At 27.8% G+C, this 72,089-nt stretch overlaps 2 protein-coding genes across 2 annotated transcripts; one reads left to right on the top strand and one right to left on the bottom strand.

Annotated features, from left to right (window-relative positions):
- The first annotated feature begins 15,020 nt into the window (after positions 1–15,020).
- Positions 15,021–38,498, top strand: Osi3 (Osiris 3). The gene is given in 6 exon segments (XM_085954849.1): positions 15,021–15,026; positions 15,587–15,762; positions 20,396–20,434; positions 27,488–27,642; positions 35,031–35,245; positions 38,250–38,498. Coding segments are annotated over 6 exon segments (840 nt in total).
- A 2,685-nt stretch (positions 38,499–41,183) lies between these two features.
- LOC147067137 (uncharacterized) lies at positions 41,184–55,515 on the bottom strand. Its single transcript, XM_085954848.1, has 5 exons — positions 55,494–55,515; positions 53,388–53,744; positions 43,614–43,809; positions 42,952–43,235; positions 41,184–41,260 (listed from the first exon to the last, which is right to left on the bottom strand). The coding sequence occupies exons 1-5, from the start codon at positions 55,513–55,515 to the stop codon at positions 41,184–41,186; spliced, it is 936 nt and encodes a 311-aa protein (XP_085810974.1).
- Positions 55,516–72,089: the final 16,574 nt, after the last annotated feature.

Here is a 72,089-nt window from a genome sequence, read left to right as displayed (position 1 = left end):
AAAAATATTATGATCTAACTACCCTACCTAATACCAATTTACATGATTTCCTCTTTTTAATCGTCTATGTCACCAAATAATATTACAACATGAAATCCGCCGCTGTCATGAGATTTATAGTATTGTCATTTTATGAAATACTTTTTTTCAATATTCGGATATCACAGTTATTTCATAAAGGTAAATAATATTTTTAATTGTATATAGGTATATATATATCCCATTAAACTGCTGTAATGTTCGCACGCAATCATGTTTTAAATATAACAAAGTATACTCGGATTAAGTACCAACATATGTGTATAAAACCTTCTACTAAATTACAGCTGTATGACCAATATATTATACAAAAAAAAATATTTTTATTAGATTCGTCAATTTTTTATGTATCCCTAGTACGTTTTTTATGAAGAGGGTGATTTTGGCTTTAAAATATTTTTCTGTGATTCAAAATCACAAAAATCACACGAAAATTGTGTGAAATACTTTACTTTGTACACTTGTGTTTTTTAATTGTACATATAAATTATTAGTATATTATTAACCAATGAGATAATTTATTAGAATTTACTTATATTGAAAATACCGCCAGTATTACGCACTCGTATAAAAACATGCGAGTGCATGAGAACATAATAAGCAGATAAAAAACAAAACCATGGTTGGGGGATATCACATAGACAGAAAAAGTCGGTAGATATCTAATACTGGTACCATATAGAAAAAATATCGATTCCTAGTTAAGTATAAGGATTTAGTTTAAAAAAATATCAATATTTGGTATTGGTAATTATGTCGATAGAAAATATCGATATTTTGAATAATTATTAGAGTACCAAAAAATCGGTGTGTGTACTTATGTACGTGCGTTATAAGTTATACTTCTTTGGCTTAACAAAATAAAAACAAAATAAGCCGTTACCTGAGTCTATTAATGTTACAGTGGATTAGGTTGATGAAAGCTTACGAGATTTATCTGTGTCTCATATAGCAAATGATAATAGTAATTTAATTATTGTATTGCACCAAAACTCATCTTTGCCATGCAGCAGTTATAATTAATTCAGAAGTGCCCACGATGAATTAATAAAAAATCAAATTTTAATATATTTTTTGAATTATTTACCAACTCAACATTCACAAAATTTATTTATTTATTTATTGATATATAATTTTACTCATAAATAATAATTACATAAATATAGCCTCAAATATTGATACAAAATCTTTACAATGAAAAATAAATATACACTCCAATATGAATATAGTTTTATGAATATAAATTAACAGTGTAGAATGTTAGAATGAATTACACTCGGCTTATGATCTTGTCTATGATGTTTGTCATAGGTATGCATTTTTAATATAAAATACTATAATTTAAAATATATACTTAAATATGGGATAACAAGCCACATATAATATTTATTGGTAAGAACACTACATTAAGTTACCATTATAGTAAATAATAATAATATATTGAAATATATTTGATTGCTAAAGGATCAATTAATAATTATCTTGAAGAACATTATTTAGTTACAGCAGTTTAGAAGTGGCATTAACCCGTCGGACGTGGTTGATTAATTCGGCTAGGGAAAAATACGAGATTCAAGGGCGGTCAACCGAGAACGGTCTTAGAGAGAATGCAAGCAAACGCCGTTAGGGAGTGGCATCTGTCCTTATGATGAGAATGACTCATGCATCAATGTGACATGCGCCGAGGGAGTATGAGGCATCTGAATATTCAGGGTAGTGTCAAGGGGCATTCGTCTTTTGGCGTCCCTCTGCCTTCGCAGTATTTCAAACCATTCAAATGAATTTAAATAATATATCTCAGTGTCTGACTGATATATTCGTACTTATTAGAATACTTCTTTGAATATTATTTTTTTCAAAATAGATTGACACATAAATAATGTATTATATTACTAGTTCTATTCCTAGAATAATTCCTTTGTCGTTTTTGAATATAGCAATGTAAATTTTTAATAACCAAAGAATTTTGATTCTTAATAATAGTTTTGAAGGCAGTTCGATTTTCGAATCGGACATTTTGTACGTGTGGTTGCGTATTATTTTATTTTATTACAACGTTTTTCTTAGCTCGTATTATTATTTGTCCGGTGGTTGTTTTTCCGGTACAAATCTTGCAATCGATTTTTAACAAACTTCCCGACTATCTAGACTTTTGAAACTTTAAGAATATATCACACAATGCAAATACATTTTTTTAATACTTTTAGCCATCTTTAAGTAGAATTGATGTCATTTTCAGTTAATTCTGTTTTGTATGAAAAGTTATTTCGGAAGAAATCCGTAAAAAGTAAAACTATTATTGGTTGCTAAGGGGGTGGTTCTAGCAACTTAATTATTAATATTAATATATACGTGCGTTACTATGGAAATCAATATGAAGTGTCAAAATGACATTTCAGTATATTTATTCAGTATTTATATCAAGTACAATTTTTTTTGATCGTTTAAGCTAGTCAAGTCAAGTAAGTATATATTATGATTCAACAAAAACGTTCGTTAAAAAGTTCTTTTTATCTTGTAATTCTTTATTCTTATTCCATTGGCAGTTCTTAAAACAAAACACGGCTTGTATTCTGGTTTGAAGTCGGCTGCTTTATTTACATAATCTATTTTTATAATTACGTACCCGCATTTTTCTGGGTGATTATTACAAATAATGGTGAATGCACGATTTACAAGGGAGTATTTATATGTAAATTTTATACTCAACTATCTGCTTTGATGATATGGAAATATTATATGGAATAAAAAAATAAAATCGAATTTTATTATACCCTATCCAAACATGCAATGCTTATTTGGCAATATACGGCAAGTACTATTTAATTTATTTAATGCGATTCTGAAATGATAGTGGAAAATCATAGAAATATGAAGTTCTCTTCATATTAACTTACAATGTGAAGTCACTTGTAGCAAACTTAATCAGTAGACCAGAGGTACATTTTTTGTTTCAATTTTATACATGTAGGGTTCATATCTTTAGATTTTTATATTCGACATATTTATTTGCCCATAAACAATATCTCTAGATAAGCCAAAGCACGGGTATTCAACTCGTACTTCATATTACTGCCAATATAAATCACTGTGCAATATTGTGGAGATATTAACGAAAACTTTATTTTCAAAGACCAAAAAAATGCTACCTATAATGGCAAATTCATATTATGTAAACACAGACAAGGTAAGTGGATAATATATTAAGTATGAATATTAATAAACCACATGTAAAAACTGTAACGTAAAAGAAAATGTGATGATTGTTAACGATAATTCACAAGCAAATTTTAGTATATGATTATTTTAAATGTATTTTTATCACTCCATTAAAAACATTATTTTATGGAAATTTGGTGGTAGCCGTATATAACTTAGCTAATACAAAAGGACTTGGAAACGTGAAAAAAGTAAAAATATGATAATCCTACAACTTTGTAAGCACTTAACCGCATAATATAAATATGTTACTCTTTTGTCGTAAATTATAATTACTAACATAATTTTTTTACATAGGACAATTCTATTTCACATGAATATATAAATACTATTAATTATCATCATCATCATCATCAGCCAGGGTCGATCCAATTCTGGATGAAGACCTCCGCAAGTTTTATTTTCTATTCTCGGTCCCTACTTATTTGCTTCCAAGTACAACCATCGAATTTTATGAGTTTATCTGGCTGGTTTTAGAGCGATCCCGTAGTCGTTTAGTGCTTCTTGAGTACCACTGTATAACGGAATTTATCTGTCGGTTTGCCACTCATAGAGCGAGATCTCTAGCTAATTTCCATTTCATCTACTTATCAATTTCTATCACATCGCGTACTTATGTTTGCTTCCACATTTATTGGTTTATTTTATGGTCTTTCCGCGTTATGTCCAGCATGCACATTTTCATGCCACGTTGCGCTATTTGCTTATGAATTGAATTTAGATTTATTTATTAAATATCTAAGTATATAAACAAAACTGAATATATAGTATTAATTAATTATAAGTAGTTACCTAATAATAATTAATTACCTAATAATAATTAATTACCTAATAATAGTTACTTAATATATATATTGTCGAAATGAAACATTAAAAACGTCATTTAAAGGGTAATTTAAAAGTGTGATTCTACTACTTTTCAAAAATGTTGAATTAAAGCGTTAGCTACATTAATAATTAATTTCAAAAATGTGTTTTAACCGCACAATGCTTTCAAAAAGCATAGCGGCGACCTACGTTTAGCTTTGAGCTGGTGGAACTGTGGCTCGATAATAAATTATTCTATGCCCAGTCTATGTATGTTGTGTAGTTGTCGGTCAATCCATTATTTGAAATAAATTTTATAGATAATTATGTTACCCATTCCATTTAATCCTATTATGTTGAAGTATCTACATAATATAATGTTTCTATTCAGTATTATTAACGATTTTATCAGGAAATGTGAATGTATTATAATAAAATAGTAATGCAATTACCGATATCGACATCCAATGAAAAAAATACATCAATAATATATTTTTTTTGTGTAATCAAGAGAGAATAGAGTAATTTGTTGAACACATAATATTAATATAGATAACAACACCATGTATAACAGATTAATAATGTAGAAATGCAAATGCCAATCGCCATAGATAAATCTTTCACGGCAGTTTTGGTTTATGATTTAATGAGGAACAATCCAATAAATTTAATAAATACAAATCCCCCTGAATGACTTTCAATATTATCTATATTCAATGCCTGTTGCATTTATGTGATAAACTTAAATATAGGTTATCACACATACGCAAATATGAGTAATAACAAATTCTTTAACAGATTACGATAATATCTTATATTTTTCACCACTCGAGAACCGTACCTTCTTATAACTATGTCCAAAAAGTTACACACTTTCTTATGTTTCTTGGTGTATTTCTGTGAATTTTTATTTTATATTTAAGTGAAAAAACTTGCAATAAATACTTTTGATATAAAAATATTGACTGTTTCTCTTGACTATAATATAGATTTTTTTTAACAAAGTTATTAATTCTATTACTACGCGATGAATTCGTTAATTTTGTTCATCTTGTTGTAATAAAAAACAATCATTAACATTTCAGCAAACGAATATATTTACAATTCACATACGTTTGGATTTTATGATATAATACATTTTTGAAGATTTATCAATTTCTCACATTATTTATCTAAAAGATCTTTATCTACCATGATACAAAAATGTTGGCAGTTTTACTTCGTCTCTGGAGTCATTTTAGAGGCTTTCTCGTTAGCACTAACTCGTATTCCTAATGGAGGGTTTGGGAGGTTTTTGCTGACTCATCCAAGCTACCGGTAAAACCAAAGTGACAAAAGGTAAAACACCAATTTTGGAGAAACAGTTTCTATCAAGAGACTGTGCTTTTAATTGTGTTAAAACAATTAGTGGAAGGATTTCTTTAAGTATTTTGATATCGGCATTAAAACGTGACATTTTTTTAAATAAAAGTAAATCACACAGATTAACCCAAATAAGATTTTTTTTTAATTTTAAACACATTTTTCGCTTTTATAGAATAGTACTTAACTGGCCGTTGCTGAATTCGTGGATATGGGTTTGAATTTTGTGTGTTGTAAAACCTACTTTTTCTTTCAGTATAAATTTAGTTCAGAACAAACACTCAATTCATTGGGAAAATGACTTACAAAAAAATTCTAAAAGCCATTATTAATTTATCTTCTACCATATTAAAGCGATGAGCGTTGAGGAAAAACCTTTCTTCTATAGAATCTATAGAAAAAAGGTTTTTCCTCAACGCCCAGCCGTATCTGATACGGATCCTAAATATATGAAAATATAACTAAAAAAGCATACTAAATAGAATGACAAAACATATTGCTTCACAAATTCATTTAAGACAAAAAATATACCTTTGTTTTGTAAGTTTATATTTTTGTAATGGACTGAAGTAAACCACCTCGTATTTGTTTAATAATGTAAAATATGTTATATACAGGGAACTCAGAAATAATGGGAACTGAACTACTTAACGGGTAAGGCGATAGCAGGTAACCGACTCGAGTAAGGAGGAATCCGGGTTAAACTGACATACGTGTCAAGAATATGTTGTACGTCGAATACTGCTCTCGGTTTATGCATTTACGCTCATTTAATGTATTGCACGTGCATAATGCGTGCTTCATTTTCGTAGAACACATTCAAAAACCCTGCATCAACATGCGGCGTATTGAATATAGCCTATCGGTATTTTATTTATTATCTGTTCTGTGGTTATATAGAAAATACATCGTCATTATTTTGAATATTTAGATGAGTAATCAGAAATATACAAATAATAGGTACACCACACTTGTATCGTATAACAAAATGCCGAGCCAGGCATCATGTTAATGCTATCATATATTTTAATGTCGCCAATTTAATCAAATTAAAAAAAATCTGGAATCACCACATAGGTGTTGAATATGTTCACATAGATACGAGTAGGTCAAGCTATATAATTCGTGAAGGTCCCATATACTTCAGTTATGAGCAAAAATATTATTTTATTTTTAATCATTGTCTGACTCCTATACATTCATATATATTATATAAAACCAATCTATGTTACAATTATTGTCCGATAGCTCGACTCTGCAGAACCTTGAATCTTCACAGTGATCGACTAGATCTATTTTGTTCTATTGCCTCTTTCAAATTAAGTTGCTTCTGAATTAATGACTAATCTGGAACGACGGTTTTTATTGTATGTTTCTTTCTTATATTGCCTGTCTTCTCTAAATACATACTTTCTTATGCTTTTCTGTATTTTTTCTATTTTTCTTGCGATAAAGTACTACTAATGTCTTTTTCTTGTATTTTAAAACCATTTTGAATAACTCTTCAATAATATTCTTTACAATTTAATTCTTTAATTTTTGATCTAATTTAATTTGATTAATTAACCTTTTTGTGTCCGTCTGTTACTGGGATCATCACATATTATGTTATTCTATATTATAATTATCCTTATTCTCTGTGATTGTTGGCTGACCCAAATAATAAAAACATAAACATATCTATAAATAGGTAATCTTATTTAACTTAATGATTGACAATTTAGAAGGTAGGTACTGACGATTATAATTTTACATACGAGTAAATTTGGTTTCAAGATACAAGTAAGAAAAAAATACACCATACGAAATTATTAACTAAACGATACAAATAAATATTATATAATATATTTAAAGGCGTGTTATAATATATTTTATATGATATGAAAGGTGAATATTTTTTTTTATTCCTTAATTGACTATTAGAAATGATAATATCAAAATAAGACTTTTTTACTAGATATAAAAAAAAACTAATATTATATTGATGATAAGCATGACTGCTTCGGAGACGAAATGTTCTTTTTTTATTTTAGGTGCTGAACTTTAATAATAAATATGTCAAGTAAATTTATGTTTGATCTAGTGAAAATTCTTACATGTTTTCTGAAAGCAATAAGCAGTTATTTGTTACATGAAAAAATTCGTTCTAAAAAAGATTTTCAAGACGAAAACGATACATCACTGAATATTTCTGGTTCAAATAGGTAATTATAATTCCATCCACACTTTTAGCAAAGACACGAAACATAGAATTTTAATAACGTAAGTTGTAGGACAGAACCTTCAAAAAAAGGACTCACTTTGAAATACCTGTGTATACGTAATAAATAATATCTTTGTGTTTTTATGAAAACATAGTTTAAACGATAACTAGTTTGTTAATAATGTTATTTACTATTTTCTTTGACTATACTTATTATATCGGAGATAAATCATTTTTCAAAAAGACATCAGCCAAAAAATCAGGAAAAATAATAAATAAACAAAAGACTGCGACATCTAGGCCAATTTTTTGGAAGTATTATAATATTTCTTGGGTGACTAAATTCGTGACTAAATTTGTTTTACGATTGTCTTTTTTGAATCTATGTTCTCTGACCAGAGCTGAAATACTTTGACAAGGATCGGACTGCGAATGTTCCCTTGTACCTTTAGTTTTGGTAATCATTTACTGATTCTGATGATTACTGCTGAATACATTAATTCGACGTAATATTTAACATTTTTTTTATTCAATTAGTTGAAAGTATACAAACAATAATACTTATATTCCCCTACTAAATGACATAGTATTTTTTTTTAAGTTTTTGGAGAAATAAAAATATCTATAATATACCTGTTCATAAATAGGATTTCCAGCTGGAACCGAGTCTGTACCCGAACTTTTGATACTTTTGTTGGCCACAACAGCTCTGGTTCTGACCACTTCCATTTAAAGTTTTAACAAAAATTGTACACACTAATTTATTTCTTTATACAATTATTTTGTTTTTCGTCGTTACAATTTAAACTCAGCGTGCAAAAATCGCAAAACTACCACCGAAAGAAAAGTATTGTATATTGGAAAAGTATAAAAGTCTATTGGCACTAAATCCATCATGTCCAGTCAAAAAATGACCGGTGTAATGGTTAGGACGGTTATATTATCCAATCGCTATTGAACATTAGGAAAAAACAAATAAATGTTTATCTGCCTATTTTTTCATCAATTATATAATGTCCATTGTCATATTATATACTCATTATCCTGAATACATTTTATAGTTCCTCACATGTTTAATAATATGACCACTATAATATTGAAAATTTATTACCGTGCATATAAAAGCACGATTATAATATTATGTAGCTACATTTTTTCATTATATTAGTATGTCATAGAAAATTAATATATGTACTTTAATAATATATCAGTTGATTGTTTAAGCTTGACTTACGGTATGTTTTACGTGATGATATCTATTTTTGAAGTGCTCTTTGCTTTTTATTGTTGACAGTAAGAATGGTTTTGATAAGCCACGATTAGGATGATTTATGTACCACCATTAGATACGTAATATTTTATTCTACGGTTTTACATAAAGTGCATAGAAGCATGATAAAGAGTGTGAAATGCGGCCGCCGATTTGTCAGACCTTCACCAGACTAATAAATTTACCGAGAAAATATTTTACAAAAAGCAACGCTAGTACCTCATTTGTTAAATCGTGTAATTTCAAAGCCAAACATTAAGGGGCGCGTTGTTAATTTGTTATCTTTTATCTGGATTTATGAATTTCACATAACATTTTTCACGATTTTTTTTATAATGTTTCCACAAAAGCGACGATAAATTTTCATAGATAGTAAATAGGTATTTTGATGCATTTAAACCAAACATAAAATAAATATTTATATAGAAAATTATTGCAATATCATAGAAAAATATGTTTTTCTTTGTTGCTGTTATGAAAAGTTATATTAAAAAACTACATCACAATTCTCTGAGCATAAAAATAATAATATACATTTTTACAAAGTAGAAGTATTGCAAATCATTGATTCTACGCAAGAAGCAAGATGTATGTCATATTATATAATATCGACTTCTACGGCGTTGACGTCGAAGAGAGTTATGTATAATATCGAAGATGAATTTTATTGTTAGATAGTTGATCAAACCATGTACATATAAGAATCCATGACAGAATTGCTGCATTAATACTTTTTTAATTACATCAACAAAAAGTATTTAATTGAATCTTCATCGATGTACACTAATGTAATGTTTAAATTCATTTAATATATAGAAAAATAGATCAACGAGGATCCATGAGGAATATATCAGTGTAGGTTTCACATTGATAGCATATAACAAAAAATATATATTTTTTTTTTTTTGAAAAACGATGTAAATGTAAACCCATAGTATCGGATCGTTCAATTTAAATATAATGTATTGTCACCACATTAGTACATGAGAAACAAACATCAAGCTTCTAAGAATATAGAAGAGTAGATATTTTTTATAAACGGTGTATTATTTTGACAATTCATTAGGTATAAGATATTAATAAAAACATATTATTATGTAGTTACCAAGTATTCCTGAATTCAGAATGAAAAGTCTCATGTTCATACACTATTCTTACAAAGTTGTTCCATAAATATTAATTAAAAGTGATATTTTGTTTCTCGTTTATTAACATTTTCAAATAATATATAATATGATTCTGCTATAGATACTATTTATTTATTAATTTTTGATTATCGTGTAATTAATTAATTATTTAATCTAGTTAATCTTTTATGCTAAAGAATTTATGTAATTGTAAACAACTGCATTTTTGGTAAAAACTTGAAATTTTGGGTATCTGCCATTAAACTCGAAAATCGGAAATTTGGAATATTGGAAAACTCTTCTGAGAAATGTTTACTGACAATATGATTCTGCTAAACATTACATACTGGAAGGAATAAAAGTTTTCTCTAGGAAGTGGTTTTACAAAATCTCCGTTGATGATTATAATTATACTAATATTTTACCATATGCCAAAATATGAATAGATTTTAAAATCATACTAATATTGTTTCCTACTTATCTTATTTACTATATTTTATCGTATCGTGAGAATTAATTTACAGTTTAAAACACCTATCGACATTGTTATATTATTATACAATTAAAAAATACATATTTCTAAACCATCGACAATAAAGAAATGTGATGGTGTTTTATAAAAATATATAATAAAAATGTGATGATTTCTAATCCAAAAATCGATTGATAAAAAAATAAACGATAATCCACGTAGATTTAGACTGTGCTCGGAAATTTAACATAATATATTATACAGTTCACTGTATCACAGTTTATTGTGATATGTTGTATTGGATATAAATAACCATATTCATGTCTACAATTATCAGAAAATACGTAATAAAAATAACCAGAATACAAGAAAAATACAAGAAAATATGAATGTAAGAAAATTAGATTTATTTACAATCAAATCGTATATATTTATTTATATATAATTCTGAACGATTCAAAAGAAGGTTAGCAAGTGAGTTCTTGTAAGTATCAGATTTTAATATTAATGATAGTGTTATAATCAGATATTTGATACTAATCGATATCAAATTGATGGTCTTATTGAATCTTATAAATTTGGAACAATACTATCTGCAATACGCTACGAACGACACGTTATTGTCGATCTCAATGCTATATGGGTATCTTATTTCGGTGAGACAATTTACATGTAGCTGAATTTGAGTAACATTTTAGTACCTCTATATAGGTGGGTGCTTTAAGAATATCATTAAACATATAAAAAAAATATATGAATGATCTTCCACATGAGTGTTATCCCAAATTTAGATTTTAACATTAAGGAAAGACAATATTTGCATTTAAAACGTATAATTCTTATCAGAAGCCGGCTAGTAAATCAAATTGAAGAAATTTAAAGTTTCCTTTTATTCAATAAGAGAACATTTTTTGTGTAACAGAATGATTTAATAAACCACTCAAAGGACTTCCTGGTTTATTCAAGAGGAAACATTTACAGCACAGCTATCAAAGCTTCACTCACATAGGTACTTCAAAAAAATCTTTTCTACATTTTGAATTTCTACATTTTTGTAAAAATATAATATTGTACCATTTTTCAAAATGTGTTGGTAAATTGTCAAATCCCATGTAGGGTACAATTGCTACAATTATTGGCCAGTTAAGGATTTTTTCAACTTTGTTAATTTTTTGTAAACACATGTCATTAGGAAGGTGAAATAAAAAAATATAATTTGTTAAATTGTTTATTTGTTTATAATAATCAATTATCAGAACATTTAAAAAAATATATTTTTTATCATAAAAAAAATAATCAAAAAAAAGGCAGAAATCTACAATTATTGGCCACTTTTTTCAATTATTGGCCACCAAAAGATGCAATTATTGGCCACCCCAAAATTGCTCTAATAACATTATTTAAACAAAAATTAAAAAAACAATTTATGTAATATTATGATCACACATCATTATTAAGTGTTCAATCAAGTATTTAATGCAACTTTATCGTCATTTTAGTAGAAATACGTAAAATATTACTTAAAAATACAAAGAACACATTGAGTTACAGTGAGAGAGGTATATTTAATTAAATACGTAGAGCTTGTTGGAAATTAATTTCAAAAAATCAAAAAAAGATTACCTAGAAGTTAACATACATCTTCACGTAGCATAGAGTATAAATGATAATCATTGAAGTTTTCCCACTATCGGAACAGCATACAAAACTTTTCAGTAGAGGATTTTTGGGGAAGGAATTTTAGTTTTGAATTTTAGCGTGCTTCTTGTTACTGAACGCAAAGACTCTTCACTATGGTCTTTCATATACTCTATTGCATCTTCTATTCTTCCGTTCTTGACTATATTTTATTTGTTTATTTTGATGCATTTTTATTCTGGAACGATCAAGAAAAAGGTGTCTATTATTGGCCATCAAAAGTACAATTATGGGCCAGGTGGCCAACATTTATCTACGAATGTCGGAGAAATATAATAAAAACAAAGATGATTAATAATACTGTTAAAAAACTATTCAACTAATAAAAATAAATGTTTTACTAATTACTTTACTAATTAGTCACATATTCTATTATTAGCCAGGCCGGCCGATAAAGGAAAATCGACGTATTTGGAATCAATTATTGGCCACCATCATAATATATCTACTGTGACACCCCCGTATGGTCCTCATTTGGGGATGTCTTTGTGTATCTTGAGAGGCCCAAATCGGTATCGAAACCAACAAATAATAACGGCTGATTGCGAAAATAATTAAAAAATGTTTAATATCTGTCTAATAAATATCTGACCGGCAACATTGTCAAAAAAAAAAATACGTTTCCGTTTTGTTTTGGCGGGGAGAAGCGTCTTTGACAGCAGAGAGAAAACACTGTTCGTTTGCGCTCGCATATTTCGTCATCCAAAAAAAATTAATTATATAAAATGTAGTAATCTAGTATATATTATCATCAAATAAACCTCGTCGTTTCCGAAACAATTCCGGTGTGTTAATTATCCACCTTCATCCCAAATACAGACGATAAAAAAGAATACTAAAGATAAAAGTTCACATTCAAAATGGTGGGAAGTGATACTACCCACCTATTTTTTCCAAAATATATGTCTAATGATGTATACATAAATCAAATACATATATACTTTTGTCAATTAGAATAGCATTTTGTATGATATTAAATGTTTAACATACCTTTTAATAGAAGTCATGTCCTTGTACAATTTACAACAAATCCCACTTATTTCACGGTTTCGCTCGAACTGTCAGATAAAAATGCAGTTTTGAGGTGTTTTTGTAATGCTAAAAGTAACAGTTATCTGTTTTACCAACGGAGGAACAATTGACAAGATTTTTTAATAAATTAACAGACGGCAATGTTGATTTAATATCTTAAAAAACTAGATTTTATCTGCAAGTGGCCAATAATTGAAGCTGGCCCATAATAGTAGCTCTTACCCTACCTGCCTTTGTGTTATTTTTAAATGATACTATAACCATTCTAAAATGATTTCATCGTATCCTCAATATCACAATAATAATTTAAACAATATGTCCATTAATATAATATAGAAAAACTATTTTATATTGTAGCAATATCTTGGATACATGAAGTCTGAAAAAGGTTACTAAGAAAAATAATTAAATAAGCCCATTAATTGCATTGTCATCTGTGGAAAGATTCATATTTTGAGCTTAGATGTTTTTTGCATGCGAAAAGAAAATACTTTTACAATGAATATTGGAAATTTAGTCAAACGATAAATATACCTCGCACAAAATTAGATCAAATGCTATACATTTCTATTAATATAAATTTAGGGTACAGTTTGGTTATGAGGAATACAGCGGCAAACACGTTTTGAAAATAGCCAAAATATTGGATTATTTATTGGGTTAACCTAACCAAACCTAACGTAACCTAACTTAACCTAAACTAACCCAAACTAACAAATAATCCAATGTATCGGATATTTTCAAAATGTGTTTCCCACTGTATTCCTCATAACCGAACTGTACCAAATTTAGTAATAAATAAATGAATATAATATGTAAAAAAACATACTTTTAGAATTTAGAATCATTTTTATCTAGAGCCAAAGTGCAAAGTTATGAAGCATATACTCTACAGTCTACATATATGTAGCCAAAACAAAACGACACTAAATGGTATTAATGCATTGAAAATATTTCGTTAACGTTCAAAAAGATTATGTCAAGTATAATAGTAGTGGACAAGTGGTAATGAAAAAATATACAATAAATTAAACATTTATTTTTTTGAAATATGATAATTTTTTTGTTGTTATTAGAGATGGTAAATTTTTTGTGTATGGTTACGTCTAATAGTTATTGACTCTATATTATATTACATACATCTTTCGACAGTTCACAGCACAAACGATAAATTGCAGGGAAATTCTTGCGGTACTCTCAATTTCGTCCATCTATCTGACGGAACAACCACATTCTATCCGGCCTTCAACCGTACAGGTTACCGTTCTATTATCTAACGCTAAGATAGTTACTATGCGGGTGATGTGACCAAAGCGGTATACTGCGGTAAGGGTAAATCAAGGGGAGTATGCCAGAGATGTTTATCTTAGTAACAATTGACGCGTGTGTCCGTCTCCAGTTCCTACTAAATTTCAAATGCGTCAATTCTTTGCCATACTATTTCCCTTGCGGCGAATGTGTCTGTTGCATAATGTACAAATAAAAAAAACTTTCCCAGGAGACACGTTGGAAGTTCTACTCTTCTATATCAGTAATTTTAGCCACGTACTTTGCTATTGCGATTCTTTTCTTGTCCGTTTTCATCAATTGTTATTAAATATGCTACACTCGAGATATACAAATCATATTGCAGAATACATTTCTATAAGTATTTCATTTTTCGGTTAAAGAAATATTATTTTCCGTGTGTTATAATATATACGGAATTCCGTATTGTACCTAAAATTATGAAAAAAAATACTGAAACTATTGCGAAATTTAATGATTTAAATAAAAAATGTAGGTACCGAAATGAGGGTTAAATAATTTATTACAAAAAAAAATACTAAGCAAAGGACAAAGCTCAAATAGTACTCATATATTGAGGCTTTTTTCTGACAAACCACTAGTTGTAGCTACATAAGTTATATTTTGACTAAAATGAGATTTTAATATCTCCATTTAAAGAATGAATGGAAAATAAGAATTGTACATAAGAAAAAAAATTTTGATTTAAAAAAAACTTTAAAAAATATATGTGTGTTCATTTAAAATTTTATTTTAAATAGTACATCGAATTTTATGAAGGTTCTTTTGAGGGTACCTACATTCCATAGTTTTTCGAATAATTTATAGTTAAAATTTTTTTTAAATCAACTGTTGTATACATGTGTACAAGTGATTTTTTGAATTTATATTTAACCGGTTTGAATTGAATACTAACCCACCTCACAACCACTAAGTTCCTGTCTACTGAATACTGAACGAAAAGACATTGTTAAAAAATTATTTATATGTTGTATTTATAATATGTAGTCATAATATTATGGTTTATTTTAGTATATTAACTTGATGAGATATTTTTACTGACTCAACAGGTGCCCTCGTCAGAAAGAAGCCAATTAGAAGAAATCCTAATCCGAAAGATGAATGTGAAATGCTCCCAGCGTGATGTGAGCTCCTGCGTCATGCTTAAATTGGTCACTTATATGAATAAGATGCTCAAAAAAGCCGCAATTAGTGTCGGCGAAGACTTGGAAATCACACAAAACAGGTATACTAATATGATCATAATTGTATACAATTTATATCAATGGTAATAATATGTAATCTTTTGATTAATAAAAATATAAATATAATATAAGAGATAATATAACATTATATTTTTTAGGTACATTGTAATTTAATATATATTATAAAGTATTATAATTTAAAACAATAAATACCATTCATTTTGTATCATAATTTTAGTATAGGTATATACGCCTACGATGACCAAGTGGATAACACGTTGGCTAATAATGCCGTGTATCCCGGGTTAGTATTGAGTATGGACCTTGAGCAACTAGCTAACATCCATTTCTCGTAATAAAAAAATCTTTTAATACAGGCTCCACCATATGGCGGCCCATTTAATCTTATTGGGATCAAATATGGTTTTAAAAAAGGATATCTACTTGCTTGAGTATTTTGTGTAAAAAAAAAAAAATTATGAGTTTTAATGAGATGAAAAAAGTAATATTTCACATCTGAAAACAGTAAAATATGATTTTATAATATTTATTCGCAATTTTATAATACATGCTATCCAAACTATTATTTTCGAATTATAAATTTACTCATAGTTAAAATACAGATAATAAGTACTTATTTTGGTATTATACAGATTCCAGATTGTAAAGTAATTTTTGTTTATATCATGTAGAAAACAATACTACAATATATTTATTATTTAATCAACTGTTACAACAAAAAATATTTGTTAAAATGATACAATTGCTTACGTCTCCGTAGTTTGTGTTAGTAAAGTGTCCATTTTTAGAGATATAGGTCACAGGATCGACCTTGCGGCTGGAAATAAAAAATAAATATTGTTTTTTTTAATTTAATGTTCGCTTTATGAGCGAACGTGGATATTTTACATTTAGTTATTGGACTGAAAATATTTATATTTTTTATACCCTTTCAGTAGGTTTTATAGCAAAGTGTAGTTTGATAAAAACAACTACACATATAGAAAAGCACATCAATTTAATATTATCGAGTCTGAAAATAACGACCAAGCTGAAAAAAATAATGGATTTTTTATGCCAACTGTTCATGAGAAAATAATTCAAATTTTTCGAAATGGATAAATACAATGGAAGTAAAAATAATAATCATTAATTTCATTTCGAAGCTTGTTTGAATAAGCGAGTAAATTCAATCCCGGCGAACGTTTGAAAAATAAAATTTTATTTTAAATAAAAATACGAATTAGTCCCAGACTTTTATTCAAATATATAAAATATTAGTAATAATATATTCGCTTTTCTAAGCACATTGTTTGTATGATTCATTAAAAATACCCAAAAGTGATTTTAAACAATGCAAATTCAAAATTCTGCTAAATAAAAACTATTTATGATTCTTCAACGGATTTTTCAAAACAAAAAATAAAGACCTATTTATTTTTCAGTAGGTACTTAAATACATACTTGCATATTTATTTAACTTTTATTATTAAAAATATTTACATTAAAATAATCATAGCTAAGAAGAATGTTTACCTACCCCCATAATATGGAGTGACCAAGATTCTTAAGAAAATATATATTATGACGTGAATTGCTATTTCTTAATATCTTATAAAATGAATGGTCTGTGGTTATATGGATAGTTTGAAAAAAAAATATAAATAGGTACATAGTTAAAAGAAATAGGCAAATTGAAGCAATCCTGTGTTTGATATTTCAGATATACTTATTCGAATATCTATCCACTATTAATGTAAAATTAAAGCATACATAAATGTTCCTTATATTATATAATATAGACAGCATACGAATGTATTTTTGCTTATTTCAGTTAAAGAGTAAATGAGAAAGACTTGATGAGATAGAATCCCTAATAGTCAGGATTATTACTAACCCTAACATGAGCAAATAGATACACGTTTTTATGTGGCAAAATCATCACGAAAAAACCGCACATTGAAAATTCGTCTTTATTGTTGACTGAGCCAACATAATAATATATGAAAGTAAAACCGAAAAAGTTAAAAAGGCTTAGGATTAAGAATAATCTTTAAGCCAATTAGCAGAAGCTATTATTTTTTAGCAAATTGAATTTGTAGTAAATTTACATTTTTTGTCCGCTTCATGAGTTAAAAGTGTATAAATAAGCATTAAACTCAGATACCTAGATACTTTAAAAAAAATTATCTATTACGAATCATTCCTTTGTTTGTTTGATTCGTTGTTTGATATTTCGTGATTTTCGTATTATCTTCATAAAGCTGCGAATGCCTTCTGATCTTTTTCTAATAATGGGCAGTCGTTAATGACATGTCACACTGTTTGAGACATGTTGTCGTCACCTGGACAGCAATAATCGTCTCTCCATTTGAATCAAATCTGTTTAGATAAGCTCTCAGTGCTCCATAGCCTATGTGAGTTTGTGTGATGATTTTATGTTCCTGGAAAGAGTGGTGGCGGAATTAAAATAAATTTAATTTCCATGATCTTATAGTATAGTGGATGCTGTGTATCTGTTGTTCAATAGCTTTACTGTGTCTTCGTTTAGTTTTTTGTGTATCTAAGAGGGAAGTATGTCTAAATTAAACGTATTGTGTGGCTTGGTTTATTACCCATTACAGGTGAATATTTATAGCATTTAAAAAAATATATAAAAATATGCATCCTCGCATCAACCAAACCTCACTAAGAGATCCGAAGATTTTGACAAAATAATGCAATAAAATAAAATTTGAAAGTATACAATTTCTATTATTATTAAATAGTTTGCAAGGGTGGCGTCGTTGTGATTAATTTCTGATTCGGTAGTCATGTATATTATTATAATTGTGGCAAGTATGCTATAGCTGGTTAGAATTACTTACTTCGCTAATATAATATGCCCTAACCACTATAAACACGACATTGTTAATTTCACCAAACGGTAATTTAATTTTTTTTTGACTATGTAAATGTAACATAATTTTTAAATTATGAAATACTTTTTAAAACTATTTATAAAATATGTGGTTATTATTTTGTGATAAAAATTAAAACTGTTTATCACTACCAATTAAGTACCAAAGCATTTTTTTATAGTTACACCATTTAAAATGTACTAGATTTAGCATAAGTGGTAATTAAGAGTGTTAATATTCAACCCCTGCGTATAAAACATGGTACATTTTTTTGGTTTCAATCTTTTATTATTCATTTGTTGAGAAAATTTTATCATGACTAATCCGATGAGTTTATTAATGGGAAGCTAATATGTGTCTAACTACGCACTGATTTCATATTATACATTTATAACATGTTTAGGAATTACACTTAATTTATTTCAGTCATTGACACCAAATGAAAAAAAATATCTCGCATAGGAAAACTAGTGTAACAATTACGATGAAAATTGTAAATAAAATCACTGTGCCAGTTGCACTCCTAGGCGGAACACGTTTCGATTTGTTTGACGTACGTGACCTTAAAACCTAGTTTTACTTACTTGTTAGACATGTTTCATGAGATTGATATTTTTATCAATGTATTGGCGACCGTTAGCCATAGGAAACTGATACACTTTTCCAGTAATTACTATTTTATATTCAATAATAGTATTTTTACTCATACCATTATTATTTAATATAAAAATCGCTAAAAACTTCGTTCGAATAAAAAATATGTGAGTTTTACAATATTTTTAAATTTATACAATAATTTCTAATGTAGTATGAATATCATATTTAATAATATTTATTGTACAAATAATAAATTTAAATGATGTTTAATCATCTTGTCTCACAGTGCGTGCTACTAAAATGGTCATTTTTGAATACATGGATTCAATCCCGTGGCTAGACAAAAAATAATATTTTTATTTATTTTTCACTAGGCTTGTATGTGATTCAGTGTCAAAACCATGTCGGTAGAATAAATAACATAAACTAATTCCTCGTAAAGAAAAGACTGTCAATATAAGCTCCATCATATACTATGTACCTACATAGATACCCTCATAGTCTGCTAAACTTTATAACTTACTTATTTACTTTATTACGTCCTATTTATTGAAACCTAATTAAGTTCACAGATATATTGAGTAGTAAAAGGAGCTAAATATAGTTTTCAGAATATACATAAATAAAATTATACTGACGTAAAGGAAATTTTATAATATTATTATTACGCGCCGCAAATATTGCATAATAATATATTTCAAGGGTAACGGCCACGGATTTATTTATATTTTAACATTGTTATATTTACATTTCCTGGACCTTTTTATAGATTTCCGTATAATATATAATAGAAATAAACATAACGAAACAATGTTTAATTTTAATAATATACCATCCATGAAATTCAGTAGATTCAATAATATTTTAATAATTCTCACATATCCATAAAAGCACGAAAGTACAAGAACAGTAATTAGTATAATATTATATATTATTATGAAATAAATATTTATAATATTAATACTATCTTAATGTATCTACTATCTTAAATAATATGCTTGATGGAATTTGAATTAAGATTTAAGTTTTGTACTATTCCATTTGAGTTCTTTCGGCAACTTTAGGCTCTAAACGCACTCACCAAAGGTACACACTGATAAAAATACAGATAATTTTAACTTATCTTAATAAATTATTAAAATAAAATATGTAAAAACTTTATGACCTACCTATTAAGTCAAGGATCAAGTATAAAAATAAAATATGAATAGTTGAAGTCTTTGCGCATGAAAATGCCGAAAGGTGAAACCCGGGTCACAAAAAACGACTCAAATGGAATAGTACAAAACATAAATCAATTAGAATGTTAATAAATATTTGTTAAAAAAATAGTTGTAGGTATGTATTACTAAAAATTCAGTAGATTTTTTTATTTGTTCCATTGTAATATTATTTTTTTTAATTTTTAATTTGTCATTAGTTTAATATGACGTTTTGAAAATACTTATTTCTTATTTTATGAAATTTTTATGAGAATTGATGTCATCTCAATTAAATTATTTTTATTATTATTCTGGTGATATATTTATAGACAAATGATTATAATTACACAAAATAAAAAAGCACGATTGTATAAATAACACTTTTCAAGAATAAATAGTAATAACTATTAATTGAGTTAGCATTTATTTCATAGAAATCAATTTGGTGAAATGGTAATAATATAATATATTACTTTACATTCTATAAGATATTAAACTGGTAGTGTTGATAATGGTGTGTCGACCGAAATATCTAATAAACCACGACAATTTATTGTAATTTATAATTTTATAATTTTGATAAAAACTATGTGTTTGGTGATATTTTGCATAATTTAAAAACTAATATGATATAATGAGCAGGTATCTTCCTAATCCAATTTTCATTCAGGAAAATAATAGTGCTGTCTCAAATAACTATTTACATTTTATTATTTTTATACAAAACATATTAGTATTTTAAACGTCCGCCTAACACGTCGTGGGTTCCAGGTTTGAATCCTGGGTCTGGCAAGTATACGTCATATTGTTTTTCAATTTGTGTATGAGTCTATTATAGACTTAATAGGTTGAGCAAGTGGCTGACATCCATTTCTCGTAAAAACAGAATCTGTTAATACAAACCTCCACTCCGTCGAGGCCCATATGATCTTATTAGAATCGAACATGGTCAGATTGTTGATAAAACTGGGTTATAGAGAGCGAGATGAAATATCTACTTAAGTATTGTTTCATAGCTAGTAAAATTGTCATTTTTTAACATATATAATACATAAAAACTTTGCGTATTATCAAAATGGTTTCTAGAAAACTCAAAAAGTTTTAATGTTTTCATCAGTAAGTTAATCTCCATATAGGTTGAACGTTGGATGATTTAATTATTGTCTTAGTTTATTGTACGACAAGATATGAATTTTTGACAATTTTATACAAAAAATCAAGTAGTGTATGTAGGGATCTAGGGTCTTTCATATTATTATCATTATATTATTACAAATTCTTTATCATTGGTTGACCGCAATAAATTTGAAACATACATAATTATTACATTCTTCAACCCTCTCTAGTCTTTCAGATATAATTATTATAATACCAAATTTAACATGTAATAATCCGTAGCTCACACTGCTTTTAGGATAAAGCTCCTTCTTATTATTATTATTATTATTATTGAATTCATATTAAATCAATTGAATGAGTAAAGCACCCACGATTAACGAGTAGTAATGTATCTGCTGATAAAGTCCTTGGATTCGTATTCGGTGAAAGTCATATATTAATTGTTGTCAAAAGGTGTTTGTACCCAAAGCAACCCTATTGGATTGAGCAAGTGGCCAAGCTTGAATAATCTATAAAACATAGCATTGCATAGTGAACTATATTTGGCAAAATTTCCATTGACTAGTAATAATTTTCATTGCAAAGTAATATTTTACACTTTTAAGTCAATTGAAAGTTTACCAAATATATTTTAGTATATTAGGATAAGAATAGTTAAGCCATGGTAGTCATATATAAATTTATTTCCAGTATACGTGTGAGACAAATTGTTCAAACTTAGCTTTCATATAATATATCCCAAAATTTTAATTTTTATCTTTGACAATTAATAATCGTACACCCCTAAGAGATATCATCGCGCTGCGGGTAAGAGTTATATTGCATTGTAACGCCAATGAAAAAAACCGATAAATATGAAATAATTTTAGCAGTTATTTTATATTAGATTAATAATACCTATAATACTGCAGTGATTTTTGGTATTTTATTAAATTAATAATTTTTTACCTTAATCATAATATATGGACAAGGTTATTGAATAATGGCTGTTAGGTATTCAGAAACAGAAGCAGGCAGAAAGAAATTATAAAATAAAATAAAAAAAAACTGTTTGTATTATAATTGTATTTCCAAGTAACCTACTTATCAAAAGAAGGAATCCAATTTTATAATAATTCTTGTTGTAAAAATAAAAAAAAAACAATTTCAAACTAAAATATTCTCTATGTGGAATTTATTTGAGCAGTACTAACAGAACATGGCAAGAGGAATATTTATTTAATATTATTTCTTTAAAAGATTTTTTTAATTATTTCGTTTTAATTTATGAAATTTATTTTTCACCTATACCTATAACGTGTTTGTCTATTAGGTAGGGAAAAAAATCGTTTTATAATATCTTATAATATGAATAATTATTTATATATTATTGTATGTATAATAAAAATAAAATACTGACAAGTAGCTACATAGGTAAATTACAATATAATTTAACTGTTTTCATTTATCATCTATTCTTAGAGTTTATTTAACCAAGTGTATATAATTTGCAATGTTAAATCTTATACTCTCTAATTTTCATTATACAAATATTAGAAAAAAAATCACAAAACTGAGTTGATAGATGTTTTTATTTTTTTAGATTTGTACAGAAAATAAACTTTGACATTTCAAAGAGAATTATAAATATAAACACAATTTTATTTTCGGTGAGTGAATTTAAATGCAAGTTAAATTGTTGAGCTAAAATTTAAATTAACAAAAAAAAACAGCCATTCCTTTTAAATAGGTACATTTAAAAATACATCGTTTGTTACCAACTTACCGCTTGTAATAGAATTGTTGTTTGATTGTATTAATACAGTTTTTCTCGGTGGAAAGAAATGTATATTAAACAACATGAAATAAACAATAATAATGTAATACTTAATTCACGTTAGAATTAGTTCCGTCGTGTAAGAAATATATTAACAACTTGCGTGGGGTAAAATTTAGGTTAACTAGTTCGTTTGTAGAACATGCATCTAGGTATTGTCATGAAATATAACGAGGACATTGAAGATAATTAACACCAAGTCTTAATCAATATAAGATTATGTAAATTTAGTTTTGCCTTAATCTTTATTTTTATTAATAAATTAAATATTAATTATTTTTAATAAAAAGGCCATTTCATTAATTATTACAATACTTACTACTACTTAAAATATATAACTACTAATCTTATCTTTTCGCCATGGGATGGTTATCCATAAAGTGGAGTCTTTAACAAGAAATGATTCCTAAATAGTAATAATTATTATCCTAAGTTATTGGATGCCGGCAATGGATCAGGGAAAATTGAAAACACAACGTGGTTATTTTTCCCAGCCGCGGGATCAAACCTACAATTTATGATTTTGGAGACGACTATTCTGCTAACTATGATACTGTAGCAATGAATGAAATATTGCTACAATTATTTTAAAAATCTTAACGATATGATAATTTAATGAATGCTATTATTTATCTTATTAAAATTTCTATTCATAAAATTATATTATTATCAAAGCAAACATAATATTATGATGTGATTTATACGTATATCTCCTCAGTAGTAAATAGTTTAAGAGCCTAAATAGGAAATCCGGCTTTTCTAAGTAGAAATACAAGTCAAGCCAGTGACTTGTTAGAATGTAGGATTAAGGCGAGATTTCTTATAATATTACGAATGTCCGGTCAGTAGGACGTCTTCGTGGAAAACTTGTTGTACAACTTTCTTCGAAGTATTTCATGATATAGATTTTTAGACCTAATTTTTTCATAATAAACATGTTATGAATAAAACATAATATATCTGTAAGTATTACATATTTTAACATAGAACCAGGGCTTGAAATGGACCGGAGCGCACCGGAGCGCCGTTCTTGTTCGTGAAATTCGTAAAGTTATCGCTCCGTCTCGTGGAAAAAATAATTTGACCGTCTAAGCTAGATATGCCATATAATAGAAAATCTAACACTCATATTTTTATGAAATACACATAAAATTTGATAACTATGTAAATATCTTTAGAAAACTGTCGAGCGCTCCGGTTCGTAAACTTTTCCATTTCGAGCGCTGCATAGAACATGTTTTACTCATGATCTCCGACGCAAAAGCGTTACGAAAAATAGACGTAGAATAGCTATAGATGCGCAGCCCGTCCCGATTACTTACGCGAGCCGATTATTTTCAATTTAAATTCAATCTGTGCGACGTATGGTTCGTCTGTTATTATTACTTCTTTAGTTTTATTATTGCAATTACATAATTTTCATTAAAGTAACATTGTTTGAATCCTTTCGATTCGGTTAATTAATAAATTTATTACAACAAATAAATTATTGTAACAAATAAATTTTCTTTGGAATCTGGACTAGTATTCAGAGAATCAGTAGGCAAAGCATGTTCTATGTTTAATAATTTAAGCCATCAGGGTTTCCCCCCCCCCCCCCGCGAGGCGCAAAGCGCCGAGTCTTTAATAATTAATACCTCTCCGCTTCTCCGTGTGAAACTTGCTACAAATGAACCTGTAATAAAAATCACAAGTAGTTTATTCAATCATTAGTTTTATTGACCACTTTACCAGCTTCATTTTAATATATTTTTGCTCTGCTTTAATACGAACGACTTTTGTATTACCACTATAAATAATAGGTACTAGTCTTATTGAAAATTTAAAGGAAAAATTTGATTATTTTTTTTAAATTTATAATCAGGCTTTAAAAATATCTTATTATATTTGAGATGTTTTAAAATTATGTACCGTATGTTTAATAAAAATAGAATGTTTCATTCTCAGAATATTTTTATTACTACAATTTCGACATTTGTGCTTATTTACGAAGCCATTTAACCAAAAATGAGCATCATCGATGAAGATGGTATTTTCATAAAATAATGTGTCTATTTCAAGTTGCTCTAAAAATCGCTCTTGCGAAAAATTTCGACGCACTAAATGGTCATTTGGTTTAAGTTCTTATGCTAACTGTATTTTATACGCCTCCAAATGCAAATCTTAATGAAAGATATTCCATGTAGTGCCATAAGAAAGTCCAAGTTCATCCACATTTTGATTCAAAACATCGATATTTTCAGCAGTATGATTACGTTTTTGACGGGTTGGATTCTTAACTTTACGAACATTACCATTTGATTCAAATTTTCTAATTAAATTATGAATATTTTTATATTATATTGTTTATTTTGACACTCATTTCAAACAAAATATTAAATATTTGGCGCTCTATATAAATATTATTACAATATTTTGGGATTTGTTATGACAAGTCCTTCCCCAATTTGTGGTGACACAAAAATGTCGGATGGCACTCTGCATAATATATTTTTTTCACTAGCTTAATTGTGATTAAAATAATATTAAAATAACAAAAATATCATTTAAAAAAAATTACGTTTTCATTCTAAATATGCATATTTTCCCCATCACGAACGTCATAAAAACAAATAGAGATAAATTTTAGATTTAAAATTTAGAAACTAAGCTATTATATTATTGTCCATTTCATGGCCGTACGTTTTGGTTATCGCTGTAGATTACGCTTAATTATGCAGTTAATGTACTATAGTTTCATTAGATAGTATATGAATAGAATAAATTTTTACTTTATATTATATCAATAATATAAAATATCATTATAGCTCATGATTCGATGAAGTTATTGGGTCCTTCCTCTGAATCAAATATTCACTGAAAATTAACGTGTGCATTTTGCAGTTGTAAAAACTCGCAATCGCTTTGTTACTATGCATATCAATTATAATCAATTGAAGATTATTTATTTATAACTAATTCAAGCTGAAATAATGACAAATATTTATTAAGAATATTTTATATTTAAACTTGTTCTAATTGTATTTATGTATTCCTGATTTTATTTTAGTGTAATACATTTTTGTTTGTCTATGTAATTTTTATGCAAAAAAATATATCTATTTATACAGTGTTATTATATAATAATATAATATGTGACACATACATAATATATCTAAAAGTTTTAAGCCCTTGATTGAAAAACGTACATTCTGAAAAAATCTTCCTATTAAAAATTTCCTAATTAATACAATTAAATCATTGTAGATAATATGTCATATTGAGGATTAAATTAAGCACCACTGTTTATAATTAGGTATTAATATATAATTGATATTAGTATTATCATTTATCTAAGAATTATTTGTTTGATTTTTCCTATAAAAGTTAATGATAACTAGACTTTTGTCGAAAATTAAGGCTTTGATAGGTTATTACTTATTACCTTATGTGGTTTTCTGTTGTTATTAGCGACGCAGTTTCGATGTTGCAACCATCTTAGGATTCAGTTTATGTATATTGTCCGAATACGCTTATAAAATCAATACATTACCTAGTATTCATAATACTAATGCATTTGACTAAAGTTGAGTCATTTATGTCAAACTGTCGAAGCCAATGTCGTAAAGTTTATATAATCATGTTCACATTATAAACATGATTCCGCTAGTACAAGTTATATAATCATGCAGTTAAATATTGTATGCAATTGACGTACACGTCAACAATTTTATTTGAATGTTAATATTTGTACATAAACTAAAATAAATAAAATAATATGTTTCCATATAATATTATAAATGTGGGTTTCATTTCATTTCAAATATAAAATATACTTTTTTCCAATTTTAATTCATATACTTCTTGTTAAATGAACATTAACCACGAGGACGATGGTCAGTGGAATTTTTGTGAAACACGATGTTTATTATGTATCTTTCTCCATCTGATTACAACCCCAAATCTTGGATTAGATAGAAAGGTTTAGCCTACAATGCATTTGTGTATCGCAATATTAGATTTTGATTATATTATTCATGGATACGAATAAAAAAATACGTTATATTATTAATTTGATTTAGTGATATACTAATACGCATGTACATAATAGTTCAACAGATGAAGAAAAAATATCGAAGATTGTCGACAGCAGATCGGCCGGCGACTCTGAGGATGATCAAGTCACACAACTTTTGCTAGATAAGATGTGGAGTTTTGCCAGTAGCAGGTCACTCAGATGGAGAATGTTCGATGACGCAGAACTGGTGATTGCCAACAGTCAGGACACCGACGGTGGATTGAAAATGGGTAAATGGAAATAGTTTAACAGTATAATATTAATTAGGTTTATTAGATTCCACAAATTATGACAATTTTATCGAGACAACAACTACAGACACATACAGAAGGATATGAAATATGCCTTATTATTTAATCTAATAATATATTATTTCAAACATAATACACGAAATCCAGCATTAACTGTAAAATAGAATATTCAATGTTTTATCGTCTGACAATATTGATGAGTTTTCCTGCCCTCCGCATCCAGGTTCATTATTTTGATGTTATTTAATGTGGCTATCAATACTGGTTATGTGGTATCAGTTTATTGATTAAAAATATGTTTGAAGAAAATATATTATAATACTTTAATTCATTAATGATATGTTTGCTTCATACAATAATATTTATCCACATTTTCCCTAAATCATGTTGTGCGCTGTTGGACAATTTATTAATTTTGAAATATTTTTATTTTAAATTATTACTTTTTCTTTACATATAAAACGTACCATAATGGATGTACCTATTGGAGGCAAAATAAGGCAACACAACAGGCGCAATTTAAATAAGGCATGCAATATTATCAAATATACGCAATAAAAATATTAGCCCCATTTTTTCCTTCGCACGGGAAAAAATGTATTTGCGCATATTTTTGGTTAAGCGGTTCTACATTAGTTGTAGAAAAGGTACTAAAATTTGTGTAACTTTTACACAAATTATTTATTATGTAATGTTTTATTTGATGATGTGTTTTGTAGAATGGACTTAATAAAATCAGCAAATGGCTAACATTGCTCATTTATATTAACAAAAATGTGTTAAGAAACCTTTTCATGAGATGGCCAAGGTGGATCTTGTGTATTTAAAAATAAACCATAGTTTTAAAATGAGCTCATTTACCTGCCAGTATTTGAACTATTATTATAATCGTACAAACTATAGTATTACACATTAATAAAATAATAATTAGATTATACGACTAGGATATAATAAAGTTGAGATATTTCATCGTAGATAATATATAATATCATCGTATAGCTGTTAAAACCTCTGATGAGACAAAATTGAAATTTTACAGAAGAGACAAAAAACTAGGTACCTACTTTATAAGCACAACAAGGATTTTTTTTATATTTATATATCGACGGCCCCAGGAAAAACCGGTGTAAGTCTAAAATCACAAATGTTCAGGAGAGCGAAAAAACTAAAATATTTACGCTATTAAATTCATCATATAAAATGAGTGAGTTTTTACTAATCTTATTTCAGTAAATCAGATAGACCATTTTATGATCTATATTTCTATCAAAATTTAATGGTAATTAATTGATTAACAGCTAAGATAATGACCAAAAATCGTTTTTATTTGGAATAATATTACGCGCTTGATGTTTTGACTCGGTTCAACATGCTTTTGCGCGGACAAAATAGATCACTGACTCCGCACAGCAGACTTATGTTCTGGTATAGAACGGTTTTTTACGTCGCGTTTTTCTTACTCTATACGATTTTAGTAAACACAACCATAGTTATCGTGCTCTTGTACGGAACAACCATTATAGCGCATTATTTAGCTCGAAATAGGACAGCGTGAATACAAAATAATGACAAAGAGTAAGGAGACATATTGACATACAGTTATTTTGTACGAAGTTTTTATTACAGAAAAGTATCTAAGTATGATAATTTTTAAAAAATCAAAAAAAAAATGTAATTATTTTAGTTATTTATATAAATATTGTTAATATGTACAATAAGTAATATAAATTATTCAGGAAATTAGTAATTATGGAAGGATAAAAAAAGTTATGTAAGAAATTAAATTATAACGCAAGTAACTACGAGAGAGAAAAAATGTTTATTTTTATACATAATAACACAATTTACATTAAAAATATGGAAAGAATAATCATAATGTTAATAAATATTTTATGTTAATACAAATAAATCACATTTTATTCATTTTATTGGATTATTGATAACACAATTTATATTAAAAATATGGAAAAAACAATCATAATGTCAATAATTATTTTATGCTAATACAAATAAATCACATTTTATTGGATTATTGATAACACAATTTACATTAAAAATATGGAAAGAACAATCATATTGTTAATAATTATTTTATGTTAATACAAAAAAATCACATTTAATTAATTTTATTGGATTATTGATAACACAATTTAAATTAAAAATATGGAAAGAACAATCATAATGTTAATAATTATTTTATGCTAATACAAATATCTCACATTTTATTACTTTTATTGGATATTTTATACACCAATCGACTATTTTTCCTGCCTTCGAAATATATGTGGAGCCAGTATTGATTGATGTTTTCAAAATATTTTTTTTCCAATTAATTTCTTGTTGTCTTCTCTTTGCACCTTTAGATGGAGAATACGTTGATCGTACATCATTTCATCATGTGTAGTCGAATTGGGATTATTTGGTTTTTCATTTGTCAAGGTATCATTGTCCATTATGATTTCTGGAATGGCGATTATGTCATTACAATGCACTGAAGTGGACGGAATCGCAATATCTTGATAATCATTGCGGTATGTTTGTATTAAATCAGTTTGCGGTTTCGATATTTCATCCATTAAGTAATCCAAAACTTCAGGAGATGCGCATTTAAAATATTCGTCAATATCTGAACCACTTGATGTAAACGAAATTATACTGGGACAGTATTCTGAATAGCTAGAATTGTAATCCTTATCTGTCGTATCGTTAGAATCTGTAAAAACAAAATATAAAATTATAATTTAATACTTCAATGTATATGCCCTATGATTAAAAAAGTAGATAACAGAGTGATACCAGTAAAAAACATTCCTAAAGATGAGTTTACAGTACCTAACATTATAGAATTGCTTATTTTTCAGAAATATTAAAACTTAAATCTTTTCTAACATTTCAATATTTCGTGGTATTCAGAAAATACATAGATCGTCTGCTACATATATAACAAAAAAATATGTTTTATCAATATAAAACGCAATATAATTCAAATACTTATTCCCCATAATTTACTACCTATGAGGGTTAGTTTCTTCTACTTTGATTGGATAGTGTTATAAAACTTATAAACCAACACAAAATCTTTAAAAAAATAAAATCTTCTATTGAAGCATAAAAAAACGGTCCTGTTTGTTGTCAAATTATGTCAAATAATATTACATAAATTGAATTATATTTTAATAAGTGGTTAATACACACACAGTCTCTTCACCAAGAATCGAATAATATTTGAATAGTCTTACGTTGTTATAGTGGTTATATCATATTATGCTTACCTATGACTTCATCGTTGTCAAGGGATTCTTCATTCACCATGTTTTTCACATTGCAGAATACGCCACTTGCTTCATCCAATATACAAGTATAATCTGTAAATCAATACACAAGCACATTAGATACCATGATTTGGTAGATATTCATAAAATATCTCATTTAAATAATAAAGTAGTTAAATATATAAAAATACAGATAAGTATGAATTACAATGAAGAAATGCACAAAATTAAATTATTTTAGAGGGTTGGCGCAAACCAGCAATCATTGCGTTATGCATTAAATTTATAAATTAATCAACTTAATATTAACATAAGCTAATTAGTTATCAAATAGTATTTTCTTTAAATAGTGGATATCATTATCTAAGCGTTTCATTATGAACTTTCAAAGAAACAGGGTTTAATATCAATTTTCATTCAAATCTAATTCTTTTTTATTTAGGTAATTATACAAAATGTAAACTCTGTCCAATTTTACTAGGATTAAATAGCTAATAACTTTCATAATAATAAAACAATCATAATCAATAAGTAAAAAGTATGTTAATGTATGTACTTACCACTCTCACCACTACTAGATTTTTCAAAATTAATTGATAATTTATTTTGAAGTCCACCCGATGCTAAATGCAATATATGTTTTGCGCGATCAGACATGGTATAAGTACTAATTAAATTTTAAAGAAAATAACGATAATTATAAACCGTTGATCATAAAATCATATAAATTAATACCAATTAGGTCACTAGTCATAAACACAAAGATTACATAGGTAGGTACTTAATACTTATTTGTAATTAATGATAAAAATTCTCAGTCGCTAATCAATGGGAAAGTTAAACGAAGAAATTATTCTGTGTACATTTCACCATCTACACGACGTTTTATTTGTTTCATCTTTTCCTAAATTTCTATTATAATAATATATAGGTATAATATAAGGCACCAAGCCCAAAAATTTAAAATTAAAAGAAATTATTCAATATTTATGTAGAAACGAATAAATGCTTCTTTGACTGCATTTTGTATATTTTTGTTAATGTTTTATTGCGGCCAATAAATGTGTCTCTGTGAAAGCCCGCCTAATCCTTTTAGGACATCCCGCCAAATAAAATTATTTTCCCAGGATACTTAGAAGTGAGTAAATTTAATGATTTTGTCTACGAGACATATTTAAAGTGATAATATAATAACAATACTGGCTATATTGTCATATTTGTAAAAATATTATGTACATGTGCTGTACTTAGGCCCACATTCAATAATTTAATGTTTGAATTTATTTTGATCTTAGCCGAAGTCATAATATTATTATAAAAAGTTAATATTCCCACAAAATTTTATCGGTCTTTTGTAAAAACTCAATATTTCGAAGTGTCATAAAAAGGATTACCTATTTAACTTATTTGTGTCATAAATATCAGTCCAAAATTACTATGTATTCCATTACACAAATAATAAAATTAAGTATCTTTACTAGGTAAGATTTGTTTTCTATTAAATAATAAAAATTGTCAAATTTAGAAATAACATTACCGACTATTTTTGTAGGAATTTGTAATAATTTCAAGAGCAATTTATTTTATTAGTGTATATTATGTTTTCCTACTAGGATACATGATGGTATAATACGTATCGAAATTATCGGCAGAGTGCATAAAACGTTTGAACTGAACCTTTTGTTGAGTTTAAATAGCAGGGTGTTTAGTCTCCAATGTAAGCATTCAAATTTTTATGTCTTGTTAATTATTATTAACAGAAAATCCGAAAAATTAAGATTCTTACAATCTGTCACAATAATGACGTATATGTTGACGAACACACACAAATACAGAAAAAGGATCAAATGAATAAATGAGCAATCAAGAGTCTGCGGCGTATTTAGGTATGTCCAACCCTTAAATTGAGATGGGCCGGACATAATATATCGCAGATGAAACGACCGCTGAATGAATGCAATAATCCAGTAGTTTTAGAGGAACGTAAGATAATTAGAATTATAATAATATGCTATATTGACAAGATATTTAAGTTCGATGAAATCACGTGCCCGTGAAAAATAATTAACCAAAAAGAATGGAGAAAGCGTGAGGAGGCCTTTACCACAGTGAATAGAAGCAGGTGATGAAATAATATAGTTTCACAAATTTTAATGCAAATTAATTTGTTTTCTACGAGGAATTTATTTTATATTAAGTAATATAATATTTTCACATTCGGATATAATACTACTGACCAGTTTTTAATTATTAATGCGTATAAATTCTGAAAATATCAATCTTTTTCGAAGATATACCAAAACAAATTACGAGTCTTATGTGATACATCAATATAAAACATGGTGTCTATTCAGATATCCGTGAAAGAGCGTAATAGCAAGTATTATGAGCCTCTTATTCGAAAGAAAGAGCGCACGACACGTTGCTTATTTAGATATGGCTATACTTTTCGGAAATTTCTGTGAACACAAATTTAGTCGACGCAATATGTTGATATATTGCACAATCGTCGAAAACCTAACTTTGTCAATTTTTATGCTAGAGACCTGAAATTTTTACAGGACATGCACAAAAAATATGATATTATAAAAAGCTAATAAAACTTAATACGCTATTTTCAGACTTATAATGGTTTTTCTAGGGCACGTCGATATTATAATAGTTTATCTCAATAACGGGAATGAGGAGGTCCTCGGACGGTTCTCGTGGCGCAGTGCGTAAGGCGCTGGCCTTCCATCCAGGAGCTCTGGGTTTGATTTCCGATGAGGACACAATATATTTATGTGATTTTTTCAAAGCCTGGGTGTTTGTGATTGTTCAAAATTTATTACTAACAACCACCTTGTACGAAAAAGCAAGGATATGGTATTATTAATATTAAAAAATGTATGAAAATGGTTGTTTAGTTAAATAAAATAATAAATTGTTTAACTTAGTTGAGATTTTGGAAAAGAAAATTTTGTTATCTAAGAACACTTTGTACGTGTATAAATATAAATATATCATCAGATATTATAAGTACGTGGCTAACTAGTGACTAGTTTAGTAAAGGTAAAGCATGAGACAGTTGTTGCTGTAGTTGGTATTCTCAGTGGGTTCGACACCGCTTTTCGAGAAATCCATTCAACGATGACGACACATAATATTACAAACTGAATTAAATGATAAGGGCGCCACCCTAATATTCATAAAGAAAAGGGGAAATACATACATGAGCATATATATCAAGTAATTGAAATAAGTACACAATATCATAAAGCACTATTTATCAGAAGTAAGAAATAAATTCAACAAATAATTACACCGTGGTGAGCACAGAGACTGTTTATTTATAAAATATTATGTGTTATGAATTTATTTCGTAATAGAATAGCAGATGAAATAAATTATTTATGAGTTTAACCGATTTAAAATGTTGTCATTAATGCGTATTGAATATACAATTATGTTATGTATTTATTTCTGGAAATCACCAATTATACATTTTAAAGCATATTTTATGTGATTTGTTTTAAATTACTATAATTTAATATTGGTGTATATAAAATGATAAGTGAGATTATTAAGTCATTTATTACAAATGAGTTGAATATGCCTTATTTACTATAATAATGCGTGTATGCATGATCGAGAAAAGGCACGAGCCAAATTTCACACAGAAATATAGAAATTCACATGATTCTTTTGTCATGAATGACAAATTCTTTTGTCTTTCTCAAAAAGTAGTGATTTAAGACTAATCTCCTTTTTTATTTCACAAACAGAACAATGTCATAACAATTTTTAAATCTTTTCGTGTGTAGTAAACACATTAAAAATATAATTAATTAATCATTACTGTCAATGCAATATTGATAGTTCGTATTTTGTTAATAAAGCAGATTATAGATAACCCAATTTAATTAAATCCATTAGACTTTAATTATCAACGATAGTTTCAGTTGTCAGATGGACTTTTTGGTCAATGTACTTGTCATATTTAAAATTAAGGAAGGGGTTAAAAATAAATGATAAAAGTATGTAAATTGATATATTTATATATAGTATAATTTTATGAGTACATATATATTATATTTAATATAAGTCTCTTCATAGGTATGTCTATTGAATCGCCAAATGCTGCTGAGAGCGGTAGAGGAAAATACAAAAACCTTGCTCCATTTTTGGCAGCTGCCGCGATGAAAATTGGATTACTTGGAGGCTTAGCATTCAAAGGCCTGGCCCTTCTAGTGGGAAAGGCTTTACTTGTCTCTAAGGTTGCTTTGCTTTTGGCCGGAATCATTGGGCTGAAGAAATTGTTTTCACATCAGGTTGGTATATTATGAGTTATTTATTACGAATAGCATAGAATTGTTAATCTACTTATCTTTAGTGTAGGATTATTTATTATACTTTTATGTAACTTCAAAATAGCACTTAACCGCAATTATATTTATATTATATTATAAAAAGTCGTTAAATATATTGCTTACGATTGACAAATGATAGCAGATCTGCTCACGGAGTCGTGGGTCTTGGGTTTGAATTTCGGGTTTGATAAATTCACATGTAGCTTTTCAATATGTGGTTGAACTCCAGAGCCTGAACCTGATAGGTTGAGCAAGTAGCTATTATCAATTTCTCGTAAAAATAGTTAAAGTGAACCGTAGAGTCAGTGGAGAAAAATACAGTTAATATGGGACTAATACAAAGCTATTGAGCGTGAAATAATTATAATAACTATGCAGTTGTGACAATTGAAATTGTCACAACTGTCACAAATTGTCACAACTGAACTGAAAAAAAAAAACAATTGAAAAGTTGGCCCAGAATGGCCACATGATATTAATGTGTTGAATAATCAAATAATTGTTCTTGATTGATCATGTTTGAACTAATATCTAATTACATTTGAATATGATAAAGCCAGTGCCTAGTTAATTTGATATTGGGAATATAACAAAATATGTCGTGTGCATTTTGACATTGAAGTGCGTGATCGAATTTGATTTTAGTGTATTCATATTAAATGTTAAATAAAATCTGAAAAAAGCGCTATTGAAGCCTTAGACATATTAAGAATGGTGAAAATAAAACAGAACATGATAAAACAGAACAGCCAGGGGAAAAATGAAACATTAAATTTTATGGAATTTATTTAGGTTAGGTTAGGTTAGGTTTTTTTTAAATGCGTTTATTCAAGTTGCTTTATAGTTTACATCGTTAAGTATTTTGTTTTACATTTGTATTGGATTGCCTTCTTAATTGATATTATACCTTGCTTGTTATGTACAAGGAGAGTAGTTGTCTGCATTTTTATGTACAATTTACAGTTACAGATTTTTTACAATATTAGAAATTACCAAATTAAATTTGAATATTAATAAATTCAAATGAAATATATAGAATAGAGAAAGACATTATTATTAGAAATTAGTTATTATTATTAGTTATTATCATTAATAGAAAGACAAATTAAGTTATGAATTATTGTTTATATCTAATTATTTTCATCCTGCTCCATGCTTCACTTATTTTATGATTTCTTACATGAATTGCACGAAGTCAACCCTTGTCCCTTCGTTGGTCATCGTTCGGTGATTAGGTTAGGTTAGGTTAGGTCATTATTTCGTTGTACCTAGTCACCCAATTATTTTGAATATAATATTATATTGATTAAGATCCAGCAGCAAAGGCTTTCTATCGATTAGGAACGCAGAAATTAGGTATATAATTTGATTTATTTTGGCGTATTGAAAATCTGTGCTATTAAAAATCTATCAACATAATAGAGATAGGAAAATTTTATTTTAATATGAAATTAATATTTTTCCTGAAAGGTCATAGTTATATTAATTGTTGTTCTGTTTTGTCGTCATGGAACCTAATATTAGCATGATTCGATACAGTCAGTGAGTGTGAGATAGATAGCTGAAAAATCATAATAATTATAGATTGATGGATAATTTTGTATTTATGTAAAGTTACAAAATATTAGCCAAGTCCCAGTGCCATCACTGTAAGTAAGTACCTAAGTGATTACGCGATTAGACCATCTTGTCTGTTCTCCCTATTTTGGTTCCTTTGATTTTTGAGTGTAAGACAGAAACCGGTACATTAGGCTCGCTTCCAGAAATGGGGACAGTAACCGCTAATGATAGTTATGTGTAAACATAACATGTGTATAACACGTTTAAAAGGTATATTCCGGAAATAAGATTGTCATATGGTATTTTTGTAATATAGATAATATATAAAATAGTCTGGGAATTTTTATCTGAAAAGTTCAGTTAAAAAGTTAATATTATCTGCAATTATTATAAAAGCTTATAATAACTATATATATATACCCACGTTTTTTATATTACATTAAAATATACGTATATTTAAATTAAAAATAATATAGCTGAATACGTCTGGGAATATTTCTTAAATCCCTTATATTATAAATGTGAGAATTTTTTATTCCCATAAGAATGATTTTATAGCTTTTTTATTATTCATAAATGGCCCCTTAAGGTTGTACAATCACATAATATTCCAAAAAATAATATTCTTAAGTGTTAAAATATTATCTCCAGTAAAAATAATGATTCTATTATTTAAGCCATAAAATCGCTGGGTATCAATACATTTTATGTCATTTTTATAGACCAAATCATTATAAACCAATTTTATCTAAATAGTAATAATTTAACGTATTCTATATAAAACATAACTTATTTTATTTTATGGTAAACCATTAGTATTTTTATTAAACAAAATTAAACTTTTTTTTTAAATAAAAATAGATTCTAGCAAAGTATAAGTTTATGTTTTTATAATAACAGCTATTTTTTGTTGAAAAAAAAACAGTGAAACACCAGTATATAAAACGTACACCACGTCAATCAAAGTTAGTGTGACCGTCTTTTTACCGTGTTTTCAATTTATTTACTTTTAAATTAGTCTAGTCCCGTTTAGACGAGGACTACATAATCTATGATGAAAATATTACACGGTATTTATTTACAGTAGGTACTCTGAATCATAGTTTTCGTGAAATTCTAAAATAAACATAACCACAATTGCAACAATAATCTTGAAAAGTTAACAATCGACCATTATTGACGTTTCTTTCGTCGCTTCTTAAGTTGAAAAATGTATGTAAACGGAGATTTAAAGGTTTTGTGATATACCTTGTGGAAAATATTATCGCGCAATAATATTCGCTATGCGTCAAATAAAGGTTCAATATATTAGGACGTATTTTCCAGGATACAGTAGAGACGTGACCATTTTTTTGCAATTACGCAGTGTGGTCGGACCTTATTATCGTTGTATTCTTTTTCACAGAAACACGTTACCTATGAGGTGGTTTCTCATCCTCATCACTCTCACGAAAGCTCTGGCGGGCATGATAGTTATGGGGGAGGAGACTGGGGAAGAGAACTTGGAAGATCAGATCAGTCAGCTCATGACTTGGCCTACTCTGCGCATGTTCCACAAGATAAGACCTCTGAACCTCAAGAAGCCGCTGAAACGGCGCAAGCTCCTCAAAACATTGAAAATATCTCATCCGTTGATCCGTCACCTACAAACTAATTTATGTCTACTTGATTGATAAATTTTATTTATTATTTATGTTGAGTTTTATTTATTTATTTATAGGTAGTTATTTATTATTTAAAAGACATTTACATAACCATTATAATAAAAATCTCAATGTTTCTAATTTTATTCTGAATTATCAAAGTATAAATTTAACTAAACTCTATTTGGTACTTATAACTTTTTTAATACAGGACAATAGAATTTACGAATCTTTGTTATCAATATATTAATAAAATTGCCATATAAATATTTATTACTTTCTTCACCCTTTCAGTACCTTCCTACCTTTTTAGTTAATAATTCATTCCTATTCTCTTTTTTTCCTCTATTTTACACTTTTAGTAGAGTTCTTCATACATTTTATAAATTCTTTTAATTAGGTATTTAATATTTATTGGACGGTATTTTCTCGTATTATTGTGAAATTGTTATTTTTTATTGTTTAAAATTTTCATGAATAAGTATTGATATTTGACATGTGCTGCGATTAAACGATAAATTGTTCCGAAATAAACTACAAAAAATATACCATGAATTTTACTTTACATTCCTTATACTATATAATTTATATTTAGATATTACTTATATATAAAGTTACAGTAACCGTGTCTGATCCAACGCAGTGACTCAATAGGACGGGGGATTTCTTTTTTGTAAGAAAGCTGTGTCATCAGTGACCATTTTTAAATAAGCATATGGCGATCATTTTGTAATAAAATATAAAACATATAATTATACAAGAAAAAATGTTTTTTCCACAATATAAATCTTGAATACACTGCTATATTTTAACAATGTTTTTAACAGAAATAGTAGATTGTCGCACAGGAAAAATTTTCGTAAAGGATTCGTTAATTAATCTGTGAACGCCACCGGCTTCAACGTGTTTACAAATCCAATGCTTTAAATAATATAACCTCCATTCTGCAACTCAATAATGTATAATGATAATTTAGTTTTTGTAATAGTGTCTACAATACAAATTTATTTTATTGAATACACACGAAGAATATGTCGTCCCCGTTGACTTTGACTATTAAAGGTTCTATTATAAAGATGTATTATAATACAATACAGACACATTATAATATTTTAAATTATGCACTGTGTACCTAAGTACATTTTCTTTTTTACTTAGGATAATTTATTCTACCAGTTTATGTAGGTTTATACCTAGTGTACTAAATTATACTAGATTATTTAATTTGGCGTTTTATTTATTGACGTTACCAAATAAATACAGAATCTGAAATAGTTATAGAGTGACAAAATGTAAATTTTGAATTTTTTTTTTTTTTTTAGTATTTATCTTATATCCAATGTTATAAGAGTGTTTGATTAAACTATCGTGTTAGTGCGTATTTTTAATTTTAGAGACGCAAATTAAATTTATTTCTCACGTAGAGACAACTTTTCAAATGAGCCATAAAAAAAATTGTTCCACCGAATGAAATATAATGTGAAAACCGATATGATGGTGATATATCTAAGAAATGATAATAATTTATCTTGCTTATTATCACGCATAATAAACATTTATTTTGTTACTCTTCTGATGGGTCTGCTGCAGTACTGTCTACAGTGTCTACATAGGTGAGTAATGCCTTACATTTCATAAGTATGATAATAAATTAATCTTTTTGATGGTGGAAAAATAAAAAAATCTTTACATAATTACATTATTATTTATAATTTTCAACTTTTAAATATTTTTTAACGGAGGCGGTTTGCTCCATTTCATACGCAGATAGTAATATTGGGTGACAATTTTTTGCTGATGGTCGTACAAATTTATACCACGAGATATTAAAATGGTTATTTATAAATCCGACGATCATGATTTCAAATTATATGTCTGAAAATTTTACATAATGTTTTGTCAATGTATAATTTAGAATGCTGATCATCACTAGGTTGAGAAATCTATTAATAAAAAAATCTGTTGAAAAACTTTCAACGATCAAGATCCATATAAAATTGTAGAGAAATGATGACGATGATAAATATATTTTAGAACCTCACGATGGAATATTTTGTTGAAGCGTCGATCTTTGAAACCTTGTATATAATTTTAAATTCCGTATCTGGCAATTATAGCATGCAATAATCTCCGTGTATGTTTGATTTAGAGTAAAAACGTAATGCATTGGACAAACAGTGCTAAAAACTATTTTTAAACAATGTTATCTTCTGTGTAAATCATAATGCCCTCAGCAGATTGGAGTTACAATGAATGGTAACATAATATTCCTGGTAAAATATCTATGGTATGTATTTCTTAATTTCATAACGAATAAAACAAATAGTGGTTTTTCAAATAATTTATTTAACTTAATACTAAAATAACAGGTACCTACTTATTTACAAACATTCATGTTCAAGAAATAAATAAATAAATATACTTAATCTCAATTATATCCAGAAATAATTGCAATAAAAAAATATATTTACAATATATATATATATATACTTTTATTATTTTTTTTTATTTATTACGTGAATACATTTTTAAAAAGTTAGAAAAAATTCGGTGATTTTAATTTTTAAAGAGATGCGTTGGACGGCAACTTGGTAATATTAAAAAACAAATGTCGCAGTTGGATATAATTGAGACTAAAGCTTGTAGTGCTAAAACAGCGTTACAAATTTAGTTTCAGATTAAATTTCAATGAATAATTAGGGTTCATACTCTTGATAGCTGCCGAATCCGTCCGACGGATGATTCTCATAGTACATGGATTTTCTTTTCAAGCCTGTTAAATAAAAACAACAATTATTATTTAAAAACTTCCAACATAAGTAAGTATATTTATTTATTTGTAAAAGACTCTAATGTGTTGAGATAATTTTATATACTACTATGAACCAATGAACAATATAAAGAAATACAAATAAAATAACATTTTATGTTTGGTTATTGACTAAGTAGTGCCTTAAATAAATCCTATATTTGCCTCTTATAGGGTGAGTGACCTAATTAAATATTATTCTATTGAAACTTTGCAACACTAATTACTTTGATAATAATATATCTTTTCGTCTTTATATTAGTGTATTACTAATTATTCGAATGAATTAATGACTTCCATATTGGAATAAAATATCTATTCTTGATGGAAAAACATTATTTAAAATAAAACAAAAAAATATATATTACTTATTCCGCATTACTAAATAAACGTTAAGATCGGTTTTATCCACTTTAATCTTCATCAATTAAAATATCCGATTGAAGTGAAGTAAATCAATACGGATGTTTGTACTACTTGATTAATTGTATTACTTGGTACACATTGTGTTTTATTTTATTTATAAAAAATCTGATAAGATAATCTCTCACATGCTTAGGTTTTTTTTTATAATAATTCTACAGATTAAAATATTATATAGGTACTTGATAATAACTAAATAATAAAGTACAAAATCCGGCTACTATAGATTATAATAATATATAGTGTAAACCTAAAAAAATGCGTGTGGAAAATTCATAATACTATAATTTCGACATTGCTTAGCCTAGTTTTTAGCCTTATAGCCATAAACTAGTTTTAGTGATAATTTGCCATTTAACACATTTCGTCATTATAATATATATATATATAAATATTAACTAACATCCAAAAACAATGTAAGTTCGTCAGTGAATAACCTTTGCTGATAAAAATTTGGAATGCTGAAGATGGTATTCTAAATAATCACCTCTGATTTATTTAATAAAGTAAAAATGGTATATTATATAAATAATTTATTTTACCATAACACCCTCACCCTAAGTACCTTCAATTATTACCACATGTTACGCAAGATACATAAAATGTATGGTGTTCACTCTAATATAAACCAAAATGCTTTAAAATAGATGTATACAACTTCCAATGTATGTCCATTAATTGCAGACAAAAATTTAAATAATCTTTACCGATGTTATATATAGTTTTGCTCATTTCTCCAATCAGTATCTCGATTGCATGTAATTTTATTTTAGGATAATGATGCTTTTTTCTTTCCATTTTTTTGACTCCCAATAACAGCTCACTTTCTATGGATTGATTATAATATAATAATGGAGATTTAGATGGTTGTGAGTAATTCTTAATATTTTTTTGGAAATCATTATTTTCAGACATTGCCGTTAGGTGACGCGTAATATTTAGCGATCTAATAGACCTTCTGTGAGAATAAGTTTTTTTCGTAATATTTCTCAAAGTGCTGTTTTTATTGTCGATGTTATTGCTTAACTTTGAAACGTATATTTCATAAAAGAATGCTCCCAAATCGTCAATTTGTCCTATATTTCTTTCGGAATTCTTTTTGTGTAGCTTTTCGGAAATCAAAGAATATCTATAATAATCTACTAATGGAACATAATAACTATCGAAAATATTTGTGTTATTGACAATAATTTTAGGCTCATTGAAATTAATGTGCGAAAACTTATACATACCATCCCACCTTTTAGCGGCTTGAGGACTGTAAGCCTTGGCTGTGATGTTAGGATTTTGGATTTCCAGGATACCTTGCGAGTATTGTCCAGTGGCGTCATGAGGCTGTTCTTGACCAGCTTGTTGCTGAAGCATCTCGTGGGGGTGACCTCCAACTCCGGAGACTCCATACATTTCTGGGGCAGCGTACGCTGTTTGACCCATGGTATATCCTGGATGAGTTCCAGCAGACGGAAAATCAATGGGGTACTGATTATACATATATGGTTGATGTTGGAGACCAGATCTGAAAATAATTAAAAAAAGGAAATACATTATTTATGTTAATGTATATTTAAAAAAATTGAAGATTGTTTAGGTAGGTGTTATGAGTTTTCAGGGGTTTTGTTATAAAGAATATTTATGTATAATATATTGTTGTTATCTATACAATACGGTATGTATTTATAGTTCAATATGAATAGTAGACAACTAAATCAATTAGAATTTAAATTCAAATTCCATCAAGTACCATCGGCCGATAGTATTGATGTTACCCATTTCATTTATTTTACTTTCCAAACTATCCTCGAGGTCAACATTATGTTACTACTACACATAGAGAAACATTAATAATTCATTTCATATTGAGTTTATTTATTTATTTATTTATTTATTTATTTACCCTCCGCTGAAGCTTTGCATGAATTTCTTGACAACCATGGTGCCGGTGACTAAAAGCGCTAACTTGCTTGCCAAGAAAGCTTTGAAGGTGAGAAGCGCAACTGCTGCAATAGCGACGATCAGAGTACTGGCAGCTTTAAATCCCAATATGAGTGGCAGAATTACTTGCATGATTCGTTTACCTTTTCGTCCTCGGCCTGGAAATAATTGTAATAAATATATGTAGGTATATGTAAACAAATGTCTTATAACGATAGTACTTTGCTTGAAAAATATTTAAATTGCGAGAAAAAAGTTTTTTATAAATTTCAGTCAAAATTTGTGATACAAGAGGGCAATAAGAATTCGCAATTTACAAAGTTCTTCATAAAAAGTTATTCAGGCAAAGTTTTTTATCATCTAGATTATTTTGGATTTGAAAATGGAAAATAAATGTTTATAATACCAAAAACCTCTGATTCTCAGAAAAAATACTCATTATTTCAAGTATAAACTAATAATCATTAGTATTAATAAATTCATTTTAATTCCATTATATTATTATAATATATGTAATATATAAGTGAATACACTATTTGCGGTGGTTCTAATTTAAGTCAGGTTATTTCCCGAGGAGTTTTCTAAATAATGTTTTTTTTATTTAAATACATAGTTCTAAGACATTCGATCAAGATATTAGGTAAAAGCCATGAAAAATAGAAAAAAACTAGACGCGGAATTAGAATGTACAGCCGATGTTTTCGGATATTGTGTCACCATTATTAATATTTGATTGATATCATTTATTCGAAAATCAAATTTAATATGGATTATAAAATAAATGCTTTATTTCTATACACTTAACTACTTAATGAAACTAAAAGTATTTGATTTGGTGAACTGTGGTTGCTAGGAGGTAGAGACTTTTTACTTTATTCAATATAGTGTTGTTGACAAGTTGGAAACTATATGCCTCTAGAAGCGCAACAGCTCTACGTTAATAGCATGCATAATTATAATGAAATATTGCTAGAAAGGTCTTTAATTAAATTACTAGAGATTGAAAATATTTTTTTTAAATCAACACTATTGATAAATATTGAACGAGTTTACTTCATATTGTGATGTCAAGAGTGTCCGAAAATATTAAAATTACTAATTATTATGTTGATATTAAAAAGATCAAGTACTTAAGTATGTCAGTCACCAACGAAAATATTTGACGGGAAACTCGATATTTAAAAGTACAACCACAGAAAAGAAAGAGTTCTGAGTTTCTGAGTTCCCTGAATACAACTGTTTTTAAGTCCTTGAAAACCAACATCTATCGAGGTTCAAGATACTGTAAAAAAAGGATAAAATTCCGGGAGAGCAGCATAACCGTAAAGCTAGTCACTCTTTGTTGGTATAAAATTTGAAGCTCACCGAAGAAACAAGAAAAACCAATCCATGTACCTATTTGAAAACTAAATTCTCCAAAATTACTGAATTTTTAGCACTCCCTTTACTGCCTTAAATTAAAAATATTACATTTATACATAAAGGGTTGTTGCCAATAATTTATTTATAAATTTATAAACGGCGCAAAAATGAGAAGGTTAAAAAAAGGTAAACAAATGCTGAGTTTTACGTATAATTTCAGCGAAATACAGTTAATTTTTTGAGGGCGTAAAAACTCAATAGTATGATGGATCTAGAGCTTTTTGATTATTGAACCCCAGTAGGCACAAGGTCCCTGGATAGACAAGCGGAAGTTAATACAACGATTAAGGTGGTCATTCGATATAATTAGCATGCTATTTAAATGTGGTAATTAAAAACTAATTATCTAGTCAGCAGTCAATGTGTAACGGCCCCACCAAACCACATTCGCCCCGCACCATACCCGATCTTAATCGGGCATGTCACGGACCGATACGATTGGATGTGAAGCACCACAATTTATTTTTTATGACACTCAAATATGCTACGACTGACTTTACATGACTAAAAGAGCTCAAGGCAGCAAAATTAAAAATTGTATTGAATAACAAAAGATAATAGAAAACTGACAAACAATCTAAGTAAATAGATCTTTAGGTTAAGAGTATGACGCCGCATATTTTATAAATGCATCAAAATTTTCCTTTATTGGCAATGGAACTAAATGATCTGCAGGGCAAGCTTGACACAATCACTGCTAACCTTTTAATTACCACGTATACTTAACACGTTAATTATATCTAATGGCCAGTGTCTTCAACGACTCCAAAGTCACGGTGTTAGCACTAAATGAGTTAAGTAATTATATTTTCATTGTAAATGATAAGTATCTGAGTAATTTTTTTTTAAATGATGATGTATATTAATTATGTAAATATATTTAAATAATATTAACATTCTCAATACCCAGAAACTGTTAAGTGTTAATATGGACCTGGCTGTAGGACTTTATTATAATACATTACTACTTAATATCTACATCTGTATTATGTTATTTGTTTTCTGTTTCTCTTAAGAGTATAACAATGTTATTTTTGATAATATGTAGTATAAGTAACACAGTGAATAAGATTACATTTATAATGGTTTGCAAACCATATCACTTAACTGGAGTCTACACGAATAGAATACACCTTTTCTGTTGAATTTCCATTCATGTGGTTAAGCATTCATCAAAATAAGTCAGCCACATATTTACACGCTAGCTTTGTAATAATTTACACATATCTTCATATAAACGAATGCAATTAGTAATAAATAGACCATGAATGAATAGCATAGAATATTAATTATATTATTACTGTCGTGTTTCCATAAGAGAAAATTATGTTTTTATTAACATATTATTAGCATTTCTGTCGATTGAAATGGTCAACCGGATTAACTACCTAGTGGTTATTTATTGTGTAAACGTTTAATATTTCCCATTAAAACACAATTATATGATCAATAATGTAATTCTATTACTATTTATAGTAAAATTAATATTACGATGAAGAACATAAGAATATTTTGCCGTGATTTTGTAATTTTACAATTAAAATTTTAACATTTCTAAACTGAATCTATTTTATTAAATATATACGAGAGAGATTAATGAATATTAAATATAGGAAAGCTTAAAAGGTGAAAGTAATAAATTATTATGTATATATATATGTTAACTTATATACGTAAATATATGTAATATAAAGAAATGGCATTGGTTAAAATTTAAAACTTATACGTAGCTATTTTAAGCAAATTATTAATGTTTCTCTATTTTGTAAAACATGGTTTTATAAAATAATGTGTTAATACAGTAACTCAATGTTAATATATATTATATAAATAATAAGGATGAGCATATTTACTAATCTTATTGTAAAATAATAGTAAAAGAGGTTATTAATTGTTTTATACATTTAAGTAGTGAATTTCTTCATAATACCCATGTATATAATATAATCGAGCCAAGGTATGGGTATTTATAATATTTTTCTAAATCATTTTGCTACTAGTAAATAATAGCGGTTGAACAATAATTAATCATCGCTAACTGTCTGTTTAGATATTTCCCACAGTATAGGGTGCAAATACTGCCTTTGAAAAGGAACGGTGATTAACTAAGATGAGATTGCTAATTTCTTATTTGGGATGGTGTACCGAACAAACTAGCATATCATTTTTACTGTGATTATGCTGTATATTATGTTTTACCATCAAGAGTCAAGAATCAACACATAAATAAAGGGATAGCAATTAACACCTGACCCATAAACTTCATTTAACCAACACTTTGTTCACGCACGTGCTATAATCTGTGTAACAATATCGTCATTAAGGTTACAGTGTTTGCTGATTTGTGAAATGAAACATTTACTGAGCAAGTGTAAACATTGAACTTGATATAAATGCTGTGTAAAATTACCTAATATTTTTTGCAGTAAACTAGGCATACCCAATTTTGTTCAACCCATTTAACCGAACAATGTAGATATATTAGGATACTTTAAACATTTACAGTTAATGACAGATACCTAAAATAATAACATGTGTAACTATTTTGGAGATGGTAAATTTAGATTCTACACCTAAAATAACTCAAGTGAAAATACGACTTTTCAACAAAACAAACTGACAGTTTTTTTAAAAAACATTATTTTATCCTATTAAAATGTAATATTTAAAATTAAATGTGTATTACAAAATAAAGAATTTTAGAAAAGTCTATTTTAATTTAATCATGTTGGTACCTTAAATAATAAAAATATCTTCAAAATGAGCAGTGAAGCTTTAAATAAATTAATGGGATAATTAATTATAAGATCCTTGAAGTAGGAACGTGGCTTTATCCATTCTATTATAGTCAGTAAAATTAAGTAATATGCATCGCATTTTTTATATATAGATTTATCATGTCTAACTACAAAAGAAAATTTTCATCTCAGATTAATAAGATGAAATTGTGAAGAATTTAAGATATAAAAAGCGTATTTAAAAACGGCTTTTATAAACTTGCTGTGATTTTCTTCTTACAAACAACTGACAGTGCCTTTTAAATATACGAATACGTACATAATTTTAAATTAAATACAGGTATTTTAATAAATCATTTTCTTAAAAAATATTCATGAAATTAAAAATGATTAAAGTTTTTTTACTATACAAGTTCTATTATTAAAATATTTGATTTATTTTAATTCTATAGAAAAATCATTTTGAATGTAAACATAAAAGTAATTAAACATGCAGAAATAAAATGTTTATAATTGACAATCAATTACATCGATATAATTAAATACCTTACAATCATTTATTATCAAAACAAACATTTAAATTAAAATAAATCCATCGGTGTCAAATAAAAATAGTGGAAGATCGTACTACTTCAATAGTACGATAAAGAATATTCTTTTACCGGTGAAGTATTTTAAATTGATATTAATATTTATCTACGTTGACAATGATGTAATAATTGCAGATTAATGATTTGAATGTTTCGACCCTGATTTAATGCTTGTTCGCAATAATTTATATTATAATGATCTGTAATTTCTAAAACCCTAAATCGAAAATACATGAAATCGTTATTTAAACACCTAAGTACAGAAATCATTTTTTTTATTAAATAAATAAATAACTACATAATATCGTATTTAAATTAACGCTTGACACAAAAAACGTCGTTTACCACAATTGAATTGAGGAGAGCAGTGTTTAAAAGTAGACCAGAGCTCATATTATGTAATATTACCACGCAGACAAAATGGTCCAAATCGATATCAAATCTTGTGGGATATATTTTGTATACTTAATTGTATTTCTTTCACTACCAAAATTAACCAAAAATCAACAATTAATAATAATAAATATATATTATATTATGTGTTCCGATATTTTTTTCACAAAATATGAGGAACCTTAGTATAAATAATACAGAAATTGTGTTAACTAATACCGGACAAATTAAGAATTATGGGTATCTTTAAGGGAGTGGTATCTTGATTTTATAGACGTTGTTGGAAATAGTGATAATAGTTATCATTTTTAAATAGAATAAAATGGATATTAGGATTATAATGATATATTAAACTTTCATACATATAATTATCATGGCAATTACATAATGAAAAAGGCAATTGCTAATTGCAAAGTTTACCAAAAATACTGTGAAATTTTATTGTATTCTAATATGAGTTTATTCTTAATTTTAACACTATAGTTTAAATAATATTATTTTAATGTAGGTAAGTACATATATTTTATTTATTAACCATGCCCTTGCCTTTTCGTATAAGGTAGTTAATTAGTGATGTTTTACAATCACAAACACCCGGGCTTTAAGAAAATCACATAAATATATTGTGTCATCTCTGAGAACCGAATCCTAAGCTACCACCGGATGAAAGGCCAGCGCCTTACACACTGCATTATGAGAGATGCCTGAAGGTACCTTTTAGTCTGGTGTGTGTTACAATAAAATGTTAATTTCTATGATTATAAATAACAGGGAATCGTAATTCATATTTTATACAAAGTTTAAAGATTATTTTAGGCTCAGCACCCAAAGATACCAAAAATAATTCTTTTTGTACGACTGAATAAAATTCATATATTATATGCAATTTTGTAACTGTTTTATACCTTAAAATACGAGTGTATTTATTGGATATTGTCGTATCGTAGCGTATGAAAATAAAAAGATTTATGATAATACCAATACTTAAGTCTTCAATTTCATTGAAGTTTATATACACAATACTGTTTTCTTTTTTTGAATTTTTATATATGCTTATACTTAAATAAATATAAAATAAATGATAAACATTGTACATAATATAATATTTAATATTATAACTTTACTGTTAAATTAGATAAATACATTGTATTTATTTATTGGGCAATAAAAACATATAAACTAAATTATCCATTTTATAATAAATAAGTATTCTAAAAATAAACTGAATCAGTAGTCTATTTATATCCATATTGAATATAGCTTAAAATATATTATTTTTTTTAATAAAAAGGTCTAGAATAATTTATGTCAGAAACTCATTTCCCGTAAGACAGGTGTCTTGTCGTTTTATTTGCTAAGCGAAGCAGAAAAATCTAACTTAGTACAATGTATAATCTCCTCACGTTATTACTCGGAATAATCTTCATATTGCACGTTATCTGAGTGAACGAACCGTTTTTTAAATTTATAATAATTATCAACTAAACTTTCGACAAGTCATAAAATAATTCACTTAATAATTTCTTACTAATTAGAAATAAATGTATAAATTTCACATTTTTAACTTCCTTCTCACAAAGGTTCATTAAAGTATCCTAATGTTATATGATTATAATTAATAATATTGAGCTTTGAGTGTATAGAAAATGAAACAATGAACTAGAAAGGTATAAAATACATAAGTAATAATAAACCATATAAATATCAACAAATGAAAAAGAAAAACAAAAATACATATTATTATATCATTACGTTCATCCAATATCATGAATAAGAAATAGATTTCTGTTGTTATATTGACAAAAAATACTATGATATTTAGATTAAATTCACTGTAGAGATACTTGTAATATTATGAAATAAGATATTTATTTCTGTTTATTGATTTTATATTCATATTAAATAAGTGAACAATATTGGGTTGCTACCAATTTCCAGGTACTGACACACTTCGTGAATTTTTAATAAACCATTTCTTTTATTCCACGAATAATTCACAAGATTATAAAACGTAACACACTACATATTGAACATACACAAATAGTTTAAATTATCGTAATTATGTAGGAGGCTCGTAGCTTGATTAAAGCATATTGTCGCTATACCAGTGGATAGATGGGTCAGGTGTCGTATTTTTTATCTAAGGTGTTTTTAAGTTATGTATGTCGTGAATTTTGTTCACAATACTTGAATAAATGGCGACCAATACTACACAGATCAGTAAGTATTATCATATTTTATCAATTGATTTATATACTCGTATTTAGCCGAAATTCTACTCTATCGTATACTAGATTAAAACTTGATTAATATAAAATTAATAAATCACACCTATAGATAGCTAGATAGAACTAGGAATGATCAAATATTATTATTCACGAGAATCTGAAACTTAATAAGAATTTGGATATACAAAACACTGCTGAGGACCATTCTTACATAGATCGTAATTTTAGGTGATATATAAAATATCGGAAATCGGTTTGCTGATATTTCACAAAAAGATTCTAGTAGCAATATTAGATGCCAAAAATGAGAAATTTGGCAAACATAATTCGAAGCACGAAAAATTCCAGACTGACAAGCCTGGAAAGTTTCGATGTGACATCGTCTGGTGAAGACACAACTCGTGGTGACATTTGAATAGAAAAGGAGAGCGCAAGATTATTTGAAATAGAGATGATAGCTACAAGAGCCTTGAACCACCGCAGGCCTATAAATAGCACCACGAGTATAATGATTGTTTTTATTTTAAGTATTTTAATGATATTTCTAAAGGATATAATAATACAGCTATTTAGTATCTGGTTTTACATAAAAGTAGTACTTGACTTGTGAACATACGTACACTCATCATGATTGTAGCAATTAAAACAATAATCGGTAGCATGTGATTTCATAGGCTAGATCAAAAAATGTTGTTTTTATTTTTAGACTACACAATGATCTCAAGCAAAGTGACTTTTAAATGTTTTTTTTATGATATCATTAAGAAAACAAATCGTCTCTAGTAGTTAATCATCCAATTAGAAGACTATGGGAAACTCTTTGTTGACCTTTTTACTATAAAAAAGTGAAAATAAGTAAACCATTTGAAAATGTTTTAAGCATTGTTTTGACAATATCCATATAAAATTATTTCCATACTAACATAACGTTGATTAAATAAGTTATATATATAAAGTAGCATGAATTCAGAATGAAGTTATTTTATTATGCCAATTTTAATTAAACGCATTTTATATTATTTGGGTATTTAAATGAAAATCTTTCATTTACTCTCTAGATACCATCTAATAAACAAATAACTTGTTGAAAGTAAGAAAAATACATTTACTGAAAAATTAATAAATAACAAATGATTCTATAAAATTAAATGATCCATCGTTTTGTAATAATAATAAAAAATATTATACATTTATTATGGTCAATGTTCCACAATATAACAATTTTATTAACCAAACTAAATATGTTTACTTCCAAAGATTGTATCATAAAAATTTACTAACTTGGTAAATATTTTTTTCTGATAGTTAGAAAACAACTTTGTTAATTCTAAAGTTTTGAATTGCTGATGTTTGACAGTTATTTCGGGCTATAAACCCATAATCAGAATCGTTTGTCACAAACTTAGTTTTTACAAACTTACAGTTTGTTATGAACCATTCTGATTATGGATTTATTGCCCGTGTAATATCATATTTTATGGCAATATAATATAGTATTATATTTACTTGAAAGTTTAAAGATTTTTCATATTTTATATTATAGTAATTTGTATTCAGAATGAAATTATTTTATAATAATAGTTATTGGTAGTAAATAGTCATTTTAATACAATATGTTATTGTTATAATGTTTGTTAAAAATTATTATTCTTAAGTATTCACCTAAATATTTAAAATTAATCAATTAGAATATTCAACTAACATAGTGTTCACTATTTATTGTGTTAATATTTCTTTGAATAATTAAAATACATAATTAAATATTGAATGAAATAGTTAAATCTTAACGTTCCAGTTAATAATAAGTTACAGTAGGTACTACCACTATAATAGTATCTACCTAGACTGATCTTATATTAAGGGTAGGTACGCAAAGCAATTTCATATTTAATAGTTAAGTCATGTGTACCTACTAGTTAACTACTTAGCATCTTTCCTAATACATGATATTGATTTTCAGATATTCCGCTAAGTACGTAGATTTCAGACACTAGGTATAAAACGATTTCCATAATTATATTGCAGAATTGAATTCCTAATAATAATTATTCACCACCCTACTCATACAGTACTATTTAGAATATTGGTATAATAATTGCAGTCAATATGTAATGTATAATACATGTATATGTAGGTATAGAGACTATAATTACTTAACTACCTTTTTTTTTTAATTAACATAAGTAAATCTATGATATAGGGAAGATATTGACCGATACAAATTATCACTAAGGACTGAATTATTTACGATATAAAACGTACCACTTAAGTTGTTCCTTCATAACTTTTGCATTACATAATTTTGTATATTTGCTAATATGTTCATATTTCATGTTTGTCCGTGAAAACAATCCAAATATATTACCTTCGCCATTCAAGGATCTTCCATTGTATTCAATTTCAACTGCCATCGAAGCTCCCTTGGCTGGAGACCTCAACACACGTACTCCATAGTTTCCAAAATTCACCTTCACTGCATGAGAATTGAAGAACTTGGCAAGGGCTCCTTCATTTGACCTTCCTTCAACGGCCATCACAGGGGCAATTGGTTCAATGTTGACTAGATCAAACATTCTGATAGTTTTATTCTCTTTGATTCCATTGACAAGTTCTTTGGTAAGGTTTTCTATACACGTTGCATTATCATTGCAAGATAATTCAGTGACGTCGTTCTTATATGACGAAGGGCCATAGTGGCAATTTGAAATTTGTACGAATCGTACTAACGCGATTGATAACAATAATTTAATTGATCGTGCCATTTTTTTGTAAATATTTTATTATTATTTTATTAACTTATTTAACGCACTTAAGTCAACAAGGATAGAAGTCTGTTGACGAATGAAAAATGGTGATCTAATTCCAAAATAAGAAGGGCTATAATTTCTTCTTCGGAAAACATTAGGTTTAGTACTATTAATTCACACAGAATCCATCATCTAGCGTCACTTTATTTTGATTATAATGTCTTAGATACACATCAACTTCAGTAGTTTATTAACGAAAATTTATTTCATTGTTATTATTATGGTTTATATGGTCATACTTTATTTACACGTATTCACTATATTTTATTGATCAATAACTTTTATGGATACTTTGTAAAACCGGTTGCTTGACGAAGTATTGTCTGATGAATGAGGGTTTAGAGTATTTTGCGAGGCATTTTTATGCGGTGTTACGCAGTGGTAGCCAACCTTGACGTATGCATACCGCTTTGTGTTTCAACACGTAAGTATTGAGCATTTAGTGTCCGTGCTATAGTTTCGATTAGCCTGGTGGTTAAGCACAGCTGCACAGGGGCAAATCGGATAATTTGTACACAATAACTCAATTTGGTCGGATATATTTAGGTAAGTATTTTGAATTGATTTATATGCATCATGAATATTTATTTCGTGGATTTGAATGGAATATAAATTGAAAACATGTGCGGCAGCATGGAAAAGTGTTTTCAATACTTAATTACCTTTTTATACCTAAACATGGAATATTTTTTTTTATTTTCGTTTAAATTTTGTATAAGTACATATTATTTTATGAATAAAATTATTTAACTATTAATACCTTTTCAGTTATAATTACGTATTTCTAACTTTTTCAAATATTTTCATTCCATTTTGTAATTTTAGTAAAGTCTTTTATGTTTAATACTTTGGACGCGGAAGACGCACACGGTGCGTAATGACCAGGCGGCCGATCGATGTAATTAACGTGAATTTTAAAGGGGGCAATTAAAATCTCATTATCTATTCAGCAGCTAAAGCGTTATGATACCTTTTAATTTTAATTTAACAAGATAAAAAGAACATTTTAAATACAACGTTTTTAAATTTTCTGTTAAATTATTATGCTCAATATGCTCAATATGCTCACACTTGTAAAAAAAAAACTTGTTAATGTAAAGAAAAAACAAACAAACAAATATAGAAATACTGAAATGTCATTTTGATTTCCATAGTACCGCACGAATATATTAATAATTTAGTTGCTAGGTCCCCAGACTCATAGCAATAGTGGATTGGATTATGGATTAATTCCGAAATAACTTTTCATACATCACAGAATTAACTAAAAATGAATTCAATTCTACTTAAAGATGGCTAATGCATTGGCATCGTGTTCTGATATATTCTAAAAGTTTCAAATGTCTAGCTAGTCGGGAAGTTAGTTAAAAATCGATTGCAAGATTTTTACCGGATCAACAACCACCTGACAAATAAGAATACGAGCTAATAAAAAATAGTATCAATAAAATTATTCTTTAAATAAAATATTATTTGAGTTTTTTTTAATATTTCACTAATTAATCGTAAATAACTATATATAACATCTTAATTATAACAATAGTGTCACATACAGGTACCTATTGAGTACCATTGGTACAACACCGACTGTGGATATCTGATTCCAACTTTTTTCGATGTTTGGAGTTAGATGATTGCATATTACATAATATTATATAACTTACTTTTAAGGCTCTTGGACTCCATTTTGAAGATTTGTTGGTCGACTAGAAATATATTATGTCCTCAAATTGTGGAGAACCCTCCTCGACTAGCTATCTGGAAACTAACTCTAAATAATTAAAGACTCCCTTTATTTCAAGTATACTCAAGTATTTTGACTAGTTACAAAAGATAAAGTAGCTTATCAAAAGAATAATAGTTAGTGTTCATTATTTATGTTGGTATTATGTTGTATTTAAGTACAGAAATTCAGTAAATTTTATGATTATATATCCTATTTAATGAGTATGTATGTATAAATTTTTTTCTGAAAAAACTTTATTTCCATAATGATAAAATAAATTTAAAGATATAAAGTCAATATTACGAATATAATTATGATAAATTTGCTATTAATATTCATGAAACTTTTCTACCATACTCTTAATTTCTACCAAACGTTTAAAATGGGTTATTGAATTCACTTTTTAATGTAAGTATTCAATATTGCATGACAAAATGTTTTTCTATTTTAATGAATAAATTAAAAATTTCTCTCTATACCTACTTATAATTACACCCACATAAATTTCTCTGAGAGTTATATTTTAAAATAAAAAAATATGTTATTTAGTATATTTGCTTATTCACTAAAATACGATAAAAGTACATACTATAAAAATTTCAGCGATCATAATATATTTACAATTCATATTACGTCTCTGGAGAGAGATGTTTGTCCCTTTAGATATAAAATTTTATTTGATTTCATTTATTATCTTAAGGAAGTAAATATTCGATGTAATGTACCACCTGTTAGTTAATAAAAAAATAATAACAATCGGACATTATTATTATGTGTCATCTTAAAACATTATTATTCATTTGTTTCAGATTTCATTATTTTCATTTTTCGTAGCAAACTATAATACAATCTAACGAATATGGTAGATATTTTTATATTATTCTAAAGATTGAAAGTCACTCAAAATTTTGATAAAAAATACATTTTACTATTTATTTCATTTTTGTATGTTTTGAAATACCTACTCCACGATTTCTTAAATTAAAATTCTCAAATCATACTCTGGTAATAATTGACCTTACGGTAAATTTAACCCTCACATACATTCATTAGCTTATTTAAAAAATACGATACCCAGCGTGATTTGAACCCACGCCCCTGAGATTCGCGCGCGTATGCTTCACCAAATAAGCTATGTGCATCCAAATAGTGCAAATCTTAGGGGCAGAGGTTCGAATTCAGCTGAGCATTATTTTTTTCAATATTTTTTCTAGTGGTTATATTTTTCTCTTATGTGTTTTCAAATATTGTATTTACTTATAGCTTATTAAATGAGTTAAAGACTTTTACTTTTCATGGGTTCAATGGGGTGTGTAAATGATACTATTCTCGGAAAAATATTAATATAACCTTTAATGTATAGGCAGTATAATATGAAGCGTCTAGTTTCAAAAGCCCCTAAAACAGTTTTTGAAAATTTTGGAGTTAGATATAAATTTAGATGGATATTTTTGTTACCCAAACGATGGCCAAAGATTGAACTTTAAAAAACGCCAAAAACACGTATGATCAAAAATTGGGGTAAATTTCAAAACCCGCTAAAATGGTCGGGTGTGTTTTTCAAATACCCCTAAAATGGAAAGCCAAAATACTCTTTTGAATGTAACTAATTAAAAAATAAATACATAAAGTTCACAGATTTAATAGATATGATTTTTTCTCATTTTACTACTACCTAAAATCGTTTTTCTCATTTTTCTCAGAACTACCTAAAATCGTTTTAGGGGCTTTTGAAACTAGACGCTTCATATGGTTAATTACAAATGATAACTTAAATTACAAAAGTATAGATACATACTTTTAAAACTGGTATTGTATTTATTTCATTTAATAAAATTGAAAGTATGAAATCATTCATAAGATGGTTAAATGAAAAGTCTACTTGTATGTATGTAGATATAACTAATGTTTTTTAATACAAATAAGTAAGTTTGCATATGATTATCATTATCCGTTTGACAGCATTATCATTTTCAAACTATTCGCCGTCATTTCACTGACGTCATGAAAGTGTTGCAAAAACACGCATTTTGCGTTTCTTAAATGCTTGTTATATTTTCTTTATACAGACATATGCAACTAACTAAACGATATGGGTTAGATATCAATAACAATACAAACTGTAGTGAAAGCTTTATATGCACCAGAGAAAACACTAATTTAACACCACGCGTAATCTTAATTTTATTGTTATAATGCGTGAATACGTGCGATAAATATTAATTATATTTTGTAAATCTCATGATGATGAAAGTGCATGATTTTGGATTTTCTGGATCATAAATTTACGCATTATTAGATTTAAAATAAGATAGTTACACGTAAATTTTAAATTTATTGATTAAGGCACGTAGATACATATTATATAGATTATATTTATAATTGAAGGCGCTCCCGTGAAAGGGGTCTATAAGCGAAAACAAAATTTTTCAGGAGAGGAATTTGGTCATGCGGACATTTGGAGTATATCTGTGATAATAATTATGTTCATGAATTATTTTGGATAATAAAATAATCATATATGCCTTCTTCCTACTGTTAGCATTTTAGTGTTGCTAAAAGTGTGGCAGTTAAAATAATAAAACTTTCCAATATCGTGAGCAATGCTATATATACCCGTTTTATTCAATAAAATCACTTTTTGACATGATGTATTATATAGACCCGTTTTCCGGGGACGCTTTCAATTATTATCATACACATAATATAATTCAATACACAGAAATAACCATAATCATACAAATATCTTCATGTGGCTATTTGCCTCCTTCAGATATATATTCTGCAATAAATTATTATACACCATTAACTCTATATATTTATTCTATGCTCTGAATTAAAATGTATTTTGATAATACAACATATTGTGACTGTCCGATGCGATTGACGGCTTCAAAAGTGGAAGAGAGCTACACATGAATTTTGCAAAGAATACTATAAATTTACCTAATTCTAAAGTAGATTTAATAGTTCGGATGGTTAGAACGAGCCAATAGCGATACATTTACAAATTAGTCCCTCCTCACTACTATATAAATGTTATTAACCGAGTGAATTAAAATTAATGTATCAATTAAAAATAATATCGTAAACTTTACAAGTTTTAAATATTACGGTGCAATTATAAAACATAACACAGACTTGGAGACTTGAAGCTTTCGAGATGTGCCTGTATAGACGCATTCTCAAAATTCCTTGGACTGACCGGGTGACAAATGTTGAAGTTCTCAATCGAATGGGGAAGGACCGAGAAGTTCTACGTAGTATCAAAACTAGGAAACTACAATACCTCGGCCACATTATGAGAGGACAAAATACAGCATTCCTCAACTTGTCATTCAAGGAAAGATCAATGGGAAGCGTAGCAGAGGACGGCGCCGCATTTCGTGGCTTAAGAACCTCCGTGATTGTTACGAGTGCAGCTCCACCGAACTATTCCGGGTAGCAGACGACAAATATAAGATCGCCTTGATGGTGGCTGACCTCCGTTAGGGGATGGCACAATAAGAAGAAGAAGAAAACATAAAAAACGTAGTTACATGAAAGTACACCGAATGAGTCGAACCAAATTTAGGAAGTTATAAAATAATTAATTGCGTTTTCTATGTCTACTTTGGTGTCACTATAAAATCGCATTTATGTAAATATTTTTTTTGTTACTTTTGTTTTTTAATTTTGAGGTACCTAAGAAGAAAAATGTACATGTATTTTAACTATAAATCATTATTCATTACAAGGAAATATTTAAATCACAGTAAAGTATGTTTCATTTCAAATTAATTAGTATTTATTTCCTTTTGAGACTTTTATAATAGGTATGTTTAAAAAAAGCTTTTTAAGAATCTTATAATTTTCTTTGACATAGATTTATTAAAAGAAAAGCTTTTAAAAAATTAGACGTTTGTTTTCACCAGGAATTGATCAATTCTATTTTATAAGTTTGAAAGTGGTAGAAAATTTTCGTTAATTAGACATAGAGCTTCATCTTTGTCGAAAACAAAACTTATATAAAATCTGTTTTACGCTTGACTTTATTCTTGAGGTCTACAATAAACTTTTGGCAAAAGCTTGTTTGGACTTTAAATGTTAGTTATAAAGGCCTGCTTTGTCTTGGCGGATCTCAAAAACGCCTCTGCTTCATTGCACGCATTATAATCGACGTTAAGCACTTACAATACTGAATATACAAAGAAAGTTATCGTGTCGAACGTAACTAATTTATGAAATTCCTAAACAGTTTTAAGCAATGCTGAACGCTTTATTTGATTTGAGAAATCTTCAAAGAAATTTTAAAATATGCAAATGATATAAAATTTTACTATGTTAAACCTTGCGGACATAAAAGGGTTTACCGTGATAATAAAAGACTTTTCCAATTCAAATGCTTTGATTTAATCTGGATGTGAGCAATCCGTGTCCACTCATTTGAATATCTTTTATGTATAAATTAAGAATTATTATTATTAGTTATCTCCGTAACATCAAAGATATTATTGACCAGCGACCTATTTTTGAAATTAGAAAATAATATATCATACTTTATCTCCACTCTACATGTACCGACTTATAAGAATATCAAACAATGTATATTAAATAAGTATAATATGTATTACCATATCGAGAGTACAGATATAATAAATAATAGGCAGGTAAATATAAATTCATACATAAATAACGTATGCAGGAGACTATTAAAAATATTTGGCGTTGTCTCCCGAAAATAAAATATTATAAACAAAAAATCAGTTATACTATCAAGTGTTATATAATAATATACTTAAAAGCTTTTTAGAGTGTATAGTATTATTGGTATCTAAAAAAACATTAATTTCAATATATTTTATTGATAATTTATCAATTAATTATTTAATTAAGTATTTTGAATAACTTAATTAATTAAGAAGTTTTTTTTAAGGTTTAGTACAGTTTTGTTAATCTTTTTTACCATAAAGTTACAGTCTGATAACTTTTCTTAAATGTGTAGGAGAGACCGTAATAGATTTTTGTGTTGCCGCCGCATATTCTTCCTTCTTTTCTCCTCAACGTCTTGGGCTCGTTGTAGAGGTCATTCTACTCCCTACTTCAATTATAGTTTGTCAATTTATGGCTACGGCCGTATGTTGTAGCTTAACCACTGGGGAATGCCAAAAAAATGGCGTATTTCAAAAAAACACTATCTTATTTTTAGGTCAATAATTATTATAAAGCAATCAACATTCATGGGATGTTTATCACACTTAAATGGTCAAAAACATAGCTTATAATTAATATCTGTAGAATCATCTTCAAATGTGTTAATCTTGCCGATCTTTTGAATAGTAAAATGCCTAATTCTTGTAAAATATGGGATCACAGAGATTATCAATATATTTTTTTATCGTAAATATTTTACTAAAATTATCTCGTCATTAATTATACTAATGGTTTTATAAATGCGTTTAATAATTAATAAATGTAAAAAAATCCTAACACCACTGCACATTCATGTACCGAAATATGAGTATATTCTAAAACATTAGAGCGAGAGGTTTAAAAGAATACTATTTTATGTAATAAAAATAGTTTATGCAGTCATTAAATATTTAAAATAAATATAAAAGATAATAAGGGTTCAAAACCATATAAATAGATTATCTACAACGTTTAAGGAATGTCCAGGATCATGGTTTGAAAATACAAAAAAACTCAATTTTGACCTACGACGAGCATGTACCCCCTTAAGAAAATGATAAGAATTAATATGAAACTTTTTGACAAAGAATATTGAGGAATAAAAAAGCTACTACAAATTTTTAAAGTATAAAGGTCAAACTAAGTATCTACTTATGTAGTTATTAAAAATTCCGTAAATCACAGCAATATTGAAACATATGTATAGAATACGTCGGCGAATTTAATTTTCAAGACAATGTATAAGTTTTTTTTCAAAAGAGGAATTTAAAAAATACTGTGACGATTAATAATTGGTGGTATGATTCGTTTACAGTTAGTAAAACGCATCGTTTAAAAAAATAATTGTGCAATAATAATTTGCGTGTATTTGATTGCGATGTATTCAATAAATCTTCTCTTCATTAAAAATAAAAGAACTAATCGTGTTACACAATTAGAAAATATGTACAAGACTACAAAATACTGACGTTCATATCAAAACAAAGATATTGTTGATTAAGAGCTGAGACTATATTCTAAAATCGCATTTATTGTAATTTTCAAAGAGTATTTAAATTAATGTTAATTATGCCTTTTTTGTCATTTATTTGAAAAGTATTTAAAATCGCTGACATTGTGATTTTGTGGTTTTTAACATTTTTGTGCCTTCAAGAAAATTACAGGTCACCCCAAGGGAATGCGGATGCTCGTAATTATTCTAAAGTGTTTTCAGTCGTGAAATATCGATCTCCCGAATCGTGGTTAGTTAACGGAATCACCGCTTACCAATGTTATTATGAGATTTTTTTAGCAATTTATAAAAATAAAACTGCTCCCTTGAAAACGACTACCTAAGAGAAATAGGGTATTCATATATTATGATTTATAACTTACTTACTTTACATTATCACGTTCCAGCACCATAGCAAATGTAATACACAAAACTATGCGATTAACTACGTTCTATAGACACATACAGTATTTTTACCTGCAGTATGTAGATCGTTCTTGTAGCAATTGTACATCATGAAAAATGATTTTACGTATATCATAATAAAGTATAATTAATATTTCTAAATATAACCAAATAAACAAACTATTTATTTAATAATATTTAGAGACAAAAAAAGTTGAGTATATGTGAAAATTTGCTTATTGAATCAATGAGTTGTGAATGATTATGATTAGAGAATGAAAAATGCGATTAAAATAATATTTTATCATTCAATATTAAATATTTTATGTTCACAAGACTTTAGAATTATAGATTATTTCTAATGAAAATACATAATTTTGAAAAATCTTATAACGTTTAATTAGAATAAAATTCTAGAATGAAATAAACTTTTGTTTTAAAATTATCTAATAAGTATCTACCTTTGTTTTTGAAGATTTTCAAGAATATTTAACCTCTAGATATTTATTATGAGCCAATCATAAATACATAATCGCGTTGATGAGGATTGTTTATTGGTGGATTGCTCCAGTGTTCACTTATCATACTACGACATTGTACTATTTTTTCTAAATTTCAAAATTATTAACATTACATACCAGGTACAATTTTCGGATACTTACATTAAAAGTATAATTCGTGTCATTGTATGTAATTTTGTAAAACAAATAATCAAACTGTACCATTATTATGATGTTTCCCTGTGAGATATCTTGATAACAGAATAGTAATAAAAAGCATGCACCAAAAGTGGGCAAAGAAGCTGTTAATAACACAATGCTTACGGGCCCTTTTAATTAATTTTGTAATTAACGTGTTAATTTTCATTTGAAAAGTAATTAGCAAAAACACAATTTTGTGCGGCCCGTAAGCTATGGGTTAATAATGTAGCAGAATAATGCAAGTAAAGTTTGTGATTGATTATATAATTATTTTTTGAAAACAGCATAAGTATTGTAGGAATGTTTCATATTAAATTAAAAACTTAATGAGATATTTTTAGATAATTGTTTATAGTATGTAATATTTTTTCTCATGAAAGATATTCTAATTGTTCAAATACATTATTTCTACTGGCTATTCGATGACAGAAGATAATCAAATGAATGTACAATTATTATTATATGTCAATGCTCGCGTATGGATTTTTATATTTTTAATTGTATTAACTTATTTACAGATTAGTTAATAATAATTATATCCATTCTTAATGATAACGATTATTATTATAATTATTTTATGTTTAAAATTATTTCCTTTTTAAATACAATTATTTATATATATTATATTCATCATTCGAAGCACACAATATATTGGCTAGGTATGCTAGTAATAAAATGGGAATTTTCGAGCAAGCTATTTTTTGAAAGAATACGTTATTTTGTATTCTAATTGACATATTTGTTTTGGATATAGGAAATGGGTTCATGTACCTTTTTACCTTCCATCTTCCCACACTTTTTATAAAGATTGAGGACGAGCAAATGTTTAATAACTAATAAATAAAAAAAAAATATGTAAGGTTTGATACCCTTACATAACATAATAATAATGTTACATTTACGATTCAAATTTTTTTTTTTTTTTAATATGAACTATAATAAAACATCCTTTAATCCACGTAGATATTTTACAAGTAAAGTGAACATGTTTAAAAGGGACGTTAATAAATTGCATTGAAAGCAATTCTAAGGCAATATTGAACATTGTAGAGTCTACATTAATTATTCAATAAAACAATGTAGTGACTCCATTTTAGTTACTAGGTATTGTGTTAAATATTCACTCTCAGTCTACCTGTGGAAAATATTTATTATAGTGTCGTATAAAAACAATGAAAACATATATGTTTTATAAAATTGGGTAGGTATCTATGTATAATATATGTAGTTAAAGAATGTGTTAGTTTCAGTATTAGTTGTCTTGTTTGTACATATATTTTTCAAAATATATATGTCGTTGTAAAATTACTATTCGATCGCGAAAAGTATTTTAATGGCATATAAAATATTTTCAAAAATAGAGTAGGTACCTATTCAAAATTTTTAATTTTAAAAAATAACCAGAAAAAGAAACTGACTTAAGCGGAACTGTTACCCCACAATATCTCAAAATCTCCTAATGATCGATCTTCTACGCCTCAGTCAATTTTAGATTCTCTTGTAAGTTAATTCGTTCAATGTCTTTTGATATTTTTAAACATTTTTCCTAATCACTGTAAATTCGACTAATGTTTCTTAGATTAGAAGTTTTAAGGAAATTATATTTTTTTTACTAATCTATATCAAGAGGAATGGTTATATACAATAACATATTTCTTATCTGTCAATACCGTTTTTAAATAATGTTTATTTAGATCTCTACTTAGTGTACTACTTAGTATTAATAATATATCTATGGATTTTGTACAATTTGTAGGTCTAACATAAGATAGGGAGAGGTACAGTTGTCCTTTGCAAATATTTACGTTTGGTATATCCAATCGATTTAAAATGTATAGGTTGGTTAGTTTTATAAAATTTCCCATTAAATTATCTATCCTCGGTATCAAAGAAAAAAATATGTTTAAATATTTATGTATACATTGTAATCTAAATTAAATAACATAGATATAATACTTTTAATTTAAAATTTGTCGTAATTAGTAAGACATCTCGTAACATAGAGGATAATGCGTGGACGGGGCGGATTTACGATTTATTTAGAGATGCAGGTTCGATTCCTGCAGGGCGGCTTACTTTTTTCAAAAAGATTTTTTCTATAGGTTATAATATTTTTTCTCAGAAGTGTTTTTCAAAATTATGTATAATATATAATAGTTATTTAAAAAAATAATTATCATCTTTATAATAATTATTGATAATGTCTTATCTATTTGTAAGGTCATTATTTGACTCAATATATTTTGACTAGTTACAGTGGATTAACATATTTTAAATATACTATGTTATTCAATTGGTAAAGTCAATTTGAATTATAACTATTATAGTGATAGTAATTTGTAAGTATGTATTTCAAAATAAACAAACTTCGAAACCACCCAGAGTTTGGGCAACACGATCCTCAGGGGTTTTCATTAAGCACAGAAATCTGTTCAATCACTCACTAAAATCGCAAGGGATTTATTGGTTTTGTACTAAATCCCTTCTCGAGTACAGAATGTACACATATCATTTAATCAGAAATATTTCAGTGTATCTACAATATACTCATAAACTCGAGCAGTAAGTACTTACATACCAAATTGAATAGTACTTACCGGTTTAATTCACTAAGTAGATAAGTATTACTATATGTAAGTATTTAAATGTATTTTATGTATATTTAATGAAAATGTAAGGATTTTATGACTATACAAATAGAAAATAATGTGTAATCTGGGGTAGATAATGAATTCAGCTAGCCACTAATTAAATTTTTTTGAGATTAAAGGTGGTATTAAGTGCATTTGGATGTCTGAATACAATCTTGAATAGTGCTTTCATAGTAAGGAGAGATGATTGTTGGAATAATCATTGGATGCATGAATGCTCCTATATATTTACATAGATTGTTTGGCAGTTTTCTATCAGCCTTTTTTTGTTATTTACTACAATTTTTAATTTTGCCTCTATGTACTTTTCTCTCCCTTGGGTACTTTTAACATACAGTCATGTAAATACAGTCAAAGCAGTAATATAGTGCATAGCAATCTAAAACTTTGGTAACTTCTGCTCAGTGGCGCACCCAGGATTTAATATTGGAGGGGGGGCAAGGAGGAGAATGTAAATTAGTTCCATAAGCTCTTTTTCTTCTTTACAGCCTAATTTTTCGTTTATCGGTCTTTTGTCTATTGGACTCGGTGTACCTACACCATGTTCCCCACATCCTGAAGCAGGCCCTTAGGCTAGGATATTTGGGGGGCCCCCTACCTACCGCTAAGATTAAAGGCAGTGTGAAAAACTACATTAACGTTTTCCAAATTGTGTTTTAGTTCAAATTAAGGATTTTTAATACATCTACTTTAATAATGGAGCTGTTGAGTATCGACACATAATAATCAAAAAATATATTGCACAATTATGTAAGTATTTGAAAATGTTCATGGCCATGAAGTATAATAGTGCCACAGGCAACTTTTTTTACTATTAAAGCTAATTTATGATTTGTGTTTATCTCACTTATCTGGTAAACCCGACACGCCGGGCCCCCCATAACCCTGGCCCCTAGGCTAGAGCCCTGTCAGCCTTCCCAAGCTATGACCTATACCACTCCGGAATTCGGGTGGACACGGATAATTTTTTGACAGTTCCATTAGGGATTGGGTTTCTAAAAAAACCCGACATTAGTATTTCGAAATTTTTGTGTTAGAAATTAAAATCTAAGAAATTTTTCTAAAAAGGGTGCTGGAGAATAATTACAAATCATTTTTTTGCCGTGACTTTATTTGTCTATGCCCAAAGGTATTGTTTATTGGCTTTCAATTTCAATGTTTAAAATCATTCTGATAATTTTCATGTTTAGGGGTTGCCAGGGCCCTTTTCCCCCCTCCCCCCCTCCTGGGTGCGCCACTGACTGTTTCTGAAACTAAAGTTTTTGGGGAGGTGAGTCTTGAATTTTTATTTTCTGATTTCGGGGGCCCGTGGTATGAAAAAAATTGAGAAACACTGGTCTAGACTCAAGAGCTACAATATTTATGCCAAATTCCACCGAAAAAAAATGTTCTTTTAATTTACACCACCGCCGACTGTGGTGGTTGTAGTCGTTCTTTTCGCCGATTTTTTATTGTCAATTTTTTAATATTGAGGTTCCAAAATAATAATATACACCGAGAATTTTTTGACAGTTCCATTAGGGATTGGGTTTCTAAAAAAACCCGACATTTTCGAGATTTTTGTGTTAGAAATTAAAATCTAAGAAATTTTTCTATAAAGGTGCTGGTGAATTACATTCTGATAATTTTTATTTTGGGGGGTGCTTCTGCTGATACATTTTTAGTCATTAACAATATCAAAACGTAGGTCAATACCGGATATGGTTTAGTGGGACCATTATCTTTAATATCCAATCTTTTTTTGTAGGATATGGATTTTACGTGGCGGCCTCAAGAATACCTGTCGCTCGCTGGTATTTTTCCCAGTTTTTTTTCTGGGAAGATGCAAAAATACTGTTTGGGTATAATATAAAATGTAAATATTCTGAAGCGAAGATGGAAATGCTACATCATTCAAAAAACAGATCATGGATGAACAACTCAGTGATATATATTATATAAGACATATTAAAAACTTGAAAGGCGACCTATAAGACTATATTGCATTTAAACATAAATTCAAATTTAAGGATCGTAAGGAAATACGTGGAATCGATGCAGTGACGACCCTAGACAAAATTTTGCTTTCTTTTCTATACAGTATTTTTTGTCATCCTTTTATAACTCCAATATCTAAGAAATGTGTTGTACGGGTACTACTTAAACTTAAAAATTCATTTTATAAATATGTTTGCCCCAAAAAGATTTTTTGACGTTGTTAATACTGTGGTTTGTCACTGTCATTGTCATTTTTGCGATATGTCATTTATGCAATATATTAATTTACTCTATTTTGAGGAATTAGTGGCGATAGACTAAAACCGTCGACCTGGAGCGATAATTGGGACGCTTTGTAAGAGGGGGGCGCATCTTTAGTTTTGACGGCCAACGCAACTTCCATGCGCACTGGTTAATAAGTCAGACTGTAATTGTTATCAAATCTGGACGTCTCGTTTCTGGTCACCAAAGACGTCGAAGGGCAACAGAAGTAAACTAAACATCGCAAATCCGACAAAAAATTACAGTCTTGTTAAACCTTTTATGTTTATTAATACATTTTGTTTCCAACCAGTGAGCCGCATTTTATAATGGAAAAGTATTTTCGTTATTACTAAGTTTGGGTAGCTATTTTTATATGTACCAATTGATTCTCCTCGATTTTCCGCCCTTCGAGATACTGCCACCACCACGCGATGCTCAATCTGCCTACTTCCACGGGACGTCATTGAATTGATGTGGGTATTGTCAATCGATAAGGGTTGAAAACATAAGAGGATCCTTCGTTCAGCATTAGATTGAGACTGACTGATGTGATAATGGTTATACTGAAAAAATCCTTGAATATCAGTTTTTGCTGTGATGTTAGTCGATAAATTAGTTATATTTTGATCATGTAATTAATAATATGTTGAGAAAGTGGCTTATTCGTAAAAACATTGTTTTGAAACCTTTTAAGGAGACGTCCAAGATTCAAATCAGATTGTATAACCAATAAAAAACATACTACAAGAATGTGTAATAATGTATCATTAAAATCATACCTACTTGATAATAATAATAACAGTTTATTAATATCTATGTTTTGGACTAGTAGCGTTCATGCGCTTGGCAATCCATGGAATTCGGATCATCTTCCTCTATCACCCTAGATCAAAAGTGTCGAGTGGTTTTCTCTCACTTGCTGTCAGTGTACCTATGTATAAATGTTTTCAAACCCTACTGGAATAGTTGGATTACTATCGATCGTACCAAACGTATTTTAATGTCTCTAAAAATAGCGAAAAATCTACGTTGTGTTTTCGACTTTATACGAACGTCGTATGTTCGGTTGTTTTCGCAATATTGCCTCAATAATTGTACAATGACAATCCAAAAAACTGGTAGTCACCAGAAAAATTTTAAAAATAAAAAGATCGCTAGAGTGAAAAGTTGAATGGATTTTTTTCTACCAACGGTTCTCAGAACTGCAAAGTGTAGAAAAAAATAGCGGAGGTTTAATGGACCTAATAAGTTAAGCAAGTGACTAACATCCATTTATTGTTAAAATCTGTTAATACAACCTCCACTCTGTAGAGGCCGATATGATCCTATTAGGGTTGAATAAGGTGATATAATCAAATTAATAATAATAATGTTTACCTTAAAAATATTAAAAATTATATTCCCTTTTTAATTTTTACATATATTACTTATAATATCCACGGTTCAAATCTTGTGTCTAGAAAATACACATATTGTTTTTTTAATTTATGTTTGGATTCAGATTATGGACCTTATAGGTTGAGTAAGTGACTAACATCCATTTTTCGAAAAAAAAGGAAGAAAAAAATGTACACACATATATGTAAGTAAATTCTTTTGAACACCAAGGTATATTTATAAAGTATATTCTTTCGAAAGCCAAGACCCAATAATAGTAGTGTAGTACCTACCTAGTAAAAATGAAATAAACACATAAATACACAGGCATTAAAGAAAACCACATAAATATATTGTAGCTTCATCGGGAATCGAGCTCTAAGCACAGGATAAAAAGTCAATGCTTTACACACTGGAATACGACGGTCACATTGAAAAAAATATTATCAATAAAAATGAATAGCTGTTTCTATAAATATTTTTTGGTTTAATGGATAAAATTAATAATTAGAATCTCACGAGCATTTCTATGGTAAATATTTACTGTTTTATGAGAGTATATTATTAGTGACACCTTTTATTAAAAAATAAATTACCTTATAATATATTCAAAAATTTTCAAATTAACGTGAAAATTATATTAAATTTAAGTAAATTTTGTAGATAAAACTTTATTTTCATCAGTCTCAAACATGTCTAGAGGTCGTTCACGTAAGCCACTATCACAGTTTATTAGCAAGTGAACTATTTTAGTAGAATACGAAAATAACTAAATATTTTGTTTAATATTAGGCAATGAAATCAAATATAATAATTACAAGATAAAAATAACTTTTTATATACAACGTTTTTAAATTTTCTGTTGAATCATATAAACTTGACTTGACTAGCTTAAACGACCAAAAAAATTTGTACTTGATAGAAATAATACTGAAATGTCATTTTGACGTTTCTTATTGATTTCCATAGTAACGCACGTATATATTAATAATTTATTTGCTAGGACTCAAGACCCCTAGCAACAATAATAGTAGATTAGATTACGGATTTCTTCCGAAATAACTTTTCATACCAAACAGAATTAACTGAAAATGAATTCAATTCTAATTAAAGATGGTTAAAAGTATTAAAAGAATGCATTGGCATCGTGTTCCTAATCTATTCTAAAAAATTCAAAATAATGTCTAGCTAGTCGGAAAGTTAGTTAAAAATAGAATGCAAGAATTGTACTGGATAAACAACCACCGGACAAAAAAGAATACGACCTAATAAAAACGTTATAAAGTTATAAAATATAAAATCTTATTTTTTTCTGTCTCCAATCTCCACGTCCCAGCTTCGATGCCTATTGTGAATCACAAAGTCGCCTCATTTTCTTTCATTTATCGCCAAATTGTGGGCGTTCTGCCATTTTTAATTTGAAACGTGTATATCGCTTTCCTATTATCACTAAAATGTATGTAAGGGTTGGTTATGGCAATTGATAACATACGCCTCATGGGTGAAAAGTTTATTATTATTGCCCGTGTAGCTTACAAGGTCAAGTGTTCTGGTTGTGACAGTAAATAGTCTCGGGAAAACTCAGAGCAATCGTAAGTGAGCATCTTTAACAGATTTTGTGTATCTTTATCTCTAATGAGACGATAAGATAATAGAAAAGGAAAAAAAAATATTGCTCATAAAGTGAAAATATTTTATAAAATTTAGCTCGGCCACATGCTATGGATGAAGAGAGTTGTGGATTGTATTTTACAATCCTTGAAGGTGACTACATACATATCATTACCATCCTAGTATATGGTAAAACAACAGATTAATACAGTGTTATCGAGAGTTCTGGTTTCTAATTCATAGTTTTTTTTTTTATAATATTATAATCTAAGAATATGAACAGAATATATTAAGCAAGCAATAAAAAACAATAGAATTTTTCCGTAGTAAGATGTGAATTTTAATGTTATATGACAGTGGTTAAGTACTTTCCTGCTATTTCATTTTATGAGTATTATTTAAAATAGCACTACTTGGAAATCAGAATATCATTTAATATGTGAAATTTATGTGCTTCTCTTTTTAGCAAAAATACATAAAACTAAATAAAAGAGAAAATACGGTTTTGTAGAAAACTGCTTATTAGTTTTTTCAGGTTTTTATAGTGTTTTTAAATTAAAATATTCAACGAGATTCCCATATTCTTTGCGTTACGCAATATTAATGGGAGATGTTGAATATGTGGTTAAAATTGCATATTTTTTTATATCTGAAGCGAAACTAAAACATACTCTTTATCAAAAAACAAATGAGTTTACGATCTAATTATTTAAAATCACTGAAATAAAAATCTAATTAGCATGGTTTCATCAAAGGTTTTATTTTTTTAAACATAATATTACATACAATTTAATATTATGTTATTAAAATAATTATTATTATTTAAACATGTCAGTGGTGTCAATTTTCTTTCTTCATAATAAATGACCTCTTTTGGCAACATAAAAATTTATTTTACGAATTTATCACACACAATTTTACGATTGGTTCTACAATCCGACTTGTATCTTGACCGCCTTAAGAATAGGTTTTTCATAACAAAGTCTTATTTAACGAGATAATAATATATGTTAGCCACTTGCTGCTCAACCTATAAGGTCTATACTCTGGGTTTAAATGCACATTGAAAAACAACATGTGAATTTGTCAGACCCGATATTTGAATCCAGCTATGGAATACACACATTTAAATCTACGGACTTAAAGATAACGATTTGAGTTATCCCGTTTATACCTATATTGTATATTATGTAGCTATGATTTGTGTACGGTAACCTTCCATGATGCTATCTATAAACATGTCTCAATGACAATATTTTATTGCCACAATTCGTTGCCCTGAGATCTATACGTTACTGGTTTAACAGCCATATACTGTAGAAAGATCTTAGAAGAAAAAAAAAATATTTACTTGCTCTGCGGTCATTTATCTAAAGTGTTCTATG

This window comes from Rhyacophila brunnea, unplaced genomic scaffold, assembly GCF_057557595.1.
Source record: "Rhyacophila brunnea isolate RB1 unplaced genomic scaffold, BYU_Rbru_1.0 scaffold_4, whole genome shotgun sequence".
NCBI classification, from domain to species: Eukaryota; Metazoa; Arthropoda; class Insecta; order Trichoptera; family Rhyacophilidae; genus Rhyacophila; species Rhyacophila brunnea.
This window is presented reverse-complemented; position numbering and strand designations above follow the sequence as displayed.

What these genes read in the sequence shown, in the direction of transcription:
- LOC147067137 (XM_085954848.1), bottom strand. Translation starts at nt 55,515, where the DNA reads ATGGAGTCCAAGAGCCTTAAAA. An exon ending in GGAGTCCAAGAGCCTTAAAA is followed by an intron (nt 53,745 to 55,493) that starts GTAAGTTATATA and finishes CAATCGCGTTAG; the next exon opens with TACGATTCGTACAAATTTCA. An exon ending in ATGCAAAGCTTCAGCGGAGG is followed by an intron (nt 43,236 to 43,613) that starts GTAAATAAATAA and finishes AATTATTTTCAG; the next exon opens with ATCTGGTCTCCAACATCAAC.